We start from the raw sequence: 55,468 nt of genomic DNA, 5'->3' as shown, positions 1-55,468 counted from the left end.
AAGACGGCTACTTCAAGAAGTTTGTGGGAAAGCCCAGGACCAGCTCAGCAGAGAAAAAGGAAGAACGAAAGCGTTCAAGGACGCCACCCCGGCGCACCGACCGACCTGCGGTCATCAATACCATTTTTGGAGGGCCAAGCGGGGGTCAATCCGGACATAAAAGAAAGGATTAGCCCGTGCAGCCAGGCGCGAGGTGTGCATCATCAGAGAGCAGGGGCCGACCTGCCCAATCACCTTCGACGGTGCAGACTTGGAGGAGGTCCACCTGCCCCACAATGATGCCCTTGTGATTGCTCCCTTGATTGATCATGTGGTGGTCAGGAGAGTGCTGGTAGACGGGGGCGCATCCGCTAACATCCTGTCCTTACCGACCTACCTCGCTTTGGGCTGGACGAGGTCGCAATTGAAGAGAAGCCCGACTCCGCTGGTTGGGTTCTCTGGAGAATCGGTCATCCCAGAGGGTCACTCAAATGGGGCAGGACCAAACTCGGGTCACTCAAATGGCCGAGTTCGTGGTAGTTGACGGTAGATCGGCCTATAACGCCATCTTTGGGAGACCCATCATCCACTCATTTCGGGCCATTCCCTCAACACTTCATCAAATTTTGAAGTATTCCACCCCAAATGGCGTGGGCACGGTCCAAGGAGAACAGACCGCTTCGAGGGAGTGCTATGCCGCCGCACTCAAAGGCTCATCGGTCTGCGCCCTCAAAACTCTCAGGGATGGGACGCTCGAGTTCGAGGCCGACCTGCCGAGGAAGGAGTTTGCCGCACCCACTGAGGAGCTCGAGCTTGTTCCTCTGCTTAGTCCCGAGAAGCAGGTAAGCATAGGAACCAAGCTGGGGGCCACCGACAGAGAGGAGCTAATCCACTTCCTCAGATCCAACTCGGACGTCTTTGCGTGGTCCCATGAGGACATGCCTGGCATTGACCCGCGAATTATGACGCATCGCCTCAGCATAGATCCATCATTCCGACCTGTGAAACAAAAGAGAAGACCTATAAACAAGGAGAGGAGTGATGTAATTGTTGAGGAAGTTAACAAACTTTTGAAAGCTGAATACATAAGAGAAATTTCGTATCCCGAGTGGCTCTCCAATGTTGTATTAGTTAAAAAATCTAACGGCAAGTGGAGAATATGCGTAGATTTTACGAACTTAAATAAGGTATGTCCGAAAGATTGCTTCCCACTGCCGAGGATTGATCAGCTCGTGGACGCCACAGCCGGGCACGAACTGCTCACCTTCATGGACGCCTACTCTGGGTACAACCAAATCAAGATGCATGTCCCAGATGAAGGTCATACCGCTTTCATAACAGACCAAGGTCTGTACTGCTACAAGGTCATGCCCTTCGGGTTAAAGAACGCAGGAGCGACCTACCAGAGAATGGTGAACAAAATGTTCGCCACGCAGATCGGCCAGAATATGGAAGTGTATGTGGACGACATGCTTGTCAAGAGCAAGCAGTCTAAGTCGCATCTCTCCGACCTGGCCGAAGCCTTCGAGGTTCTGAGGGCATATCAAATGAAGCTCAACCCTGCTAAGTGTGCCTTTGGAGTCTCCTCGGGGAAATTCCTTGGCTTCATGGTAAACAACCGGGGAATCGAGGCCAACCCCGAAAAGATTAAAGCCGTGATCGAGATGGAGGCACCTAAAACGCTGAAACAGCTTCAGTGCCTCAATGGCAGGATTGCGGCCCTGAACCGGTTTGTTTCAAGGTCGACAGATAAGTGCCTCCCTTTCTTCAAGGTCTTACGAAAGAAAGGGCCGTTTGAATGGACAGCGGAGTGCGAGCAAGCGTTTCAGCAATTGAAGAGCTACCTCTGTTCGGCACCCTTGCTTGCCAAGTCCATGCCGGGGGACAAGCTCCAATTGTACCTAGCAGTCTGACAGTGCCGTCAGCTCGGCCCTAATCAGGCAAGAGGAAGCGCGGCAAAACCCGGTCTACTACACAAGCAAGGCTATGACCGAAGCCGAGACTAGATACCCTCAGATGGAGAAGTTGGCTCTCGCTTTGGTCACCTCAGCCCGACGACTTAGACCATACTTCCAAGCCCATACGGTGGTGGTGTTCACTAACTTCCCCCTTAAAAGTATCTTCCGCAAGCCGGAAGCTTCCGGACACCTAATGAAGTGAGCAATAGAGCTAAGTGAGTACGACATCCAGTTCGAACCCAGAACTGCGTTGAAAGGACAAGCAGCGGCAGATTTCATAGCCGAGCTCACACCACCTTCCGAGCTGAGCGAGTCCGACCTGCCTTGGACAGTCTATGTCGACGGATCCTCCAATGAGAAGGGGTGCGGAGCCGGGGTCCTCTTGCTCGGACCAGAGGGTGAGCGATTTGAGTATGTCTTGCGGTTCAGCTTTCGGACTTCTAACAACGAGGCTGAGTATGAAGCATTTATTGCCGGCCTGCGAATCGCTCGAGCATTGGGGGCCTCTTGTGTTAAGGTCTTCAGTGACTCCCAGCTGGTTGTGAGCCAGATCAAGGACGAATACCAAGCCAAAGACACCCGAATGGAGAAGTATTTGGGCAAGGTCAGATCATACCTCGCCCAGTTTCGAACTTACGAGGTAAGCAGGATTCCGCGAGCAGAAAATTCTAATGCTGACGTCTTGGCCAAGTTAGCATCGGCGTACGAGACCGACCTCGCCAGGTCGGTCCCCGTCGAGATCCTAGATAATCCCTCCATCTTAGAGCCAGAACTGATGGAGATCGGCGCTCCAGAATCCTCATGGATGGACCCGATCGCGGACTTCATTAGGGGCAACTCACCACAGGACCCCAAGGAGCGCAGAAAGTTGGCAAGGCGGGCAGCTCGGTTCGTGGTCCGGGATGGGGCATTGTACCGACGTGGCTTTTCCCTGCCTCTATTGAGATGCCTAACCCTTGAAGAGGGCCTGTACGTCCTCAGAGAGATCCACGAAGGAGTGTGCGGCAATCACTCAGGCGCCCGGTCGCTGTCAGCCAAAGTGATCCGACAAGGATACTATTGGCCGACCCTCAGCCAGGACGCCAAGAAGTTCGTTAGAACTTGCGACAATTGCCAACGCTACGGAACCATAATCCACCAACCTCCCGAGCTGCTCACCCCCATCTCGGCCCCATGGCCTTTCGCGCAGTGGGGGGTAGATATCATTGGTCCTCTCCCTTTGGGCAAGAGCCAGACCAAGTTCGTTGTGGTTGCTGTGGATTACTTCACCAAGTGGGCCGAGGCCGAGGCGCTCTCCCGCATAACGGAATCCAGGGTCACGTCCTTCGTATGGACGAATATTATATGTCGCTTTGGTATACCGCAGGCCATAGTGACACACAATGGGAAGCAGTTTGACAATGCCAAGTTCAAAGACTTTTGCAGCAAACTTGGCATAAGTCATCTCAGCTCGTCCCCCGCACATCCGCAAGCAAATGGGCAGGTGGAGGCAGTCAACAAGATCATCAAGCGAGGCATCAAACTTAGACTAGACTCCAAGAAAGGCAGGTGGGCCGAGGAGCTACCAGAGGTTCTGTGGTCGTACCGGACCACCCAACGAGAGTCGACGGGCGAGACCCCGTTCTCCCTGGCCTTCGGCTCCGAAGCTGTAGTCCCGGTTGAGATCGGCATGCCATTTGACAGAGTAGAGCATTACGAGCCTACGACGAATAAGGATAAGCTGCTCCTCAACCTCGATTTGTTGGAAGAAAGAAGAGCAATGGCCCAGCTACGCCTGGCGGAATATCAGAGCAGAATGGCCAGACATTACAATGCCCGCGTTCGACCTCGGGCCTTTCAGGTCGGACATCTGGTCTTAAGGAGGGTCCAAACGCATGTGGGTGCCCTTGATCCGGCCTGGGAGGGCCCGTTTGAGATCAAGGGCATAGTCCGACCTGGGACGTACATATTGGCCGATCTGAAAGGAGACGTCCTCGCGCACCCGTGGAACGCGGAGCACCTGAAGCGTTATTATCCTTGAAATACAAAAGGATTTTCAATGCATCTGTAAAGACTGTTCCAACAGAATTATGATCGGAATAAATGTGATGATTTAATTTCCTGCTTCCGAGTTCGACAAAAAATTAAATGGGGGTCACGGACTCCCACGCGATCGCATTCCAGCAGTTGGTTCAAATTCAATCCTTCGAAGCCTAAGGGTACGAGGTGCGATGCCAAAACCACTGACGAACTTAAAATTCAAACCTTCAAGGCAAAGGGGGCGATGTGGAAAGTTCAAAATGATCAAGCCTCCGAACTTGGGGGTACGAGGAACGATATGAGGAATAGCTACGGGCTTAGGATTTTAGCTTTTTTACCTTTTTAAGTTAAGGGTGAAATGTTAAAAATCCAGAGTTGGTGCAATGTATTGAACATCAAGAGATTCAAACTCAAACTTTCCAATTATGTTAATTAAAGGCGCGACCTCAAAAGTAAGAGGTGCGAGGTGACATTAGCTGCAGTTCAAAGGAAGGGCGAAGAAAAGAGGTTGCTAACAACAAAGTAGAAGCAAATGGGAGTCTCTTTATTGAATGAAGAGCAGAGGCAAGGCTTATAGACCTTGCAGCTCTGCCCTGACACTTACAAACAAAAAAGAAAAGGGAGGGAGAACAGCGAAAGGCCTCGTGAAGGGTGGTCGCCTAAGAGCCTGCTGGGGGAGCGCCCTCCTGAGTGGAGCCGACCTGGTCCTGTTCGAGATCGGAGTAGTCAGAGTCCAGATCCCTGACATACTGATCCACCAACGCTTGGGGGCCAGGGGTGCCGCCAGGCCCAGACGCCCACTTCTCGGCATACCTCCTTTTCAGACCGCTGAGATCGATCTGAAGGTCGGGCATGTCGGAAGCAATGCCCTTCATGAGGAACTTGAAGCCCGCGTCAGAAAAGTCTTTGGCAAATCCATCGAAGTCAGGATGTTGCCTAAACGATTCCTCCAGCAGGACTCCATTGCTGAGGCGCTCCTTCGCCGTCTCCAGCTCGACAGTCGCATGCTCCAACTCCTTATCCTTCGCTTCAAGCGCCTGGAGCATGTCGTCCTTCTCCTTCAAGAGCTGGAAGTTCTCCCTCTCCAAGCCCCTGGTGATAGCGTGGGCAGCTCGGAGTTGGGCCTTGCGCCTGTCCTCCTCCTTCTTCAGCAGCTCGGCCTGAGACTCCACCTCGGCCTTCAAAGTCTCCACCTCAGAGTGAGCCTTCAGCAGCTCATCCTTCATGGTGGAGGAAGCAGCCTCCAAGGCAGCGGAGAACTCCTCTTTCTCCCTCGCTGCCAGAACTTCCCTCCCATCCAGCTCGGCCTTTACAGCCAGAGCCGATTGAATGGAAGCAACGAACGCCTGAGAAATGGTACAAGGAAAAAGTTAGATCGAACTACCTGTTGGGCGAAATCAAGCAAAAATGGGGCATTAGTCTTACCTCGGCGGCGTAGTCGATGGTCCTCTGCAGAACGGACCCAGGGGCGCTCACAAATTTGGACGCCCTCCTTAAGCAGCGGTCCAAACTTGCAGCGGAGATGCGGGACACCTGGTCCCTCACCCCAGAACTTGACGGCTCAATTCTGAACCGCGCCGTCACGTCGGACGTCCCGCCCATCCTGGCCGTAGGATCGTCCACCCGATCTGCGAAACTTGCAGGCAAGACCCTGCAAGCTCCGACCTCCGAGGGGGAGATCGCCTTCTTTTTCTTCCTTCTTCGCTTCAGAGGGGCTTCCTCCCTCGCCTCCTTGCCCAAAGGCGGGGCGTCCGCCGCCTCAGTCTGGGCGTCCACCGCCTCGGTCTGATCCCTGGAGTGCTTCTCCCTCGAGGGACCCCCAGAAGACTCCAGCTCGATCACCGGGGCTGGATCTTCCGAGGCAGGCCCTGCCACGGCAGGGGTGGCAGGTTTCGAGCTCTGGGCGGCCTCAAGAGCATGGGCTCGGCCCTTAGACTTGCGCTTCACGCCGCTTGCAAATCCGCAAACCATGGCTGCGAGATAAAAACAAGGGTCAACACAAGGTTAGAGGAAAAAGGGGGAAGGCAAACTCGGCATACCAAGTTCAGAGTTCGGCCTTGAGGATTCAATGGGACGAACTGCAGGGTTGTAATCTAGTAGCCCGGACTCAAGCAGCAGTTCGTCAGTCACCAAGGTTCCGACCTTCCTACCCCTCGGAAAGCGCTCCTTGTAGTATTTCAGCGTATCGAAGGAGGCCTGCGTAAGCTCGGGGACTGGTCGGATTGAAACTGCACGAAGACAGAATCCGAGTTAGACCTGAATGACAGAAGAAAATTACGAAAAGTAAGAACTACTCCGTACATAGGTTCCCAAACCTAGTGGGGACGTCAAAGAAGGAACGACCTGACTCGTCCTTTGCGAGCCATTCCCCGGAAGCGAAGAACCACTTCCTCACCCATCCCTTGATGGAAGTCGGCCCCTTAACTATACCGCCTGCGCCTTTCCTTGCGCACATATAGAACCGACCAGGCTTCTTAACTATCCTTTTCGCCTCGAAGCACGCGAGGAGCTGGTCTACGTCCAACAGCTCGGCCTCCTCACTATCCCGAGCTCGTAGCCAAAAGAGGATGGCCAAAGCGAAAATGACACCCCACCCATTGGGGGCCACCTGAGCCGGAGCCAACCCAGTCCGGAAGAGAAATTCTTGGACAAAAGGGTGAAGGGGAAGTCTGAGGCCGTACTCAAACATTTTGAAGTAGAGAGTGACTCATCCTTCTGGAGGATTGTCAGCTCTCTCCCCCTCCTCCGGAAGCCTGAGGAGGATGTTCTCAGGGATAGCGAACCCCCTACGAAGGGATCCGAGGTAGTGCTCAGGTATCCTAGAAGGGTATTCCAAACCCTGACCTGAAGTGGAGGCGTCACTATCCTCCCCGTCATCGGAGATTCTAAAGTTTTCTATCTCCTCGAGCTCGGACTCTAACCTACGAGCTAAATCGGATCCTAGGTTGCTGCTAATAGAGGACGACATGGCAATTACGTTCGAAAGAGAGAGGGAAGAGACCGACCTACCAAGGGTTCGAGCTGCCTTCAGATCGAACTCCAAGAATTCAAGGAACATAAGGTATGATCTGAAGGATTGGGGGCATTTATAGCCCGCCGGAAGAATTTCCCCACCGTACACGTGTAATCAACGAGCGGCAAGGATCCTCTCTGGGATCCGAAGCGTCGGAATATTTGAATATTCCGACGATAAATCTTCCGCGACGGTTGTATTTTCCCACGAATAGGAAGTCGCCACGTGTCCAAAGCAAGTCGAATGAACTTCTCTGCCAGGTCGAGATCGAACCAGACCGAGAGGGGGCCAATGTTTGGGGAGGGGAATACCCTGGACACGTGGAGGACCCCCATTGACGCTCCAAGATGGCTCATGAGTCATGCCCAGCTCGGATAGCCGAGATGGCCGCCACCAACGCCGACAAATGCTAAGTATGAGGGCCGAGGTGAGCCTGGCCCAGGTCTGACCTACCGGGGAGCTCGGTAGGGACCGAGATGAGCAACTGTCTGCGGCGTGATTATCGGGCGTAACCGTCGATCCCGAGATTACCGGGTGTAACCGACGGCCCCGAGATTACCGAATGTAACAGTCGCTAGATTAGCGGGACCGCCACCCATAAGTAGAGGACCTCACTCCCCGATCAGGTACGATGATTTCTGGCTCCGAACTAAACTTGGAATCCGACCTATACTGACTTGATCGTCGGAGTGCTCACCTTTTTGTGCAGGTTTGCCCAAGTGTTCAAGTCGGTCCGGAGGCCGAGTTCGAGCTACAATCAGGAACACACTGTTGTGCACATCTCTGCATAAACATATTGAATTATATTTTTACTCCTATTACGATCTCGAACTAAAAAGAGTACAAGCCTAGCTAATTTTAATTAAATTAGATTGCGGGTGAATTATTAATAAAATTTTAGTTATTATTATTTTATTTTATTTTATACAACAAATGCAAGGATTGAATATTTGATCTCAAGGATGGTAATAGGAGCATTAAGACTTTAATTTCACGACTTATTCAAAGTTAAATATGAAGGTTAAAATACATAAATAAATAAATATAAATATAAAAGCAAAATAAAAATCCAAACACAAAGCCCACAAGACTATGAACAATATTAAAATAAGACATAATTGGCAACTAGATTTTCTTTACACTTTCATAACCAATCTTAGAAATGCAAAATTGTCAACAGCCAGACACCCTTGTAATTAAAGAATATGAACAATATTAAAATAAAATAAATAAATAATTACTAAAGACAACAAAAACAAACAATAGATCATCAGCAGAGTCCTCAAAATTAAATGAGCTGAAGAAAATAGAATTGAAACCCATTGAAAATGCAAGCAAAGCAGCCAAAGGCAAATGACTTTCCAGAAGCCCAAGTTCTAAGGTTAGGCAACAACTGGAGGTTCCTGCATGTTTGAAAAACAATGGCCAATTACTACAGTTTCTCAAACTGGAGAGAATTTCACACAAACTGGTGTAGAGAGTGAATTACATGATTAAATGGATCTAATTTTAGTTCATTATATGGTAGGGGCTTTTAAATTTGCTTGTTCTGAAAAATATCTGAACCCCTAGAGGTCGTAAAGAGTTCAAAAACTTTTATCCATTGAGGGACGGTGTTTTCACTTGGGACTGTCAGAAATGAGGTTTCAGAGAGCTCTCTCCTTTTGGAAGCTTTTTGGGAATGAATTTGGCTAAATCTATTAGCTATGCCTCAGCCTGATAAATATTTTGGTTTTGGTTTTCCATTTTTTTAAACATAAGCTTATAAACACTACCTGTTTCTTCGTTTTGTTACCTGCTTGTTAAAATCGTTCCAAAATATCTAAGCCAAATTCTAAAGACTAAAGAAAAATTATTAGTCTTTTAAGGTCCATTTCCCATTTTTTGGTCTCTTGTTTCCTCCTTTTTAATAAAGAAAAACATAATTGCATTTTGTAACTATTTCTTGTTCTTTACTTTTTATTTTGTTGAAAAATAGAAGGAAACTTGATTTCAACATAAAATCTCAAATAGAAACGTTACCAAATAACTTGTTTCTGTTTTTTAAATTTACCTTAGAATTCAAATGTATTTTTAAGAATGGTAGAAAACAGGTAAAAAAAATTGTGAGGAAACTAACATAATTTTTGAAAACAGAAAAATAAAAACTAAATTGTTATCCAACAGAAGGAAACATGAATGAAATGGCAAAACAAAACACATATTTGAGTAACAAGTTTTTAAAGTTGTTGTCACTAACATTGTTCTTCCAGACGTGCTGTTTTATAAGGCTAATCAAGTGAATCGATTTTCAGAACAATCCCGACTCTTAAGATGCATAATAGAAGGGTTTGATAAACGCACCTTTGAAGTTAAGTTTGACATAGCCAAATGGAATTTCTCTCTGGTTTTAGAACCTGCAGCCTGCCCCGCTTTTGCAACCTTTCCGAAAGCACCATTTAGCCAAGCAGCACCCGCAGTCACATACCTGTTCAACACCAAATTTGAACACCAAATTGAAGTGAAACAAATTAATTCACTTTCATCTACATCAATCAACAGTTCTCCTCTCTTGAAACTCTTGGGGATCGTTTGAAATCCGTTTTAAAATATAAATAGTTTTCTGCTTCTTTCTTTCTTCTGGGAAATGAAAGTTTCTTAAGAAGCTAACAGAATAGAGCAGAGCAAATAAAAATGCCAACTAATGTTTCCTCAAGAGTGATGATTCATACTTGCTTGTTTTGACCGCAGATCCTGTATCATTTAGTTTCCTCTCAGCTGCGAAGATTGCAGCCATTGTTTTATCTGAAACATGAAGCCTTTGATCTACAGACTTGACTTTCTCGTTAACCACTGAAATCCCAACTGTCAATTTCTCTGTGAGCCCAACCCTTCTGTCAAAGGATAATACCTTCTCAGATGCACTAGCTGTTAACCGATGTTTTTCGTCAAATGCTTTCGCCTTGTTCATGGCATCTTGTCCAATTGCTGAACCTTTAGCAAGCACACTTGCAACTACTTCTTGTGCTCTATTAACATACATTCTTCCACCGCTAGGCTGGCTCGCAGAATCCTGTAAACATAGAAGATTAAGGTGAGAAAAAAGAAAAGTGCCTCGCCATCCGCTTGTAGGGTTAAATAAAACAAGGAAACCAAGATCCACAAGAAAACTAAGTCAGGTTATGGACCCTAAGTGTGAAACTGTTACACCAGTTCACCTATAGCTTGTGTAGTGAGGTTCACGATGCATGCATTAAATGGACATTTTATTTTTATCCATCCATCAACATCAATTTAAGAAACTCTAAAGCTGGAAACGAGAAATATGTTAAGAGAAAACATGTCCTAATGTTTTTCGTTTGATGACATGACACTCACCAGCTTTTGATTTCCATTAATAGTCGCCAACATGAAACAAAATGTTACTCAAACAATTGACATTAATTGAGCGGTAATAACACATTTACCTCATTACTGGGCAAATTATTTTCTGTAGTAAGGCAGGCAGCATTGTCCACAACCCGTACTTCCTGAAAACATTGTAAATTTAAAATATTGAACATAAAATAAACAGCTATAGGGGGCCGAAAACACATTCAGACACATGTTAGAAGAATACCTGAATTTCTCGTTTTGGTACATGGTTTTCAGCAGGAGATATGCTCACAATCTGGTCTACAATTGTAGCTCCCTAAATAGCAAAAATTAAAAAATTAAAAAATTACTTTTAATTCTTCAGTTCAAAGCCTACTCAATAGGAATAGAATTTCTCGTAACCGAACCAGAGAGTACCCGTATAGTACTGGAGTATGCTTACAATTTGTTTATAGTAGCTTAGGGCATCAGCAAGTTATAAAAAAAATATTAAAAAAAATTTTTTTAAAAAAAAGTACAATTCTATTCTTGCGTGAAGAAAAGATCATGCAATGAAAAGGCATTAACTTCCTTCTTTTTCCAGAAATATGTCCATTTACGTATTCCTTCTCCCTATTGCTTTTATTGGTTATAAAAAGTAAAGACAAGACTACATGAGGTAGATGCTTATAGACTTCTGCTTGCCCTCAAAGTTTTTTTTTTTTCCATCCTTGCTTTTCTTGAGTTGATTTTCACTCCAGAATTATAGACTTATAAAAAATCATTGCAGATGAAAAATAACGATAACCTGAAGGCATCCATCATAGTTCTTAAAAACATTATAAAAACAAAAAATAAAAAACTATTTTGAAACAAACTCCAAAACATGCTCTTGGTAAATGAGCGAAAGCAACAATCCTCTTTCAACGTTAGTTAGATAACTTTTTTTTTTTTAAATTATAAATAGTAGGGTGGTGATCAACAGAAACAGGAAGCTCTTAGTTTATCCTCGTTCAAAAAGTATATATATAATACTTACAGATTTTATAGTTTCTTTACTCATCCATCACTTTTCAATTAAATCAAAACTCATGGCGAGAAATGAAGGAATGAAAGAAAAGTAATTAGGAAATAGAAGTAGAAGTAACTAGACACTAAAATTGAACAACTAATACATCTGAGGTCAGAAGATGAAGAACTGCACTCAACTACCTAAAGCTTCCAAATTCAGACCCTCATGAACCAAATTACGACCGAAAGACATTGATATTCGTTAAAAAACGGATGAAAAGTTCCAGAAGCACATCACGAGAACTGACTCCGGGGATAAGAAAGAGAAACCAGGTGAGGAATTACCGATAACAATAAGGCGATTTCAAGAGCTTTTGGATCTCTAAATGTCACGAACGCAGTCTTTGATTGCCCATGTTCACTGCACCGACAATAGTAAATTAAAATATCAATCAAATAATTGCTTATACCACACACCATGCTCTTTATAAAGTAAAGTTGCAATCCATCAGACCCTTCTATATCTTTTTTCTTTCCTTTTTGGTGAGAGGGGTTCCTTAATTACCCCTCGGCTACAACAATTACAACACTCGCATTCGTGAACATTTGTTGAGAAGAACACAAGACAATAATCGAACAGAAAAACATAAAAAACAAATAGGGGAAAGGCACAAAAACTCTCATGCTTCATCCTGATTTCCTACTACTTTTTAAACCTAAAAATATCCAAATCAGCCACATAGCAAAGGAAATTAATCATGAACATCATATCTTCTTCTTTTTTTCACTTTTTAGCAGTTCTGTTCACACAGACACACAACAAACAGTAGCGCAGCATAGAAATGCACCTACCACTGGATCTCTATGTGCTCAATTTCGCCAGAGAAGGAGAAGAACTCGTGAATCTCTCTCTCAGTAGCTAGATCCGAAACATGGTTTACTTGAACCGTCCGCGTCCGAGACTGAGCACATAACAAATCAAGATTAAAACCAAGCGAAAATTGAAGCTGATTACGAAAATCGGATAGCAAAAACTATTAAAACAGTAGCGCAAATTCAGTGATTGGGTACCTGCATAGCTGATAATCGGAGAATTCGGAGGAAATCTTGGTTTCAGGCAGAGAGAGAGAGAGAGAAGAAGAAGAAGAAGTTGTACAGGTTGGAGCTCGGAGGCAATTTAAAAGCAGAGACTCACCAGACAAAGCGTGGGAGAGATAAAAAGCAGCAGAATTATTATGCATTGCCAAGAAACTTCACTTTCCAAATTTACCCTCTGTTTTTATTTAATCATTGAATTATGAGCTGATTCGAATTATTTGAAAACCAGATATTCAATCGAAAAATGTACAATCGCAAAAAACAAAAAACAAAAAAGAAACCGGATATGAGCTATCAATTTCATAAAAAATAAAAGAAAAATTGTTGATAGTTGACAGATTTAGAGATATTGTAAGTGATTTAATCGACTCATAGAGATCAAATTTCTTAGATCCTAAAAAGATAAGTTTAGAATCCACTTAGGTCGGAGCGCAGAGGATGATCTTTCTAGTCCTCAACCTACAAAACAAGGTTAGCACTCTAACGAGCTAGTTAACTCTTATCCAATCTAACTCAATGAATGCAAACGGAATCACGTACTTTGTATTAAGCGCAGACATCTCTATTTATAGATATTGGATCTGACAAGAGTCCGTCCGACCGTCCGTAAAATACGGCGTGTTGTCGGATTTAAAGACATTCCCTTAAATGCACTTTCAAGTTGGCTCGGACCATTTAAATAGACTTATGGTAGAGAATGGTCAGCTCAGCTCATACCTCTACTTCCAACCTTAAAAGGACTTAAACAAATTATTATAATCTAAAACAAGTTTTAGTCCAAGTACCTTCGCAATGCTGACATGTGGCATAGTATGCCTCCAACAAAATTAAAATGACAAACATTTATTTAACATGATATTATTTAATATCCATGCATAGTTATTTTTTGTAATTCATAATAGATTATCGAAATTAATCTAAGTATAATTCAACAAATTAAGACACTTATCTCCGATAAAGAGATCATGAGTTCGAATCATCACCTCTCATATATTGAAAGTAATAATAGATGATTGAAGAGACAACGTGAGTATGGTTGTTAAAGCATATATCTCGACCAACAATTTATATATAAACCTCTATCTCTCTCAGATAAACTTGATCTCTCAATTAATAAAAACTTTAATATTTTAGTATTTTAGTATTATTATTTAAATATTGAGATCATAATTTGAACCTACAACTTTCAAAAGGGAATATTGATGCTTTAAGTTCCCAACTTGAACATAGATTCAAACATATGTAATCAACCTTATAGGTTGAAGGTTCAAATCACCACTGAAGTATTTTTTTCCCGCACTACATTGTCCCTTAACCCAATGAGGACACAAATGAGAAATACATTCTCATCTTCTCTATTTTCTACCTAGTCGTCGATTCATTCATAGTTCTCTCCCTCTCAAGATTTTCCTTCCCCTCATCTCCTATTCTCACACTCTCATCTCTCACTAGAAAAAAAAACTCTAACTTTTTAAGAAATATAATTCATGTCTTTCTAAATCTCATTCTTTATAAGAATTTCACATTTAATAAGAAGATATATATATATATATATTAATAAATTCTATCCTAAAAGTTAATTTTAGTACAACAAGAAATTCTATGCTAAAAGTTAATTGTTTGTTGTACTAAAATTAACTTTTAGGATAGAATTTCTTCCAAAAATGCATATTTTAGAACTAGTTATAAATTAAAACGGTAAGGGTAGGGTAGTATGGTGAATAAATGATATAGAGAAGGGCAGGAGGGGAATATGGGCAAAGTCTTGGATTCCTTTATTGGTCAATGCTATAACTTTGTCCGCCGATTAAGACCTTGTTTGGACTGCGCTGTTTGAGTTCTATTCCTTTATTTGAATTTTACCCCTTCCCACGCTTCTCCAATCAAAAGCTTCCAAATAAGACACAAAGACAATTATTTTATTGGCGAAATAAATAACTACTTTAGAAATTCAAAGCCACGTGGACTATCTTCAGGGATATTTTGTGAACAGTTTTCAAAAGCCACAAAGAAAAGTGATGAGACTAAATAACGAGCTGACATATGAGTAGTTCCGTTGCTATCACGACTTCACGAGGGAGAATCCTCGTAAGAGAGAGTTGGATTTCATTTGAAGATGGAAGCTAAACCAACTTGAGACTTTTAAGAATCTCCCGAATTTCAACTAACGAGGGTAGAATACCGACATCGAGGACTTGAACACGTACCGGTGAAAGACCCTCTTCAAGCAGTCTCACAGTTACCACATTTAATTTGATGTAATTAAATGGAGGAGGGTCCAAGGCAAAAGAGGACAAATCTGAGAAGGAATTTGAGAATTGGTCAACTGGTCGGACAATTTGTTAGCATGCTGGAAACTACTACTCAACGTAGAAGTTTAAATTTATGAATTGCATAAATTTAATTTATTATTCAATCGTTCCAAAGCAACCAACGGTTAGTTGTTGCTAGACCTCTATCCTTTAGTTTCATTGTTGCGAGAAACTCTTCCATATTTCAATAAATGTCAGGTTAGGATGCATGGGAAGATGTACCAAAAGAACAAAATTATTCTAGATCTAAATCGAATAAGTGATGGTCTTAATCTCAGAGGCATAGAATATAGAGTGAATAATATGGTAATATTGAGGAGTAAGGATCGAACTTACAACCTCTTAATTGGAGATATATGTCAATTATCACTTAATTATGTCGGTCCGGACCAGTGGAACGAGGGAAAGCGGCTAGGCTAGGTTCAGGGGTACAATTGGAAGAAATTCTGTTTGGAGGCACAATTTAATCATCATCCCTCCTCCTCCATCCCTTTATTCTATGAACATTCAATCGCTTGCTTTTCTTTTCACGCACAACTGAAATTTCTGCTCCATTTCTGATCTTTCGATCGATTTCTCTCAAGGTTCTCCACTCTCGCTCGATTTTTTTTGCTTCTTTGTTTCTGATTCAATCATCTTCCCTCCCTCTGTCACTGTTAATTGCTTTTCTTGTTCATGTATGAATGAATTTGTTTCGTTTGATAAATTTGTATGATTCGTTTCGTTATTGCTTTGATCCATGGAAGTTTTTACTACCGACTTGTTTTTTATGTTTTTCATTTCTTATTGATCGATGTTTTGCTTTTGCTTATTGCCTCTCTCTGTTTTTCATTTCATACTTACTGGAGTTCGATTATGCCTCTGTTTATGCTCGATCTCTTATGAATGTTTTCTGTGTAGCCTTCATACTTTTCAAGAACTAAACTCGATCGTTTCTGAATCTTATCTATCGAACTTGAGCTCCATCGATTGGCTAATTTTTCTTTTTCCGGAAACAGTTTTCGTCATTTGCTTTCTCGATAGAGCATGATTCCGATATATCATGATCCATTGTGAGTGTTGAATTTAATTATTTAAGTGAATGGCTATTTTCGATGATTTGTTTCGTTCTTGTTTGGATCCATGGCTGCTCTTCTCGCATTGTACTTTTCAAATTCGAAGCCCTAGCTTCTCTCTCTGTTTTTCGTTTCTTACAAGCTAAGCTCGACTTTATGAATGTTTTCCGCTCAGCCTTCATACTTTTCGAGAACTACAAACTCCATCGTCTTTCTTATCTGTGGAACTTGAGCTCCATCGATCGCTAATTTCTTTTCTTCTGCAGGAAACAGTTTGAGTTTGATTGTTCGGTATTCATTTGCTTTCTCGATAGTGCATGATTCCGATATATCCTGATTGATTTATCTGTTTTTAGATTTACAATCGTGAAGATTTCGCAAAAAGTTTAGATATCTTTTGGCCATAATTTGCTGCTGTACTTATTTGCAGTTGTTTTACTTGCAATTGCGTAACTCTTGAAAAAAAAAAACTCAAAAAAATCAGAAAACAAATTAGTTAGAAATTAGAATCACGACTTCCCTCTCCACCTCTTTTCCGCGCTTTCAAATCCCCTCGACCTCAAAATTCCTCTCCCTCCCTGATTTTCCATTTCTTTTTTTTATCCATCTCTAACTATTTCATGATTTTCAGATGAAATGGATCCGAACGAAATTAAAATGAGGCTAAACAACTGCGCGGGGATTCTGAGCAAAACTGTAGAAGAGGTTGATACTCTTAAACAGCAACTCCAGGAGCTTATTACGGTAATGGCACTCTTATTTCTTTTACAAAATTTCCATTCTCATCCAATAATTCAACTAAAATTATGTGCAAATAGTTGAATATGGACCGAGGTGGCACCAGCCAAGGCGGAGTGACTGGCAACTCATCTCCTGCAAGATCTACTAGTCCGGTAATGACATAAAATTCTCTAACAAGTTTATTAACAATTCTAAAAATAAACTTCACGTGAGAATATTTTTGCTAAATTTCTACACACTAATTATTGGAAGTTTAGCTGTTAATTAAGTTTCTTAATTTTTGTATTCAGTTTTAATACTAATATGCTAAAACGCCTTCTAATCATTCTACTCTGTACTCAACTGTTTTTTGAAAAAAAAAATTATATTGGAATCAGTAGCAAAATTCTTTTATATATTTCAATATAGTTTGGTCCTTAAGTTTGTAAAAATATTCTAGATGGTCCTTAAATTACTTTGATCGTTAGTTGACTAACATTAAAATGACGTGGCAGTTAATTTGCTTACTGTACTTTGTTAATTTGACAAAATATATTAATTTAATAACATTTATAGTGTGATTGGACATTCGATCTTCTTCCCTCTTCTCCTCCGGCAAGCCTCACCACTACCATTTATATACTTCTGCCGATCGTCCCGTTGCCTTAAGCAACATACCTCGCCGTCGCCGGGGCTTCTCATTCTGTATAAGCTCTCAAATCATTTGTCGCAATTTCGTCCAATTTCATCCCAGGCGTAGACGTAAGTCTCTCTCTTATTTTTGCGCCACTTCATTGATCTTTGGTTTTGAAAGTGAGGCCTACGTTCGAGGATGAAATTGAACGAAATTACAGCAAATGATTTGAGTGTTATCCAGAACGAGAAGCCTTGACGATGATGAGGTATGTTGCCTAAGGCAACGGGACGACCAGCGGAAATATAGAAATGACGATGGTGAGGTTCGTCGGAGGAGAAGAGGGAAGGAGATGGAATGTCCAGTCACACTATAAATATTATTAAACTAATATATTTTGTCAAATTAACAAAGTACAGTAAGCAAATCAACTGTCACATCATTTTGATGTTAGTCAACTAACGATCAAAGTAATTTAAGGATCATTTAGAATCATTTTACAAATTCCATGGACCAAATGTGTTTATTTTCAAGGACCAAATAGATACATATTCTAAATTTTATGGACCAAAAAATAAAACTTGAGGGATTAAATAGACACCTACACCCAAAACCAAAAGTGTATTTTTTTCAAAAATAAAATTGAAGATATTGACCTTGTCGAAATGTGTTGGCTCATAGAAGAAGTGCAAGAGAAGACAAATCAGACGATGTTACTTGCGATTGTGCATATGAAACAAGAATCCCATGTTTTAGCGTGTAGGGCTGTCAAAATACAAAACTACGAAGGCTAAGGATCCTTTCCCCTTTTGGCTATAAGTGAGTTGGAATTGAGATATTAATTTTAAAAAAATGATAATAATAAAAACAAGTAATAGAGATCTAAGAATTATAAAGTGAATGTCAAAAGCTCAACTAGTTAAAAGACATCAATCTTCAACCAAAAAATTGTAAGTTCAAATTTCTACCTTTACCTATTGTACGCAAGAAAAGAAAATAATAAAGTGAATCTTTCAAATAGCCATCATAGGATGTGATGCATAAGGTTCGATCTAAACGCAGGATATCTTCATACGGTAAACATGGATTCATACTAAAATCTAATATTTGAAGTTATATGCTTCAAAATACTGGATCGCGTATAAAAAATATTACTTATATGTAATAACAATGTATAAATTGAAAAGTAAAATAAACTTCAAAATTGTCGGCAATAATTACACCAAAAAGATGATAAATATGTACGTGTAATTTTTTTTGCAAAAGTATGTAGGTATAAATTGAAAAGAATTCCATAAAAAACAAAAAATTGAAAAGAATTTTTTTAAATTGACAAATTTATATAAAGAAAATTTTCAATTTTTCCATAGAAAATAACATAGAATCACCATGATTTTTTTTCTTTTTCTTTTTTAAATTAAATAAAATTTTCAAATTTAGGGACCTCGGACCTACTTAAGCTTAATCACGAATTATATAAAAATAACAAAAGAATTACAAATTATATATAAATAATGAGGGAATTATAAACGGAAGACTCAAATTTATATCTAATAAAGTATATATTTTAACTTTCAGGCTGATTACGGGTAAAATTTTCAGTCTCCTCTCTCTTTCATCTCTAATGCACTGTGAAACTTAAAAACTTCCCACCCTACAATTTCTCCCAACTCTAAAAAATGACAAAATATGATACTTCAATCATACAAAATTGACGTAATCAAGGTGGACGTAACCAAAACTCAATTGAAGGTCGGAAGTTTGAATCCTCCGTCACATGAAGCTAATGATATCAACTAATAAAAGCCATGCATTGTTTCAAAGAATTGCCTAAGAAAAGATCTATTTGGATTTCCCAACATCTCGTCGTTCTAACTATCAATATGAAGCTAGCATACTATTACATAACTTCACAATAGGCATGGAATGAGCCATATTGAGAGCTATGAAACAGCAGCAAATTGGGACTGCAGTCCACGAGAGATGACCGAAATCGAACAATATATACAGGCATGTGTAGAGATTTGGAGCAAGAAACAGTGAAATGATTGGGTAAATTAGGTCAATAATGTGTACTAAGCATCGGCTTAGATTAAGCTCACATAATTATTATTATTATGGAACAGGGAAATAAAATGACACTATATGTACATACCACATCCATAAGAGCATAGCGATATTCCTTGAATCATACACCTTTAATACTTGTTCATCTGATTGCATCCAGTAAATTTGCCCCATCAAGCTTTGCACCTTCCAAACGCTACAAAATTAAGTAGACATCGAGTTGAAGTTAGAATATGAAAGAAGATTATTTTAATTCGTCGTACTAATGGCAGAAATAATAGGCGGATGTAGTTTCTGATGGAAGTAGAAATAATGAGCGAGAACAAGTCCATATGATCTTTGAATTTGACTTGGTTTACTTACCGTTTCTCGAAGGTTCACATGTCGCAAATAGGCTCGTTGTAGGTTTGCACTCTTCAAATTGGCATTTGTAAGTTTTGCACCCTAGACCACAAAGTCCCCGGGAAGGGTCAGGATGTAAATCAAACTTCTTGCAAAACAAACAATTTTTCTATGTAGCTAGTTAACGTTGAAGAATTTTGCTTTATGTATTAAGGTCAACAAACATGGAAACCATGAATATATATCATACAATATATCATACAAAGAACAAAGGTTAAATCATGGAAAGTTACAATAGTGCACCCACACGTCTTTGTCGACGTATGAAACCTTATGAAGTTCTGAAAATGAGTTATAGTTTGTATGTATCCATAAAATTAAAATTAAAAAAATAGAAGTTTACTACTCTTCTGGTAGAGACGTCTACTCTTACCCAGTAGCACCAACCAGTTGAGCTTAGGGAATTTTGTTTTTAAAACTGGGGAAACCGAGTGCAAAAAATAAGTTTTACCTTAAAATTAGCTCCTTCGAGATTAGCTCCCTCCAAGTTCGCATTAGTTAGATCAGCACCCTGAAAATTTTTGCAACAATAGCCCAGCATAAGAACCTTGAGGACCTCCATATATAACAGGATTAGATAGATTGATTTACATATGTAGAGAGATAGAGAGAGGGAGAGATTTAGAATCTAAAATCTATGAAATCGTCCATTTTTCTCGACTTCTCTCTGGCAGAAGTATCAAAATGTGTACAGCGCACTTGTCCCCCCAGTTCTCCTTCCCCTAGCTAATTAACACCCATTCTAAATGATGTTATCTTTCAAAACTATGGTATAAGATAATGAACTTTGGTCTAACATGGTTCTGCAGCTAAGCGTTAAATAAGTGATTTGAAACAAGCTGTAATCATCATTTTTTCAATAAGGAAACAGACTGCAACATAGAGATGATAATGCAAGCAATTCTGCAAGTCCTGTTTGATGTTTGGATTCAACGTACTATACAAAAAAACTTGATGGCAAATAAATATCCCCAATACTCAGAGCAAAACTCACGTCAACTTCTAATGCTAACGATGTACATTTGAGTGAAATACTTGAATGACAAATAGCTCATATGAAACTACTTTTAGAACTAGTAATTAGCATCTTTTTAAAGAGTTACAGGTTTCTTTTGTTGACCATCCATTGGAGAACTCCTGTATAATCTAAAATTTTCCTCTTCGATTATTAATTCAAGCTTGTTTCTTATCAAAAATAACAAGATCATGTTTCAACCTCTACAGTGCATTGTTTCATTTTGGGAGGAAAAGCCAAAGTCCTTGTGCTTAATGCAGCGAAAGCTACTTGTCAGAAGCAATTTGTTGCATAGAAGATATGAACTTACATAAAGGAGGAGGAGAATAAAGCCCCAAGTCAAGAGTTGCAAAAAAACTTCCAATGGCACAAAGATAAGAAAGATGGTAAATACAGTGCTTGTCGAGAATTGTGGCTTGAAGAAATTAGAGTTCTTTGAGGAAAAAATAGAGATGTAAAAGATTCTAGATTTATTTTTCTTTCCTTGATTCTTTCCTTTAATATTAATTGATCAAGAGTTAAGAGTCTTGCGGTAATTTCTTCGGCTTCTGTACTAGGAGGGTGCCCTATATTTTCTCGATGAAACGTTCTTAATCCAGAAAATTAAGATGACAATATTAAAATATATAAAACCTAAACAAATACTTATACTGAACCTGAAGGTGTGCAGAGCGTAAGTCTGCTCCACAGAAGCTGCAATCTACCAAACAGGCATCTGCAATTTGACATGAAAGACTTCTGAGGGTGAAGCAGAAATGCTAAAAGAAGAAAAGATTATGCTCCATAGTTTATTGTTGTTTTTTCTCCTTTTTCCTTTTCCTTTCTTTCCTTTTGGCCGCCAGCTACCGAATAAAATTTCATGTAGACTGACAACCAATTGCGTTTGGGAGTTATTCAGGGATGGAACCACATTGCAATGAATTTAATTGTGTTTCCTTTAAGGATTAAACGTAAGAAGATGCAATTTTTTTGGATAAGAAAAGAGAAAAACTTACTGGCAGCCGATTGGAAGATGGATACAGTATAGTTCTTTCTCAAATCAATAACTTTTGACAAAAAAGACGAATAAAGTAATTGAAGAGTATACAAAATTATTAAATTTATAAGGAAGGTATAACCTTCCCCTTTCCCTAAAAACTCTACATCTCAAATCTACAAATAAGTCGAACTTATTCTCTCTCATCCAATTTATCAAAACTTGGAAGAAAGCCTTCCTCTGATTCTTGATGGTATTCCCCAGCAAAGACTGTTTGCCAAATTAAGAGCCTTTCGGTAATTTCCTTGCCTTTTGTACTGGGAGAATGCCCTATATTCCCTCGAAAAATGTTCCTAATCCTAAAAGTGATTATGACAATATCCAATTTATCAAAAGTTCAAAACTTGTAAAAAGACTTCCGTCTCTTTAAAAACAAAACAAAAAAATTGAAACAAATTTTCATTAAGAAATATAAAAGTTAAAAAGCTTTAATAGGACAAAATAAAGCAACAACTCTTCCAATGAAAACCATACCCAAAACCTGATTACATGTTGCTCACCCTGCCATATTCAGATTAAAAAAATAATCAAAACTATGAAACTACTATTATTAAGTATTTTTTTAATATGAATCCATATTTTTATCTGCCATTATCATATCCTTTCAATCCATTTAACTTGTTTTTTACCATAGCCATTGCACATATATGTCAAGCAATTTTCCTCATTTGAGATAAACATATTACAAGGTCCTTTTTTTCCACTTGGCTAATGTTTTGTCTAGGGTCCACTAAAGGAATATTTATCTAGAGCTGAGTAGTAAAATTCAACAGCACGTTTATGCACTGTGCAACTTATCCCAAAGTGACAAACTAATATCTCGTGGAGACAAAACTAGGTTTTAGTAAAAATTGAATATCATGGAGCCTTCAGTGTGAAACAGAATTCAAGATTTCCAGTACAATCCAGCAAAGATTTGATAGAGAAAAACTTGTTAAAGAAAAATAAGTGTTGTATAGAAATTTATATTGATAAAAGAAAACGTGCCTTGTAAATTGGCACTCTGGAGATTTGCAGCTGCTAATAAGGCCCCTCGAAGGTTTGCTCCAGTAAATTCACATCTTCCTAGGCAAAATAAAATTATTAAGAATGAAGTTCTCAGAAAAATCGATAACTGTAATAATTATGAAATCAAGTATTGATTTTATTACTCTCGCAAAGTTGCATTATGAAAAATTGAGCCCTCAGCATCTGCGTCCTGTGTGTTCAAAACGCCAAATGGAACATGTATTAGAAGCATTCTTTACAGATAATGTATTGACTCTACTTTTACAAATTTAAAATGTTTTGATGAACCCTTAAAATATAACAAACTGTTGAAATAAACATTATGCAGAATGCAAAAACACCGACATTACTACAAATCTATTGGGAACATGCTAAATTTTGAATCATCCTGGAAACATATATTGAAAAGCTTCTTTTTAATGACTACCAGTTCATATCCTTGCACATTTACAAAAACAATGAAGGCTGATGGAAGTTACTTTCACTCTTTAAGGAAAAACAATAGTTAAAATTTATAATGCAAAAATCATCCGTAGTAAAATAGAACTGCAGTAGTACATACCCGAAATTTAGCACATTGAAGGTTTGCACGTGAGAAGAACACATTTTTAAGACACGCATAGCTGAAGTCTACATATGAAAGGTCCTGTATATTTGAAAATTTTAACAGCTTTATACATTAGATATATGACCTTGCATTGGCACCATTCAACAGTTTCTTAAAAAATAGACATTTGCATATATAGCAACACATACATAAGAAGTAAAAATTTCCTGGAAATAGCCAATAAATAAAATAATTACAAAAATAGACAGTAGTATATACAGATTGAGTATATAAGTTATTATCTATGGTACTTGCTTGCATAAGCACACCAATGAGGGTCAATCACAAAAGAAAGAAGATCTTTGTATGGTGTTATGGTGTTATCGTCCCATGCAAAACAAGCTAGCCAAAAAACACCTTTGATGTGAATTCTCTCGAGCTATGAGGGAAAGGGTTAAAAATAAAAGCACAAGAAGAGGCTGAGTGTCTAAGGAGGAGTTACATGAGAGAGTGCCAGAAGATTCAAGGGGCCAAAGACGGTTATTCGTAGGATTTGAGTTTAATCAAATAGCCTAAGTACAGGATAAAAGAGTGGAAAGTGCATCCACTTTCATATCAGATTAGGCTCTTAGAAAATGGAAATTATGAGAAGAAGACCCATACACATAATAAAATTTAAATCCTAAAACAGGTTAAAACATTGGGAGATGGCTTTGTTTAAGGATTCCTCAAAGTGTCACTGATAACAATAATGAGTCTTGCCCACATTGTAAAGAAATACTTGCTCAAAAACAAAAAGAGTATTCTTCAGCAAGCTGAAGGAGTCTTCCCTAGTAAAACAAAATAAACCAGTATTTTTCGCAAATTGTATATGGGTTAGCTTAATTTTATTCTTTCCACACTAAAGTCTTATGGGAGATGGGGAAGCAGGTTCAGGTCTACTTGCCTATAACCCCTAGTGGCAAAGATTTTACTCCCAACTTTACCAAATTTTACTCCTACAAATTATTATTGGTGCAATTTGTGCAAACAAGAGGCCTTTATTGTAAGATTTTGCCTTGTACTGGCCTTTTCCTTCGCAAATTCATGTATAATATCAAGATTGTTTCTTTATTTAGAAAATTATTTTCCCACAATTCTAAAAATTAGATAATTACCAGCTTAGAAAGATCAAGGCCAGAAAGGTGAACCCCACGCAGTCTAACTTTCTCAGACTGTATACACTTGATAATATCAACACGCTTCAGTTCTGACTCAAGTTCCTCATCTTCCTTCTTTTTACTTATCACATCATTGATTCCATCTATAAGTCCCTGAATCAAAATTTTAGCGCCCCCTCACCGTTAATAAATAAAATAGCTCCTTCAACAAGAAACTGACACGGAAAATAAATAAAAACTCGTGGAAGTAGGATATGATTAAAACATGTATTTTTGAACTACAAGAAGGAATGATGGCTCACGAGCAGCTGATAATACTCTGCCTCCCGCAGAAGCTCTGCAATCTCAGAGTCCGAAAGAGTTGGAACTATTCCATCCCTTAACCAATTGAGAATGTGTCGAAAATGTTTCCCATCCCTGTCCACAAAGACAGATCCCTGCATCAAATACAATATTAATGTTTGGAATATAGATGGAGTAGATTTCAAGATAAAAACTCACATACAACGAGAGTGAAATAGAGAATAAAGTTCCATGGTAGTAGAACCTCAACATATTTCCACAAACATCCAATTGTATTCCCGTTGAAATAAAACGAATTACTACTCGTTCAACAAAACAAAATCCAAAACTGTGAAAACGCCCACCTCCTCAGGATCCTGGCATAAGGTATGCCGGCCACTAAACATTGCAGCAAGCATCGAATCCGGCTCACGCTGAGTCAACGTATCTAATGTTGTTCTAAATTTCTTCCCGCCTGCAATTAAACAAGAAACTTTCACAAAACAGCATCGTACGTAACCCAAATTCCTCCTCGATTAACACTGGATGAACAAACGCAACAGAATTATAGACAGGAATGACGCTGTATCAAACCAATTACTAATTACAACAACATCCAAACAGAAGTAACACCAACAGTATGCCACAAATTTCTGGCGATGTTGAAATAGATAGTTGAATTCATTCAGTTCGAGGAAACGATTATAGGTTTTGTGAATGCAGTTGAATTACGGAGTTTAATGCGAACGATGGAGACGAAAAGTGAGAGGACGTACCAATGTTGAGGCGAACGAGAGAAGAAGGATCAGAGACGCCCTTCATTGCTGAGCTGAGAGAGAAGAAAGTCTGCAACTCTGCAGGTGAAAATTGAAATCGAGCTGCAATGCGAAACTAGAGAGAGAGAGGGGCTTCTGAGCTTTCTATTTTTTGCGATTTCTGAAGAACACGATACTTGACCAATCATGGCCCGCCACGTATGGGAATAATTTAATAATTGAGTCCCTTGGAAATTATTTAATTTCACACGGTATTATTATTATTATTATAGTATAACACATGGGCTCAAGCTCGCATCTCTTTGATCGTAGATAGAAATTTTATATGTCAAATTTATCATTTTATTGTAATAAATTTTATTGATTACTGTGAGCATAACTCAACCGTAATTGACATATATCTCTAATTTCTTAATTAGAGTTCGATCCTTCACTCCACATTTTGTATTAAAAAAATAAACCCATATAGAATGTATACTGATTAAAATAATATTTAACTCTTTCAAAAATACTTACACACATATGGGAAATCAATTTTGAAAATTATGGCTTTTTTAGTGGTAATCAAATATTAACCACATAGACTACGAGTCTATAATTCAAACTGGACATAAGTTTATACTATTTGATCCGTTGATATTAATAAAAATAGGTTAAAAAATATTTTTGGTCCCTATACATTCATTAAAGTAACAATTTAGTCTCTGAACTTTGGTTTGTAACGATTTAATCCATGTACTTTCAAACTGGTAACAATTTAGTTTTTGAACTTTAATAATTTAGTTCTTGTAATTTAAAATTGATTACGACTTAGTCTTTATCGTTTTTTGTTAAGTTTTTTATATATATAGATTGATAAACTAAAGGGTGACGAAATATGTTTATAAATACAAATATTAAATCGTTATAAGATATAATTTAACACTTAATTTTAATAAATTTTGTTACGATATGAATTAAATGATTACAAATTTTAAATTATATAGACTAAATTATTACCCGCTAAAGTTTAGAAATTAAATTATTATTTTAATAAAAATATATAAACTAAACCGTTACAAATTAAATTGGATTATATAGTTAGTTTAGTCGGACCAAATATATTCTTCCACCATAAAAATATTTATCCAATCTAAACATACGCTTCAGATCCTGACGGAATATAAATTATTATCTCTCGTCTTTATACAAACATTTATATGAAAATATATGGAATTATCTTTCCAATAATTTTGGAAGATTATTTGAAAGAAGGTAGGACAATACACATAAAAATATAAATCCTGCCTTCTCCCCATCTCTCGGTGGCACCATTTTCCAAAAGGATAAGGAACCATTTGGACAATTTTTTTTGTCTCTATTATTTTAGTTAAAATTTTGTTATTATTCTAATTTTATTTATATAATGAAATTCTATCGTTCATCCCATTAGTTTGCTAGCTAGTTTGATATTCCACCTAATCAACATGCTTACTCGTTATTAATCTACCGGGAGATATTACAATTTGCTACGTTGATTATTTATTTTTTAAGTTCAATAACGAGTGGAAAATAGCCCTAGCGTCATTCACTCCCGGTGAAATAGCAGCTACGCCCCTTGGTCCCGAGCCTTTGAACTAATCCGAGTATCTTGAGCTCTTTATGGCAGCTAGTCTAGATCGGATTTGAATATACTACATGTACTAATTAATTGGATCGTATTTAAATTAATTAACTAATCGAATACTTAGGGTAAATGTTAAATGACGCTATAATTAAATACATCTAATTGTTATAAAGAATGAAGCGTGATGACAAAATTAATATTGAATATTCTTTTACGAAACAAATGTATTACTTAAAAAGATAAGTCAAATATTTTAAAAAATAAAAGGATATATCAACTTTATCAACTTGCAATCTTAATAAAAACTATTATATTTGTGCATGCAAAATAATATGTTATTTAAAAATGGTATAAATTTTCAAATTTATTTCATTTTTATCATTTGTTATTCTAAATAATTGTTATGAGTTTTAGTCCGTAAACTTTTAAATTTATATCTGTTCAATCTGAATGTTAAAAAAAAATTCAAATACATATCTAATTTTTAATATTGTGATTTATATATAGTCCTTAAAGTAAATGTTGTAATAATTTATTCAATAAAGTTAAAGTGAAAGTTTGGAATAAAAATTCAAACAAACATGGAAAATTTAGATCAAAATTAAATTCAAAATTATTTTAAAAAATAAAATATGGTTAAACTTAAAATATACAATATCCATAAGAGGCGAAGTTGAGATTCTAGCAAGCCCAAAGGTCCTCCTTGGCATGCAAAAAGCGTTGCATGGGACTGCCACGTGGCCGAGTAACAGCACGACACGTACGACACGCACCGCACCTTTCACTGCGTAGCCATTACAACCGAAGGTCTCTCTTCTTCCTTCAGACGCTTCGCCATATCGTCGAAATCACCGCAACAATGGCGACGACGACGACCTCTCTGAAACACCTCTCCTCCATCGCCAATGACGTCGTCCAACGCTGCGCTCTGTAAGTCATCTTCTTCTTCTTGTGCTCTCTCTCAAATCAAAAGCACTTCCATGTTCTCCTTCTAGTTTTCGCGGTTCTTTCACGGGCCGGTTTGAGCATGATTTTGGTTGCTAACGATTACGAATTTATCGTAACAGGAGAGTCGGCTGTTCTGTGGAAGAATTGGTGGAGGAGTTTGAGATTTCGTGGAAACCTGAGACTGGAATTAGCTATTCGAGGAAGTTCGTGGAGTTCTGTAGCGCCAAGGCTCTCCCTAACATGTGCCAAAAATTCGAGGAGGATATCAGCACTGGATCGTTTAGCCGCTTCAGCTTCGATATGATGCTGGCTTGGGAGATGCCTTCCTCTGAAGACGAACAGTCTCGCGAGGTACGTACTATCCCTCTTCTGTCGGTCTTGTTCAGAAAGTCCTCTATTAGTCTCCTATTTACTGGTTCTTTCGATTTAGGTTGAAGAATATGTCTGAAATTTGATTTCGCTATTGGGAGAATATGTCGCTGATTCCAGTATCAGCGATTGTTCTCTTTTAATGTACTGCAAGAGTTGAATCTTATTCTGCTTTTCAATAATTTTGATTCTAAGTTTCTTTCGATTGGATACTTTCGTGCTGAAGCTCTGCACTATTCATCGGTGATATTGAGTTGTTCGTGCATAGCTTTTACATTTCATCGTTGATATATAACAGGAGAGTGTGGCGAAGGGGAAAGAAGAGAAGAAGAAAGTTGTAGCTGCCAGTGTGCCTCCGGAGCAAGATGAGATCCCTCTTTTCTATTCGGACCTTATGCCCTTGCTTGTAAGCATCGTGCGGCACAATGTCGCATCTATCTACTATCGTTTCGATCAATTAGCGGCGTTTCTGTTGCATATTATTCTCTCTCGCTCGTCTCTGGGCACCTAATTTTGGTATTATCTTCGCAGGTTAACGACGATCCAGATGTCGGAGAAGATGCATTTGTGTGGTTGGGGTCTTTAGTTCCATTAGTTTCGGATCTTGTTAATGCAAGATTCACATTCGAAACTCTAACAGCTCCAACTGGACACCGGCTTCATTTCCCAGCATATGATAAATTTCTGAAGGAAATTGACAAGTGATGGCTCCAACTAATTGTTCTAATTTATAATCGTAATTTTTCCATCTTTAGCGCAGTAGAGAGTACAAGAAACACACGAGTTTATCATTTACCTTTGTGAACCTACCAGCAATATCTTAGTCAATTGAACTTTTAAACCTCATTTTTTGCATCACTGTTATTTTGTGCGTTTGTTATATGTTCTCTGTTTTATCTCATTCCTAAAGTTGTGGTTAATGGAAATTGTGCGCAGTACTTCCTCTCCAAGCTTTAAAGGAGTAAAATGAGTTTGGTATCACTTTTGAAATGGTGAAACATTTTTAGCTAATTAAAAGCACTTATCAAGTTTTTCATAATGTTAAATTTAAAATTTGTAAGAACATTTAGAAGAACTTTAAAGTAGTTCTAGTAACTATTTTTTTAATTTAATTTAATTTAATTTTTATAACTGGGAGTTGAAGTTTTGCTTCCGGGGCACCTGCCCAAGTAATTCTAGTACTCTTTGTATGGAAATTGGGTGGGGAGGATAAAATTTTGTTATAGAGTTGTAGGAAATTAAAAAGTCTACTTGGTATCAACATAACTTCTGAATGATTTTCTCACTATTTGTTATTTGGCTTCCGTTCAATTTATCATCTTCAGATGCATGAAGCACCTCCAGAAACAGGCAACTCCAAAGGGTGTAGAACTACGAGACGATGAGTTCATATTGCACGTGGAGGGAACTGCTAGCTCCCAAAGGGTAGTGCGCCACATCGGATCAACAAGTTGGCCTGGTTAGATTTTAGAAAATTCCCATTATTCCATTTCCCATTTGATTGACCTGTCTTCATATCTTGGAGTTTTTACCATTGCTGTTTTCCATTGAGAACATTTCCAAGCACGAAGGTTGTTCCTTTTGTTTCAGGAAGGCTTACATTAACTAATTACAGCCTCTACTTTGAGGCTTCGGGTGTGATAAGATATGAAAATGCAGTTGAGATAGAACTCTCAAGGGACACTATGCACAATGTGAAGCCAGCTTCCACTGGACCTTGGGGTGCACCACTTTTTGACAAGGCAGTAGTCTATGAGTCCCCTGGGATGTGAGGATATATATATATATATTTTAATTTTTTTGCAATGATCGAGCAATTAGTGTTAAAGAAACCCTTCATTTATAACGAATCCAAATATTTCTCTTACCTTTCTAGATCAGAGGAAGTTGTGTTGGAGTTTCCAGAGGTAACAAGTTCCACAAGACGTGATCATTGGCTTGCACTGATAAAGGAGATCATACTCTTGCATCGTTTTTTGCGGAAATTTAATGTGAAAAGTCAAATGCACGTGTGGGAAATGCATTCTAGAACAATATTGGGGATTATAAGGCTTCATGCAGCCAGAGAACTGCTTAGAATATCTCCACCTATTCCTACAAAGTTCCTAATCTTTGCCTTGTGTGACGAGTTACCGAAGGGTGACTATGTACTAGAAGAACTTGCTGAAAATCTAAAGTTGCTGAATATTGAACAACCATGTAGTGCTACTTCAACCTTGAGATGTATGAACATGTCAGAGTTATCCAACTCCAGAGTAAAAGAAATAAAGAAAGTTTGTAGTGCAAGTGAACTTGATCAAGCACAGTCCTCCTTACAGAATGCCATTGATCAGGCCAGAGAAGAAGATAAGGAAGTTGCCGTTGCCAAGGCTACTGCTGTAGGTCTGAAAGAAGAAGGAATCGGCGAAAGTGCACTCATCTTCCTGGTAAGTATCTTAATGTAATAAAATATTGTAATAATTACATTCTCTAGTGACTTATGTTGAAATCAGGACTCGGTAAAATTATCAGGAGCTATTGAAGCCACTTAAGAGCAGGTTACCTTGGTTCAAAGAAGTTCTTGAATGGGAAAGGCCAATGGCTACCATTGTTGTGCTCGCTGGGTCTTTGATAATTACATTTAAGTAAGTTATGTTTGGCCATTCTACATGCACCAAATTACCCAATTGGACATTCAAATACTCGTATTCTTCTCTATTAAGGGTAAATTAGCAACTAAATGTACATTCACGAATGTAGGGAGTGGTTTGGCAAGGCCATGGCCGCCCTGCTGTTTTGGGTGGTTGTGGTGATGCTTCAAGCGAGAATGGAAAAGATTCAGGACAAGTGCGACGAGATTGTGGTCTGCACTGCCTCTGACCAGAGTACGATGGAGACCATTGTGGCTGCCCAACAAAGTTTGCAAACTGTGCACGAGATGGTGAAAACTGCAAACATTGCAGTGTTGAAGATTTGGTCCATTTTCATATCCAAAACCCGCAAGGTAGATTTGCATTTCTTAACTAAAGTTTTGTATGCTTTTTCTAGAAGTCATCTAATCATTCAATTCTAACGAGATTCAATCTAAATTTCTTTGGATAAAAGTATTGCTCAACATTGGCAGTGGAAAATATACAAATTTCAGATTATCCCTACAAGAAACTGTTTTATAACTAGGGACCACAAGGAACTACTGGTATGGTGTGGAAAGGACACTTATGGGCAGCTGTTTTAAAACTAGTTTTTTCTTGGCCCGAATGTTTCAATGATAGGATTACCATACCATTAGGATATAATTGGGGATAATAGAGTATTAAGGGTATATTGGGAATTGTGTTAGGAAGCTTGGTTATAAATAGAGCATAGGGAAAGGAAGTAGGCAATTGGTAGCATGGAAGTAGGTAATTGGTAGTATAGTTTAGGCTTGAGTAAGAATACTCGAGAGAAGGGAGGGTCCAATTACCTCGTTGGTAGTTATTGTGGTTCTTCTATTTCAATACATTTGTAGTTCGGGTTCTATCGCCTTGTTTCTAATCTTATTGAGAAATTTGAACATCTGGCGACTACTGACGGTTGAGAAACTTCTTGTTTCTATAAAAATCTTGGAAACAAAAAACTTTGTTCTCTTGTTCCCGTTTCCCACGAAATCGAGTTTCCTTTATTTTTTTTAAGAACAAGAAATAGTTACAAAAGCAACCATCAACAACAAACGGGAACATTATCAAATTGAAGTAGTTATTTGAAACAACCCTGCTCATGGCGAAGGAGTAACTACTTTATAGCTCTTAAAACAGAATTATTCTGACATATTTTCACAAAATTCGTAGAAAATTTACCATTTTTGAAGTCTCTCCTCTCTTCCCATTTAAATAACAATTTGCATTTCTGGTGTGTTGCAGCACGCAGACATGGCAATGGCGGTGTTGAGTGGCCTGGCAATAACACTGGCAGTAGTTCCAACCAAGTACATAGTAATGGGGGCAATTCTATATTGCTTTTTCACGACCTCAAAACTGCGGAAGAAGCAAGAGGACACCAACAGCGGAGGAGACAGACGGCTAAAAGAATGGTGGGACTCTATCCCTGTTATCCGCGTTCGTGTTGTGGACAAACTTCCCAATCCTGACAGCGCCAGCCCCTCGTATTAAGGGTAATTCTCAATTCCCCCCCTTTTCATGCTTTCAATGTTCAGTCTGATTCTGTGTGTGGGGTCAAATTAAAGTCCTTGAAAATTTGTGAATATGGACAATGGAAAAGGCCCACATGACCTATGGGATTAGATTTTAGAAGGGTTTTTGGTTGTGGGGCTGAGTTTTTGGACTTGAGTTTGATCTGAAAATTCTGGGGTTTTTTGGGTTCAATTTTGGACTCTTTTTTAGGTGTAACAAATAAAGTGGATGAGGTATTGATACACGTATATTGGAATAAAATATTGTCTGTGATGTGATTGAGATTCTTTAGAAGAAATTCTGCATGAATTTGCTGTCGATTCTCCTCTTCTTAGACCTATTTATCTGCAAATATTGCTTTGGGAAAAAATGGCCAAAATAAACGTGTGTGATGATGCACTCTAGTGGATTGAATTGTAAAGGTGGTCTAAAGATTTTAAAACACATAGGCATAAGTTAAGTTAGTTCAGACATTCACGAAATCACAAATGTATTAGTCTATGATTCTACAAATGTACAATGTTGACCAATATGGTCTATAATTTAATTAACCTGAGCAAAGATTAGAGGTTCTAATGTCTAGAAATTATTGATACAAATGAAATTTGAACTTGATGAAAACTTCAAGTGATTAAATTATGTACTAGAGCCCTATAATTATTGAATTTATTTATTTTTTAAATAATATCAACCGTGTAATGAATTTTACAGGAACGTCCTAGGCCATAATTAATGTAAAATATCCATTCATGGGGCCCTCTTATGAAACATAAATTGTTGAGCTAATTTTAAAAGGAGGCAACGAACTTAACCCGTCAATAGCTCGAGTATTACTCGACAGTTAAAATATTTTTAATTTGTTTAAAAGGTCACTTTGGATCCTCAATTCGAACGACCTTCGAATATTTCACTATAAATTTAGATTTCATTTGTATTTATAGTGTAATTTATGATATAATATTAAGAAGTAGGGACATTAACATATAAATTATAATAATTTAGCCTAAAAAAAATTTTAGTACCCATTTTTATCATATAATAATTTATAAATAGTTCCTTGTCAGTTTATCATTTTACATAAATAAGAAAATTTATTAAATCTGAAACTAAATTATTTTCAATTGACTAAATCCTTACAAATACTAAAATTCTATTGTTTAATTTTTACCTTTAAAAGTGCATAAACTACACCATTACAAACAAATTAGTAATACCAATACGAACTTAGTTCACCGGTAATTAGTACATATATATGATCTATGGTATATGATCTATGGTATTAAATATCGACAAGTCGATATGTCTATCGACGGTTTTTGTATCATTGGATTCGAGATAAAAAGATATTTTTATAATATTAAAAATTTGACAAAATATGGAAAACATCACAAAATTTCATTAGTATCATAGTATTAATTATTTAAAAAAATATAATATTAATATTAATAATTTCTAACCTATTTCTAAACATAATATTAATATTAATAATTTCTATTTCTAACCTATTTAGAAAGGGTAGTATGATCTTGAGTTAATTTAAATATATATTTTTTATTTTCATAAATTTTATATAAATATTTATTAATATTGACATTTTACCCAGATCGACCTTTAAAATCTCTATTTCTATTGACGTTTTTATGAAAGTGAGATATCAACGTCTCTAATGAGGTCGACATTTAAAAATTTGCTATGAACTAAAAAAATAATCACATAAATAAAAAATACATATGAAGAGTGTTTTTGTAAAATATTTAATATTCAGGTCGGTGAAATCAGATATTTTATCCAAAAGGGATTCGAAAACCCAGATATTTTCCTTTTCCTATTTAGCCTCACGAGTGGATCCAGATATCCCAATCTCGCAAGTGAAAACGTGAAACGCACGCGCTCACACACTCACGTGCGCTCTCGCTCCTCTCACGTGACGCCCTCTCTCTCTCTCTACCCTTTTCTTTCACTTCCATTTTCCTCTTCTCTCTCTCTCTCTTCTCTCTTTCTTTCTCAGTGAAGTATATGCGAAGCCGAAAGAAACTTCTTCTCTGCAACTCTTCGCCGGAACCCTAATCGCCGAAACCTGAACGGAGATCGCTCCACGTCCGGCCACCGGCGAGAAGATGGACGTCGATCAGTCTGATTCGCAGAAGCCTCAGACTTTGCAATCCCTAGCCAGTGGTTCTCTCGGTTCGTCTCTGTCGAGGCTCTCGGGCTCTTCCCGGGGCATTCCAGCCGACAAAGACTTCCACTTCTATTACAACTTCGACGAATTCAAAATCCCTATACGGAGCATCGAGCGGCAATCTCAGTCGATGCTCGAGACCATTGGCTCGTCCGCCGGAGTGTGGGGCAAGGAAATGGCTTTCCCCGAGGATACCGACGACGCGTATGATTGGTTGGTCAATGTCAATGATGAAATATTTGAGCGGTTTGATGTGTCGCTGGACGAGTTCCAGAGGATTCGGAAGGAGGAGGAGGAGGAGGAGAGTGGGAGGGCAGTGGCTTTGACGACGGCAGACCCGGATGATGGGTTTCAGTTGGTGTGTGGGAAGAAAAAGAAGATGCCGAGTCATGGAGATGATTTGCATGATTCGAGTTTGGAGTCGAGTGTGAAGGTTGCTACCAAGGATAGGAAAACTATGGGGGTGAAGCCGAAAGTTCCATTTCATATACCCACTATTCGTAGGCCGCAGGATGAGTTCAATATTTTGGTTAATAATTCAAACCAGCCTTTCGAGCACGTTTGGTTGCAAAGGAGTGAAGATGGTTCCAGGTTTATACATCCACTGGTTAGTTTAACCATTTTATGGCTTATCTTGGTCTTAAAGTGCTACTTTTCCCCTTTCTTTGTGTTTATTTTTCTGTTTGTTTACAGAGGAGTGAAGAGCACATTTGGCTTAAATTAACTTCTCTAGGTTTTTGGCATTACTTTGGCCAGTCAAGACCAAAATTTTAATGGCCAGGATAAGAAGTTTTTGGTTTATCTTTTATGGAGATGGTCTGTAGTTTAGCTAGGGAGGGATAGTGATTGAAATTCTGGTGTTCAATGGGATTGTCAAGTGCATAGCGTGTTTCCACTTTTATTCAGCAGTTATCGTTTGTGGAAGTTGGGAGTTGTTGCTTACATCAATTTGCTTGTGCAGGAGAAGTTATCTGTATTGGACTTTGTTGATAAGATTGATGAAGATTTTCAACCTGCTTATCCACCATCTTTGGAGTCTACTCCTTTCAAATTCATTGAGGAAGTCAATGACTTGAAAGATCTGGCATCTAAATTGCGGGGGGTGAATGAATTTGCGGTACAAAACTATTACTAATTTTATGTTTTGATGTCATAATGAGGAAGCATATAGATCAGAAGGGGACCAGTTTTTTTGTTATGTAATTTAAACCATGTCTAAAATTATTTTAGCCTTACAAATGCTTACTTCTCAAGCTTTCATGTTTGCGTTATTAATTTGAGATGGGGAAGAAATCAGTAAAAAGCATAAATATGATCCAAGATCTGTTGCAATAATACCAAGTAAATCAGAGGTTGGTGTTAACTTTCAATGGAACATATTGCACTTGTAGAGTCTCTCATGTTATGATTTATTGATAAATATCTAATTCCCTTTTAACATGCATTCTATATCCACACTTTCTTTGCAATTTTGAGTTCTATGGTCTATTATTTGATGCACGCTATTAATGTTTTAGGTTGATCTGGAACATAATCAGTATCGATCTTTTCAAGGACTTACCTGTCTGATGCAAATATCTACAAGAACTGAAGATTTTGTTGTAGATACATTGAAGCTCAGAATTCATGTGGGGCCCTATCTGAGAGAGGTTTTCAAGGATCCTTCCAAGAAAAAGGTTGACGTTTGGAGAAAAAGAGTTGTTTGTTGGCATTTTAGTTTGCATGGGGTTTTTATGATAATATTTATCCTCATTTAGGTGCTGCATGGAGCAGATCGAGACATTGTGTGGCTTCAACGGGATTTCGGGATTTATATTTGCAACTTATTTGACACTGGGCAGGTGGTCTTATATGCCATTATCTTGGATATTCAAGTTTTTGTTTTTTATGGTTACTCCTTGTCAGATTCTACTTTGTCTACATTAGCATGATGGTTTGCAGCTTATAATGTCATTCATAGGTTCTTGCACGAACTTATCCCCTTATATATACACAGTTTTGTCTACATTAGAAGTATTCTGACATCTAATCAAGGTTTTCCATTGATTATAGGAACTAGAATGTCTCTGAATTTCTGATTATCAAAAAAATCATCATCCTTAGCAATCATTCCTTTTTTTTTTTAATTTTTTATAATTGGGAGTTGAAGCTTTGCTATCCTATACCTAGGGGCACTCGTCTGCCCTGGGCAGGACATCCTTAGCAATCATTCTTTTAAATTATATATTTTTTTTCTTGGGTATATCAAATTCAATATTCCAAGTTTAATGGTTTTTTTTTTATAAATGTATTTCCTGCTTTTCTTGCCATCAAATAAGGCTCTACTTGTGGCTTATTGGCTAGTGGCTCTTGGGATTTGTTTCCTGGGAATAAGTGGTTTTGTGATAAATTATTTTTTCAAGGATTGTCTAGTTTTAGTCTTATTTCTCTTTATGTTAACTTGAAGAAAATGAATAGCTCTACCTGGAGATTTATACATTTTCTATCCTCAGGCTTCAAGAGTATTGAAACTAGAAAGAAATAGTCTGGAGTATCTCCTTCATCACTATTGTGGAGTTGCAGCTAATAAAGAGTAGGGGATTTCTCTCTCTGAATCTGGATGCTGTGTGTGTGGGTTGGTCTTTTTTGTAGCTTTAACAGTTAAATTCGTCACAGATACCAAAATGCAGACTGGAGATTAAGACCTCTTCCCGAGGAGATGCTGAGGTATAAATGTCTTTAGGTCCTGTCATAATTTTTTTTCCATATTACTTATACCTTATTTATTTTACTCCTTGGGGATGCAAATTATTCTTATTTTTTTCCCTTGTAGTCTTTGCGTACAGCATTTGACAATTTTCCCCATAAATATTAAATGTATTATTGTGAATTTTAGGAATGAGACGAGATAAATGTCATAAAATATTTAAGCTCATGGCAAACAGTTAGAACTATGTCAATAAGGAGAAAATAGGACACTGGTGTGTGATGATTCTTAAGTTAAGAGATCAGTGCAACTTTTCTAGTATGGAGGCTTCTGTTAGTGTATTTGGTGTAACTAGTATTCTTTTTTCGCTGTAAAAGTCCAACAAGTGGAGTGTCCAACATGTGCAAAACAAATTACCCAAATGAAAGTGTCCATGCTTTTTAAAGTGTGTGGTATTGCTTGTACATTATTTTGTTGTATCCTCAACAACTTTCCTCATCTTTAATTCCGTTTCTTTTAATGACAGATATGCTAGGGAAGATACACATTATTTGCTGTATATTTATGATTTGATGAAGATGAAACTGTCCTCGATGCCCCGTGAATCTGAAGAATCTGACTTTCCTTTGGTAGAGGTACAGTTTCGATTGGCATCTTATGCTATATTTCTTATGAACTCTTGATCTGAAAGTACTGGATTTTACGGAAAAGTAGTTAATCTTTGTTCAGCTTCATGTTCACTTTTTGTACTGCTTATCTTGATCTACCTTCACGTTTGCACCACAAATTGTAGATTCTCCTTAAAGTTACTGTCAACTGAGGTCTTAAACAACGTTCATGTTTTTAATGGTTTTATCAGGACAGGAAGTGAACTAGCCACTTAAAAGATAGGATAAACTTATGTACAGTTTTCTTTTTCCTTCTCCTTTTCCAATATGACATTTTTCAAAGGAAAGCTTGGAATCTGAGCGAATTCATTCAGCTAATAGATGTGACATAAGAGCTGATGGAATAGTGTATGTAACTTTCTCTGGATTAAGATTTTTTCTAGTAAACATTCCTTGAGCTTGTCAATGTTCAAAAGTTTGATGTTGCTTCAAGTGTGGAAATAAAAATTACAGGGTGCATCATCATCATAATCTTCGTCATCATTTATTTTTAAAATTTTAGTTTAAGGCTTATCCTGCCGCATGAGATTTTCCCTACAACACTATGAGATTTGTGTTTTACTCTCACCTATTAAATTTTTGGGGATCCGTTTTTTCTTATGTGTAGATATAGGTTTGCTGCCTTCTACATTTTGATTGAATTAGAGTTCCACTTCATGTTTTCTTTTTTGAAACACGGACATGGTCAAAGTCCAACCCCAGGGCTTACAAAAAAACAAAACCCCAATTGAAGTTCATTACAATCCTAGCCTTTTTACCACTTTTTCCCAATTTTTTCTGTTGCTGAAAAATCTTCTTCAATTTTCCTCCAACCAAATTCTCGTGGAAAAGATTCTCCTCATGGACCACAGGCTCAGCATCATTTTCCTCATCATCTAAAGAAGCATTACAGCTTCATGTTTCACTTGCCCCATGTCTACAAAGGAGTTGTTATACATTCCCCCTTATCGAGACATAAGTCCAGTGTGGCCATTGAAGAAACTTAGGAAATCAGTCTGGCAATTAGACGGAATTGACTCTGAAAGAAGAGGCGGAACTGATTTTCATCAATTTCCTTACAAAGTACACCAATTCATATATCGCAGCTAATTTGAGTTTCACTGGTGTGACCTAGTGGTCAATAAGGGCCAATGTAAATAGCAAAGGGCTTATAGGGAATGGATTCAAACCATGGTGGCCACCTACCTAGGATCTAATATCCTACGAGTTACCTTGGCAACCAAATGTAGTAGGGTTAGGCAGTTGTCCCGTGAGATTAGTCAAGGTGCGTGCAAGCGGTTCTGGACACTCACGGATATCAAAAACATAAAAAAATTAAAATAAAGGCCACTGGCCACATTACACCATGGGGTGACAAAGATGTGAAATTTGTTAGCAAATATATTGTTATAGAACTGATTTCAACGTGACCCTACTACATGTCTTTATTCCACGGCTGAAATTCTTTAAAAAGCGTTGGGACATTTTTTGAATGTGGCATTACAGAGATGTTCTAAGAATTTTCTCAAAATGGTATTGTTAATGTCACCATTAAAAATTATTAATAACTATTACTTAGGTCCCCGAACATTTGGTAGCTTGTTTATGAGGGGATTTAGACCGATAGTTGTGCCACTTATCTGTATAAAATTTGTGTTAGAGGGTTTAAAAATTGTGATGCCTTCTAGCATTTTGCATTCCAAACAACCTATAGATTAGTGTTTGATTCTTGGTAGGAAAAATGTTGACCCCATTCTTATAGCCCAAAGTGGTTGATGATTAGAGGAAACGAAATATATCCTGAATAAGTCTGGATGGTATTGCAAGACTTTTTTATACTTGGTTTTGCCTCTGGTTATCTTGTAACTAGTATGTTTCTTCCATCTTAGCCAGTTGGGATGCCTTTTTGTAATCCTTTAGCTTAGGATTTGCTCGTTTGGTGTAGTTCATAAATCCACTATTTTCTTCTTTTTTTGATAAGAGATCCACTATTTTTTTTCTCATCAAAACAAGTTTGGGGGTTGCTCCAACTTTGTCGAGACCTTTTATGTTTTTAATTGATTTAAATTAAGAGGGAGCTGCTAATTGCTTATTTTACTGGAAATTTAATTTTTTTTTGTGTACCATATTTCCATGTGGTTTGACATTTCCTGGGTGATGCGGTATGTAACCTTTCGTGCGGTCAATATAGAAGATAGAAGATTCTGTTGGCCGAAGGTTCTGTTTTGTCTGCTACATAGTATGGAGTTTACCTTTTTGATGAAGCTACTCGTTTCATGTAGGTCTACAAGCGGAGTTATGATGTATGCCTGCATCTTTATGAGAAGGAGCTGTTGACTGAAAGTTCATATCTTTATGTATATGGGTTAGTCTTCTTGTTTCTTTTATCTTTGGTAAAAAGGACATTACCATTTTGAGTTCTTTACTTTTCCTCCAGCTAGTGAAATTTCTTTCCTTTTCTTATCTCCTTGTGTTCAATGGTATTCGTTGATAATTTTTTTATTCAATTTATTTTAATACAGATTGCAGGGTTCTGGTTTCAACGCTCAACAACTTGCTGTTGCTGCAGTAAGGTTCCTTACCCTTCACATTTTATCCATACTATACTATGTCTGCATTATGATGGTTACGGGGTTGATGACCAATTTTCAAATATCTTTTTCTTTTAATACAAAAATGGGGGATGAGCAATCCACCCAATTTTCTGAGGAAATTATTAAAAAGGACCCCAATCAGCATAAAAAATGAAGGGATTACAATTACAAAATCTGACACAGCAATCCGTTCTTCACACTCAGTGTCTGACAACCTTCTTCTGGACTGGAGGTTTCAACTCTAGTTTGTGTCAGTCCAGCACTCCTTGGATAATTATTTTGTTTTTGGTAGGGCTATTGGTAGAATATGCCGTTATCAGAAAAGGGTTTTAGAGTTGTGGTCATACCTTTCCACTTAACCAAAACGAGTAGAGCCATCTCCCACTTGGCTTGAGTATCATTATCCTGCTAGTGCTAGTATATGCTCTGAGAAATGGAATAAATATGGCCAAAGCGAGCAATAGCTCAGCGGTAATTGGCATATACCTCCAACCATGAGGTTGTGAGTTCGATTCCCCACCCCTACATGTTCTACTAAAAAAAAAGAAATGAAATAAATGGGTTATTTAGGCCTCGTTAGATAATTATTTAAGATTTTGAAAATCAAAAGAGTTAGTTTCCAAAAACTTGTTTTTGTTTTTAAAATTTGGCTAAGAATTCAAATGTGTTATGAATAAAGGTGAAAAAATACTAAAAAATTGTGAGAATACTAGTGATATTTTGATAAAATTAATTGATAGGAGGCTATATCACATGTCATATTTAATTTATGTTGCTGGAAGTAAATACAAAGCCTTAATCTCTGTTCAGTAAAAACTTTATTTACTTTGTGACAGGGTCTCTTTGAGTGGCGAGATATTGTTGCTCGTTCAGAGGATGAAAGTACTGGTTACATACTGCCAAACAAAACGCTTCTGGAAATCGGTACTGGGAAACCTGTGCTGACATAGTTAGGAATTATCACTTTTTTCTTTCTTCTGAATTTTTACATCTTTTTCTTACTGTTAAAGCCAAGCAGATGCCTGTCAACGTAAGCAAATTACGTCGAATACTGAAATCAAAGCACCCATATCTTGAGCGCAATCTTGCTTCAATTGTTGACATCATTAGGCATTCTATGCTAAATGCTTGTGCCTTTGAAGAGGTTGTAGAGCGCTTGAAGGAAGCCCGTACAGAGGCGTTGGCGGTAAGGCTTGTGCATATAGTAACACCTATAAAACCACATAATTATGCTATTGTGACTTGAGAATATTTTCCTAAGGTTTGGGGCTGCCTTCCATGAATTCATGGTGGTTCGAGATATTAATTATATTTAGTGTCAGTGTTAGTTTAAATGAGATAAATGGAACGTATTTATTCATGGAGTCACCGGCTTCATATGTGGTTACATGGCAGACATTGGAAGAAAATGCATCAACTAATGAACAACGAGAGACTATTGTACCCGATACTTCGAATTTGAGGCACACAATTCCGATTATGAAGGATGGTGCTGTTGATAAATCTGCCAATGATCGAATCTGTTCACCCTCTTCTCAGTCTAAAGTTGCACCCTTGGAACATGGATACCGGCCATTTGAACCTGGAAAATGTATTAAGGTGGACCATTCCCTGCATCCTGCTATGAACGGGAGTAGACAGGTCTCTCAAGTGGGCCCAACAACTTCAGAGCCGAGCAGACACTTGAACGGCGATAAATATCCAGTAGCACAGGTTGTCAAATATCTCTAATTGACCATAGTTAAAGACTAATTAGAAGAACTTTCTCTTGTTTGTCTGTGTTTGTTTTCTTTGCTTTGAGATCTATGTTCTAAATGATTTCCCTTTAAGGTTACTGGAGTGAACATTTCGTTACAAAAGAAGAGTAATCGAGGTGGTCTGGGGGCGCTACTGGGAAACTCGGCCCCGAAGAGAAAATTAGATACCGATAAGAAGGTGAGTACTGCACAAGATAACAGTTTCTTGTACTGCTTCCTGTGATGCTGCTTCATTAATATTGCTCTTTTTATCTCCTATTAGGATAAGGAAGAGAACAAGTTGGATAAAATTAGGTCCTCCGTGGCTCTACCCTTCCATTCGTTCTCGGGAACAAGTGAGCAGTTGAAGCCTGTTACAGAACCGACCATGACTGCATTAAAAACTCAAAATTCTGAAGCACCTGCTGCCGAGTCAGCGAAAAGCTCGAAGGTAGAACCTCCTGCCATACCAGTTGCAAAGCCCTGCTCGGATGGGATTATTATGTTGGAAGACGATTCAGATGACGAAGAAGAATCCCATCCTGTAGCAGAAACCGCTGATGAGCAAAAGTTGAAAGGTTTTAGTGCTAGTTCACCTCTTGAAATTGACGACGACGACGACGAGCCAATGTCTCTGTCTGAATTGTCCTCTAGCTTTCAGAAATGTTTGAATTCAAATGAACAAGCTATGGACATTGGAGGAACTGGCAATTCAGGAAAACAAAGTGGCTTTTTGCAGCTCGAACCATTCAACTATGAAGCAGCAAGGAAACAAGTAGTATTCGGAGAAGACCTAGAGGAAGACGACTCGAGACCTGAGGATGACAAAGACCCAAAGCCATCAAAGAACGCTGGGGCAAAGTTAGGTTTAGGTCTAGATAGAGTTCAAAAGAACAGTGGCACCATGGAATTACCACAGGGCAAACGACGCCATGCCTTCCCCGCAACTGGAAATCGAAGTGCAACTTTCCGCTAAATCGATGTAAGTGATTTTTTTCCCTCTGTAAAATACAGACATCACTGGTATGGTATGATATTACTAGTCAAAAAGATTTCTCAAGTATTAAAAGGAAAGAAGTATTAAGGTAGTAGTGTTTGTTGAAAGAGTAAGTTTGCTTCTTGTTTTCAATTTGGTGTTGGGGGTACAAATCTAGAATGGTCTCCTAAATCACTTTTGCCTTCCCAAATTATAATTAAGAGTAATTGTGAGTATAACTCAATTGGTTAAGATATTTTCGATTAAAATGTCGGAAGATCGAACGGGACATAATAGAGAATTGGTGAAATTTGCTTTAGATTGTTTTGAGTTAGGGATGAATTATATTATATTTAGAGTGAAATATCCTCTTGTTGATATCTATAGCCTCAAATTTTCTTCTTTTCTCAATCTTGTTTTGAATTAGGGATGGATTATATTATATTCAGAGTTAAATATCCTCTTGTTTTGAGTTAGGTCCCTTCATAAAAGTTAAATATTTTGATCTTCATACTTTAACTTTGTTTTGTAATACTAGTTCCTATCTATTTTTTGTTATTGTACTTTTAAAATATTCATTTATCTTTCCTTTTTTTTTCGAAAACAAATTTTCAAAGGTTATTGGGCAAAATGTCCTTATAGAAGTGCATATTTGGTTAAAAATCCAAAAGCTCAAATAATTGCAGAAATATTAGCAAATAGTTGAGAAGTCCTCATCTAAACTGCAGAATTTTCAAAAGGAATGGGAGAGGGAAGGGGGTAATACAACTTGTTTTCTAATATTTGGTCATTTTGACAAATCTAAAATGTAGGGAAGGGCATTCTACACGATAAACTTTTTTGATTTATTGTCGTAATTTTATATTAAAGAGTTTTTATTGTGTATAGAATAAGACAAAATAGATATAATAATTTTTTTTAGAAGTGTAAGGATTAAAATGTGCTCTTTGAAAGTATTGAGACATAGAGGTAAAATTTAAATATTCTTAAAGTAGATGAATGGGAAAAAGAATTAGGTTTAAATACAATTTTGGTCTTTGTTTTTTTAACTTTTGTTTCGTGTATTTTTTACAAATTATTATTTTGGTCAATATTTATAAAATTTTACTACAAATTCTATATCCAATAGGAATTTTTTAATACAAATTTATAACAATATTTCAAGAAAGTGAGGGATCAAAATTTACAAAGGGTAAAAAGAATATTTAACTAATAAATTAAATACATACGAGTGTTCAACCAGAAAAATCGCGGAACCTCCGCCACGTCAGACGCTGTGTGAGTTGGCGGTCTCCTATTGGTCCGTCGATGTCAGCCGAAACTTTCATTAGCGTTAGGCATATGAACGAATTCGAACAATCTGAGCCATTCATTACAAAAGCCATCTACGGCTACAAGACAGCACGTCACCATCTCGAATGCGGCGTCGTTTTGATTTTCCTTAGCGAAGGAGAAAATCAATCTGGCACTTCTCCTTCTCCTTCTTCGTTTCCTTCGTTGGGATCCTTTAATTGGAGAGACTCTTTTTCCGTTCGACTTTCATCGAATTCCTTGGTTTAATTTCGCTCAAATTTCTGAAATTTCGTGTCTTCTACTTCGATTTGGAATCCGGAATTTGACGAACCCGAAATCAATCTCCATCGCTCTGTGTGGTGATTACTATGGCGGCCATGGAAGGAGGAGGAGGGACGCTTTCTGAGATATACCAGAGTGCGAAGAGGCTCCTGTTGAGGACCCGAGATGGGCTTGAGAAACTTGAGCGTCTTGAGTACTCTGCGCCCAGCGGCGACTCCCCCGACCTCTCTTCCTCCATCAAGAGGGATATTACTCAGATCCAGTCCCTCTGCGTTGAAATGGAACGCCTCTGGCGCTCCGTAGCCGCCAAGTCTCAACGTGATTTGTGGAAAAGGTTCTTGTTCCATTACCCACCTTTGCGTTTTCTGATTGGGGTCGAATTTTGAATTTTTTGTATTTACTTGTTTTTTTTTTTCATTTTTAATTGAAAATTTTGTTGTTCTTTACTGATTTGTCAATTCGTCAAATGCGGTGGATGTCATGTCCTTCCCTTCGTGTTATGTGCCTTTCGTTTCCCATTGTTTCTTACGCAGAAGGGAACAGAAAAGGAAAGATAAAGAAAAATGAAATGGGGTGCTCTCATAGATTCAGGGTTGAGTTTGGTTTGAGAAGTACTGCGTTTATTTTATAATTTTCTAGCGTGTTGCATTTTGGGGTTGGAATTTTATTGAAAATTTGGATGGTTTTACGATTTATTTTGAATTTGGTGACCCGTAGCCTTGATGTGGCACAATTGGGTATTATCCTGCAGAAAGGTGGAACAGGTTGCTGAGGAGGCCGACTCTATGAAGCAGAGTCTGGACAAATATTTTCTTAGAAACCAGAAGCGGATGATGGAAGCAAAAGAGCGAGCTGAATTGCTTGGAAGAGTTGTATGTACTTTTTATTAGCTACTTGTTGCTTTTGGTGACTGAAACCCTTTAACCTTTCATTTTGACTGGTATTTGGTTATGTTTTTGTAGAGTGGAGATTCTGCTCACATTTTAAGGATTTTTGATGATGAGGCTCAAGCCATGAGCTCAGTTCGAAGTTCGTCACGGATGTTAGAAGAGGCTAGTGCGACTGGAGAAGCAATCCTTTTAAAATACTCTGAACAGAGGGAACGCCTGAAGGTACATATATGCACAACTGAGACCATGTAGATAAATATGTTTATATTTACTATATTTACTGAGGCTAATGTTAATTGTTAGAACAATCTTTGAAATGTTATTGATGTATCCCCTATAATTCTGAACATTGTAAAGAGTCTATTCCATATTCGTAGTCTCCTGTTGCTTTAGGATAGCTGCAGGATGATCATTTTAAATGAATTGATTCAAAATTTGGAAGAAGTTGTATTCTACATACGAATTTTTATAATTTTGGCAGTTATAGTTTGTCCTTGAGTAAAAAAGCACTTCAATTGCCTTTAAACATGTGCATCATATTTGTGCTGACTGCTGATTTAAGACACTGAGGGATGTTTGACTCACAGAATTAATGAAGTTTATGTTTGTGTAATCTATGATTAGATTGAGCAAGATGAAGAGAACTGAGAGGGAGAGGCGGAGAGGAGGGGAAAAGGGGAGAGAGATGGAATAAGAAATGAGAGTGAGAAAACTAGAAGAAAAATGAGAGGAAAAATGATAAGGAATAGGGGGTGAATGGAAGAAAAAATAAAGGTGGAGACAGAGAGAAATGAGAGAGAGTGGAGGGGATAAGGGGAGAGAGCTGAAAGAAGAAATGAGAATGAGAAAACTAGAGGAAAAATGATAAAGAAGAGGGAGGGGAATGGAAGAAAAAAGAAAGGTGCAGGTAGACGAGAAATGAGAGGGTGGGAGAGAGAAGTTGAAAAGATAGAGTATTACAAAGGTTAAACAAAAAAGAAGAGTGGATATAGAGCCACGCGAATGAGGGAGGGAGAGAGTGTAAAAAAGAAAATACTGGATTCACGTGAATGCAGTATGGAGTTTTTTTTTTAATTTATAAATCAGTCGGTTGGTTTGCATTGGTATGGGACGAGCCGACCAACCGACTAATCGATTTTGCAAAGGACTACCAATGCTGACCTTTCATCATTCGAACTGACTAACCGATGTTGGTTCGTTCTAGTTGGTCGGATCGGTTTTTTATGTTCGTTTGTGCACCTCTAGTGCTATGATTATTTGATAACCTTTTCTGTAGAAAAGACTTATGATTATCCTTACTAAAATAAAGAACTTTCTTAGTATCATTTTTATTGTTCTTCAGACTGATTGAAACATGCAATTGTAATTTGTAAACCATGGTTAGGTTGAAATGAAATCTGCATCTACTTTACTTACAGCCTTGTTGGATTCGAGATGATCTCCCTCACTGTTCTCTCTCTCTCTTTCTATCTCTAATATTCATTCGTTTACTTTTGTGTATCAGAGAGCACAAAGGAAGGCACTGGATGTGCTCAACACAGTGGGGCTCTCCAATGCAGTACTCAAACTGATCGAGAGACGGCACCGAGTTGATAATTGGATTAAATATGCAGGCATGATTTTAACTGTCGTAGTTGTATTCGTATTTGTTCGATGGGTACGATGATTTCCACATACTGATTGTCGGACAATTCGATCTATGCTGGCTCCTTGAAGGATACATATTGAGGCTGCTTTAATTTGGCCTCCCAGTGTAACACTTCTGCAGGTTTCACTGCCATCTAGAAGACAAAATTCTATACACTAAATAGACTACTTAGGAAGCGCACGAGCACAGCTACTATGGAAGACGACCTTCATGTCGAGCTTGGCAATTGCGATTACTCGACGACAAGTTTTCAGGTAATCTGCAGATTATCTTCTGGGTTGCCATCGTTAAGTTCTGATTCTAAATGCATGGATCTACCAGAAGGAGCTGCTTTATGATGGTGCTGATTCCAGGCTCTTTTCAGTAAACACTTTATGAACTTCTGAAGTTTTTTGGTGCCTTAGTTCTCAATTAGTTTTCTTTTTAGTACTATAATTCAACTGGGGGAGATAGTTTTGGTATAAATGTCTTGATGAGTCGAGCTATGTTCAGATCAACGTCTTTTCAATTTTCAAAGGTAGGGTATTGGTATGGTTCTTAAAGTGCTTAAATATGTAAATTCTACTTGTGTGACCATTTTGCCCCAAGTTTGATTCAAAATTCCCCAAATTTAGGTAAGATCAATCTTCATTGTGTTGAATTATGAAAAAAGTTTCAGCAACTTACAGTTGGTTTTTATTTTCCCTCAAGCTCAATATGTACAATGAAATATTTTGAATGAATTAGATGGTGAATATTGACAAGGTTTTGATTAAATATATTAGAAAAATCATGATAGATATATTGACAACACTAAAAAAAATATTTTTAATCTCCCGATGTTAAATCAATGATTTGATCTGCGTAAACATAATTGAATAGGTCAATACATTACACTTTCATCTATTTTATAAAAAATTCTAAATAATTCTAAATACTAAACTTGTACTGGAAGATATTTTTAATAACATTTATATAAATATTGTATTTTATAAAAGTAATTACGAACATATCTCGAAATTGTGATATTTTATGGTATAAATTCCAAAATTTGACCTTTTAGATAAGGCAAACTATGATCTAATTTCGGCAATTAATGAAATTAAAATATTTTTTTTATCAATTTTTTAAAATGAAAATTTATTAATTGATTTTAAACTTTTCTAAAATTAAAATTTTAATTTGCCCGGAAGTCATGTGTTCAAGCAATTATGTTTATTTAATTTCAATTTTCTATTTATAAGAAATGACATTGTTTCATTACTAATGAATAATCTTTTTTAGTCAGTTTTGTTTTTCTGTTTAATTACTAATAATAATTTAGAGTTGATTTGATAATTATCATTTTTTTATAAAGTTTTTTTTTTTATAGTCTTTCAATGAGTAATTTAGTCCCCTGAGAATATGTCAGACTCATGGTTCTACCTTCTTGACTTTGACTTATATCTCTTATTGTTTTTTTTTAAAGGTTGACTTATACCTCTTATATTTTGTTATATAATCACTTGAAATAGAGTAGAGTGAGGTTAAATGAGAGATATGCATTGAAAGTGAGACATTATCATAAAATTTTTAAAATATAGAAACAAAATAGATATGATATTGAAAATTTATCTATTTATAAGATATGACATTGTTTATAACTCGTTTCAACTTTACTCTTTTTATATATATAATTTTAAGAATTTATTATTATTATTCAAATCAAGTTTTAATATCAATGTTTTGTTGAAAGGTTGAGTCTTCAATTTTGTGAAAATATTGATAAAATTAAATATAAAATATTTATTTGAAGAATATTTCTAAAATATTAGTTTTTTAAAATCAAGATATTTATAAAATATATTTCAAACTTTTAAATAGGTTACATGTACAAACATGTATGTATATATATAGATACAGTGGCGGATCCATAAATTTGCTAAATTAGTTAAGTTCTTTAAAGTTTTAATATTGGGTTTAATTAATAGATCTATGAACTTTAAAAAAATTATATATCAATAAGTTATTGAACTAATAAATTGTTGAATTTATAAACACAATAGTACAAGTTTCGAACCCGGAACCATGAAGGGGCTATTGGAGAATCGAACTTAGGACCGAGGGAGGGCTTGATGAGCAAAACTTTTGACCACTTAGCTATCAAGCTATTTTAAAATAATTTGAGCATTATTAACTAATATATTAATTTCATAATATCAAAAGATGAGAAGGGGACTCCAGCCCCCAGGCCGAACGTACATCCGCCCCTGTATAGATAGATATATATATATATATATATATATTATTATTATTATTCAAATCAAGTTTTAACATGAATGTTTCGTCTTGAGTCTTCAATTTTGTGATAATATTGATAAAATTAAATATAAAATATTTATTTTGAAGAATATTTTTAAAATATTATTGTTTAAAAATCAAGATATTTATAAAATATATTTCAAACTTTTAAATGTGTGCACACATGTATGCACATGTATGTATATATATAGATAGGTATATTATTATTCAAATCAATTTTTAACATCAATATTACATTGAGTCTTCAATTTTGTGAAAATATTAACAAAATTAAATATAAAATATTTATTTTGAAGAATATTTCTAAAATATTATTTTTTAAAAATCAAGATATTTATAAAATATATTTCAAACTTTTAAATAGGTTATATGTGTACATGTATGTATATATATGTAATATGTAATATGTATGTATGTGCATATATATACATACATATATATGTATGTGTATAAATATATATATACATGTACGTGTGTATCTATATTACATATATATGTATATATATATCTATATATATATATATACACATACATATATATAGTGTTATATATATATATATTAAATAATTATTTATTAGAGAAAACTTGCACAAGCCATCTACAATATTGAGATTCTCCTATTCACTAAACTCATCGGTTAAGAGTGAAAACTACTATTTCTACACAATATTGAGACTTGTTTTAAAAAAATCAAAACAACACTTGCATGCGATGAGTGTATGAACTTTAAATATGATATTTCAAATAACACTTGATAGTAAGAACTCAAAAAGTACATACAATTTTTTTAAAAAAACGTCTCATTGTAATCTAAGTCACCCTCACCTCTATTTCAAGCACCAACAATCCAAAATAAGATGGAGGAGGAGGATTAGTTGCTTTAAAGTGCCACATAGCCTGCTCCAGATTGGTTACTGTTACAATCTCATCACCAATGTAAATTTGAAACATATCTACAGGTCCTACAGTGAAAGTGATTCCTCCTATGAACACTTCCAACAATCCATCAGATCTTTCTACTACTCCCTACTGGAACATTAAAACGTATCGATTCACCTGCAATAATGATGAATACATCTCTCTCTGATGGTCCATCACAAAAGTAAGAATATTATTGAAGCTAGGTGGGAGCTCAATTCCAAACAAATAGAGTTCATAACTAGTTTCCATAACTAGCATCCATGTTGGTATGCTGGTTTGGATGTTGATCAAAGGTAGGAAGTTTGCTATCCTAGCATATTCATTCGTCACATTGTCTTCAATTATATTCATGAAATATCACAACTCATCGAGAAGACCAAGCTTCATCGGTCCTCGGAGGAACTTTAATTTTCCAGTGACAAGAGAAAAACTCCATACAGAATGAGTAGAATAGAGACTAGTTTTCCACCTTTGTTTCTGCTTCCCGGCGTTATGTAGATGCCTAATAAACCGAGTGCTAAATTAAATATGATAAAAATGTATATATACCTCGTATCCTATTTTCGATCCTAAGTTTTGTTTCTATATCTCTTTTTCAAAAAAAAAAACGAACAGATCCTAAAGCATCGACAGCTTCACATTTATATGTAGTGAATAAAATCTTACGATATTGAAACTCTATTATCTAATTCGATTTACATTTATAGAATTAAGTATCTATTTAATCAAATAAACCCTCCATTTATAGAATTAATTATCTATTTGATCGAATAAACCCTAAATATGCTCATCGACTTACATTTTTAGTGAGTTGTAGAGCAACACAAAAACGAGTGCGAGAATCATAGCAAGAGCGAGAATGAGAACGAGAACAAGAGTGCCAATGAGAATGAGAACAATAACGTGAGCAAGAGAATTTACAATATCATACATACATGACATCATAATGATATGAAAAGAACACTGGCATGTGATGAGTGTATGAAATTTAAATTTTGTATCCAAAGAGCACTTGATAGTAAGAACTAAAAACAACCTATACAATTTTTTTAAGAAACACCCCGTTGTAATCTAAGTCACCATCACCTCTATTCCAAAAATTAACAAACCAAAATAAAGTGGAAGAGGAGGATTAATTGTTGCTTCAAAGTGCCATATACCCTGCTCCAGATTGGTTACTGTTAGAATCTCATCGCTAATGTAAACTTGAAACATATCTACGGGTTTTCCGGTGATCTCTCTGATGAACATCTCCGACAATCCATCAGATATCGACAATCCATCAGATCTTTCTACTACTCCCCGTGGGACCTTAAAACGTATCGATTCACCTGTTCGCCTCTCTCTGATGGTCCATCACAAAAGTAAGAATATTATTGAAGCTGGGTGGGAGTTGAATTCCAAATTTTGGTTGGAAAAATTGAAAAACAAAATAGGGTTTGTAACTAGTTTTCATAACTAGCATCCATGTTGGTACGTTGGTTTGGATGTTGATCAAAGGTAGGAAGGTTGTTATCATAGCATATTCATTCGTCACATTGTCTTCAATTATGTTCATGAAATACCACAACTTCATACAGAATGAGTAAAATAGAGAGTCAGTTTTCCACATTTGTTTCTGTTTCCAAGCGGTTTTTCACATTTGTTTTTGTTTCCAAGCATTATGTAGATACCTAATAAACCGAGTGCTAAATTAAATATGATAAAAATGTATATGTTCTTCCTCGTATCCTGTTTTCGATCATACGTTTTGTTTCTATATCTTTTTTTCAAGGGAAAAAATGAACGGGCCCTAAATCATCGACAGCTTCACTGATATTGAAACTCTATTATTTAATTCGATTTGCATTTATAGAATTAAGTATCTATTTAATTGAATAAACCCTTAATTTATAGAATTAAGTTTCTATTTAATCGAATAAACCCTAAATATACTCATCTATTTACATTTTTAGCAAGAGTTGTAATGAGAGCAGCATGAAAACGAGTGCCAGAATCATAGCAAGAGCGAGAATGAGAACAAGAACGTGAGCGAGAGAATTTACAATATCATACATAGATGACATCGGGATGGTATGAAAAGAACACTTGCATGTGATGAGTGTATGAACTTTAAATTTTGTATCCAAACAAGACTTGATAGTAAGAACTAAAAACAGCACATACAACTTTTTAAGAAACGTCCCATTGTAATCTAAAACACCCTCTGAAGGAGAATGATTAGTTGTTGCTTCAAAGTACTATATACCCTACCCTAGATTGGTTACTGTTAGAATCACATCGATGTAAACTTGAAACATATCTATGGGTTGTTCGATGATTTATCCGATCAGCACCGGTAGGAAGATTATTATCCTAGCATATTCATTAATCACATTGTCCTCATGTAGGTTCATGAAATACCACAGCTCATCGGAAAGATCAAATTTCCTCGGTCCTAAGAGAAATTTCAATTTTCCAGTGGCAAGAGAAAACCTATGTATAGAATGAGTAAAACAGAGAGTCAGTTTTCCACATTTGTTTCTGTTTCCATGTGCTATGTAGATACCTAATAAATCGAGTGCTAAATTAAATATGATAAAAATATATGTGTCCTTCCCGTGTCCTGTTTTCGATCCTACATTTTGTTTCCATAATTTTTTTTTTCAAAAAACAAGAAACAAACGGGCCCGACCTAAATAATCGACAACTTCACATTTATACACAATGAATAAAATTTTACGATATTAAAACTCTATTATCTAATTCGATTTATACTTATAGAATTAAGTATTTATTTAATCGAATAACCCCTACATTTATAGAATTAAGTATCGAATAACCCCTAAATATGCTCATCTATTTACATGTACGGAATAAAAAATATATAATTTAAAATAAAATTACTTACAATTTCACCTCCAACAGAAGTGGATGAAAATTTGTGTGAGATGTTCATAAATTTATTTCTTGCTCTGTCTTTCAAAACGTAAGATCCCTAAATAAGAATAAATAATCTATAATTTCAAATAAAATTACTTACCATTTCACTTCCATGACATTTTTGTAATTAATAATATTGGTAGTGTTGAAATTTTGTACAAGGCTCACAGTAATTAATAATTAAAGGATTATGATAACAATTTATGGAATTAAATATTTATATTAAAAAAATAAATAACTATAATAAATGTAAATGCAATACACAAGGTAAAATCAGTATTAAAATAAAATCATAATCAAAAAATGTAAAATTAGAAAACTTTAGAAGTTTCTAAAACAGTCCTCCCAATACATTATCTCCAGAAAAATTGGCTGTGCAAAATAAGATTAGGCCCAATAAATTTAGCAACAAAACTATTTAGACATCTTCCAATTTTGCCATTCCTAACAATCAATGCCAAATTTTGGTTCAAAAAACTGAAAAACAAAATATATTTCATAACTAGTTTCCATAACTAGCATCCATGTATGTATGCTGGCTTGGACGTCGATCCAAGGTAGGAAGATTATTATCCTAGCTTATTCATTAATCACATTGTCCTCAAGGTAGGTTCATGAAATACCATGGCTCATCGGAAAGATCAAATTTCCTCGGTCCTAAGAGAAATTTCAATTTTCCAGTGACAAAGAGAAAAATGAGTAAAACAGAGAGTCAGTTTTCCACATTTGTTTCTGTTTCCAAGTGCTATGTAGATACGTAATAAATTGAGTGCTAAATTAAATATGATAAAAATATATTTGTCATTTATTGGGTCCTGTTTTCGATCCTACATTTTGTTTCCATAGTTTTTTTTTTCAAGAAACAAGAAACAAACGGGCCCGACCTAAATAATCGACAACTTCACATTTATACACAATGAATAAAATTTTACGATATTGAAACTCTATTATCTAATTCGATTATACTTATATAATTAAGTATTTATTAATCGAATAACCCCTACATTTATACAATTAAGTATCGAATAACCCCTAAATATGCTAATCGATTTACATGTACAGAATAAAAAATCTATAATTTAAAATAAAATTATTTACAATTTCACCTCCAAGACAGAAGTAGATGAAAAATTGTGTGAGATGTTCATAAGCTCATACATAGGATCCCTAAATATGCTCATCGACTTACATTTAGAGAATAAAAAATCTATAATTTCAAATAAAATTACTTACAATTTCAGACAGAAGTGATGAAATTTTGGGTGAGATGTTCATAAATTTATTTATTGCTCTTGCTTTCAAATGTAGGATCCAATGCCATTGCGATGAGGTGATCAATGTTGGGAAGGAGAAACCTCCTCCAAACATAATCATAACTTGCTGCCATATTCATTCTTCTCCAAACAAACAGAAGCACTAAATTTTATAGATAGCACAATCTCGAGCTGAGGTTGCATAATTCAGATTGAGATTACATTTTTATATCGTTTCGATATGGGATTATGCTATCCCAGCCCGATATAGTATGTAATTCTTTTATTTTTCATTTTTAGTTTATTTTGGGCATAGTATGATATCTTTTTCCAATGAGCTAAATATTAGTGAAATTTTTATCTTCAAAGTTGTATAAAATGAAAATAAAAATCTTGAGATTTCAAAAGTACATTGAATAAAAGTTGAAATTATAATGCCAAAATGAATGAGTTAAATGTAGACGAACCAAAGTGAACCGAAGTTAGGAATAGAATGACGAAAATAATATTTAAACATTTTTTATACAACAATACTTAGTCACCATCCAACAACCAATGGAAGAGAGAAATGTAAAAATATATATTTTTTATGTTACTTAAAAAAAAGCAAGGCAGGTGTCTAATTTTTAGTGATAATTTTAACGTGGTCCCTAAATATTTCATAT

General features: G+C 36.8%; 6 protein-coding genes and 1 long non-coding RNA gene across 12 annotated transcripts; 4 read left to right on the top strand and 3 right to left on the bottom strand.

The window, feature by feature from the left end:
- Positions 1-4,479: 4,479 nt before the first annotated feature.
- Positions 4,480-7,949, bottom strand: LOC148213287 (uncharacterized). Of its 2 annotated transcripts, none has more exons than XM_088121913.1 (4): positions 6,966-7,949; positions 5,996-6,184; positions 5,382-5,929; positions 4,480-5,302 (listed from the first exon to the last, which is right to left on the bottom strand). In XM_088121913.1, exons 1-4 carry the CDS (start codon positions 7,012-7,014, stop codon positions 4,616-4,618), a joined length of 1,473 nt encoding a protein of 490 aa, XP_087978039.1. In that variant the 5' UTR covers positions 7,015-7,949; the 3' UTR covers positions 4,480-4,615. The 2 variants fall into 2 exon arrangements, with proteins under 2 accessions (XP_087978039.1, XP_087978044.1); XM_088121918.1 differs by having other exon boundaries at positions 7,667-7,949.
- Positions 7,950-8,060: 111 nt separating this feature from the next.
- Positions 8,061-12,546, bottom strand: LOC111021797 (RNA binding (RRM/RBD/RNP motifs) family protein). The gene is made up of 8 exons (XM_022298863.2): positions 12,385-12,546; positions 12,166-12,275; positions 11,659-11,734; positions 10,568-10,639; positions 10,416-10,478; positions 9,681-10,021; positions 9,313-9,436; positions 8,061-8,372 (listed from the first exon to the last, which is right to left on the bottom strand). The coding sequence occupies exons 1-8, from the start codon at positions 12,388-12,390 to the stop codon at positions 8,352-8,354; spliced, it is 813 nt and encodes a 270-aa protein (XP_022154555.1). The 5' UTR covers positions 12,391-12,546; the 3' UTR covers positions 8,061-8,351.
- A 2,614-nt stretch (positions 12,547-15,160) lies between these two features.
- Positions 15,161-21,152, top strand: LOC111021784 (uncharacterized). Of its 2 annotated transcripts, XR_002602877.2 has the most exons (4): positions 15,161-15,307; positions 16,410-16,522; positions 16,597-16,671; positions 20,826-21,152. It is a non-coding gene; the product is annotated as an uncharacterized LOC111021784 (long non-coding RNA). The 2 variants fall into 2 exon arrangements; XR_002602876.2 differs by lacking the exon at positions 20,826-21,152 and having other exon boundaries at positions 16,597-16,808.
- FIP2 (potassium channel tetramerization domain-containing protein / pentapeptide repeat-containing protein) lies at positions 19,156-25,584 on the bottom strand. Of its 3 annotated transcripts, none has more exons than XM_088123113.1 (11): positions 25,426-25,584; positions 25,015-25,124; positions 24,670-24,804; positions 24,365-24,520; positions 23,223-23,306; positions 22,804-22,850; positions 22,640-22,713; positions 21,273-21,331; positions 20,053-20,112; positions 19,563-19,689; positions 19,156-19,395 (listed from the first exon to the last, which is right to left on the bottom strand). In XM_088123113.1, exons 1-11 carry the CDS (start codon positions 25,469-25,471, stop codon positions 19,373-19,375), a joined length of 921 nt encoding a protein of 306 aa, XP_087979239.1. In that variant the 5' UTR covers positions 25,472-25,584; the 3' UTR covers positions 19,156-19,372. The 3 variants fall into 3 exon arrangements, with proteins under 3 accessions (XP_087979239.1, XP_022154529.1, XP_022154530.1); XM_022298837.2 differs by having other exon boundaries at positions 19,563-19,686; XM_022298838.2 differs by having other exon boundaries at positions 19,563-19,643.
- A 2,261-nt stretch (positions 25,585-27,845) lies between these two features.
- LOC111021735 (ArgH (DUF639)) lies at positions 27,846-32,783 on the top strand. Its single transcript, XM_022298771.2, has 10 exons — positions 27,846-27,961; positions 28,099-28,330; positions 28,647-28,754; positions 28,880-29,049; positions 29,674-29,807; positions 29,939-30,116; positions 30,225-30,774; positions 30,860-30,972; positions 31,088-31,331; positions 32,227-32,783. Exons 1-10 carry the CDS (start codon positions 27,891-27,893, stop codon positions 32,473-32,475), a joined length of 2,049 nt encoding a protein of 682 aa, XP_022154463.1. The 5' UTR covers positions 27,846-27,890; the 3' UTR covers positions 32,476-32,783.
- A 1,684-nt stretch (positions 32,784-34,467) lies between these two features.
- LOC111021794 (Polynucleotidyl transferase, ribonuclease H fold protein with HRDC domain-containing protein) lies at positions 34,468-45,761 on the top strand. Of its 2 annotated transcripts, XM_022298859.2 has the most exons (15): positions 34,468-35,282; positions 35,637-35,792; positions 36,193-36,351; positions 36,433-36,516; positions 37,168-37,247; positions 37,331-37,381; positions 37,888-37,996; positions 40,291-40,373; positions 40,531-40,576; positions 41,439-41,526; positions 41,613-41,788; positions 41,998-42,315; positions 42,433-42,537; positions 42,622-43,320; positions 45,641-45,761. In XM_022298859.2, exons 1-14 carry the CDS (start codon positions 34,614-34,616, stop codon positions 43,312-43,314), a joined length of 2,817 nt encoding a protein of 938 aa, XP_022154551.1. In that variant the 5' UTR covers positions 34,468-34,613; the 3' UTR covers positions 43,315-43,320; positions 45,641-45,761. The 2 variants fall into 2 exon arrangements, with proteins under 2 accessions (XP_022154551.1, XP_022154550.1); XM_022298858.2 differs by lacking the exon at positions 45,641-45,761 and having other exon boundaries at positions 42,622-43,442.
- Positions 44,749-48,045, top strand: LOC111021795 (membrin-11-like). Its single transcript, XM_022298861.2, has 4 exons — positions 44,749-45,223; positions 45,641-45,761; positions 45,852-46,001; positions 47,284-48,045. The coding sequence occupies exons 1-4, from the start codon at positions 44,976-44,978 to the stop codon at positions 47,443-47,445; spliced, it is 681 nt and encodes a 226-aa protein (XP_022154553.1). The 5' UTR covers positions 44,749-44,975; the 3' UTR covers positions 47,446-48,045.
- The last annotated feature ends 7,423 nt before the right edge of the window (positions 48,046-55,468 follow it).

This window comes from Momordica charantia (genome assembly GCF_013281855.1).
Source record: "Momordica charantia cultivar OHB3-1 chromosome 1 unlocalized genomic scaffold, Mcharantia_2.0 BLBB01000001.1, whole genome shotgun sequence".
Taxonomy (NCBI): Eukaryota; Viridiplantae; Streptophyta; class Magnoliopsida; order Cucurbitales; family Cucurbitaceae; genus Momordica; species Momordica charantia.
The sequence above is the reverse complement of the archived record's forward strand: the minus strand, read 5'-3'. Positions and strand labels throughout refer to the sequence as shown.

Excerpts from the sequence above, each read along its gene's own strand:
- LOC111021794 (XM_022298859.2), top strand. The coding sequence starts at position 34,614 with ATGGACGTCGATCAGTCTGATTCGCAGAAGCCTCAGACTTTGCAATCC. Across the intron at positions 35,283-35,636 it reads CCAGGTTTATACATCCACTG|GAGAAGTTATCTGTATTGGA; the intron begins GTTAGTTTAACC and ends TTGCTTGTGCAG. Across the intron at positions 35,793-36,192 it reads GGGGGGTGAATGAATTTGCG|GTTGATCTGGAACATAATCA; the intron begins GTACAAAACTAT and ends TTAATGTTTTAG.
- LOC111021795 (XM_022298861.2), top strand. The coding sequence starts at position 44,976 with ATGGCGGCCATGGAAGGAGGAGGAGGGACGCTTTCTGAGATATACCAG. Across the intron at positions 45,762-45,851 it reads CTGAATTGCTTGGAAGAGTT|AGTGGAGATTCTGCTCACAT; the intron begins GTATGTACTTTT and ends ATGTTTTTGTAG. Across the intron at positions 46,002-47,283 it reads AACAGAGGGAACGCCTGAAG|AGAGCACAAAGGAAGGCACT; the intron begins GTACATATATGC and ends TTTGTGTATCAG.
- LOC111021735 (XM_022298771.2), top strand. The coding sequence starts at position 27,891 with ATGGCGACGACGACGACCTCTCTGAAACACCTCTCCTCCATCGCCAAT. Across the intron at positions 28,331-28,646 it reads AAGACGAACAGTCTCGCGAG|GAGAGTGTGGCGAAGGGGAA; the intron begins GTACGTACTATC and ends GATATATAACAG. Across the intron at positions 30,973-31,087 it reads TCTTTGATAATTACATTTAA|GGAGTGGTTTGGCAAGGCCA; the intron begins GTAAGTTATGTT and ends TCACGAATGTAG.
- LOC111021797 (XM_022298863.2), bottom strand. Across the intron at positions 10,479-10,567 it reads TACCAAAACGAGAAATTCAG|GAAGTACGGGTTGTGGACAA; the intron begins GTATTCTTCTAA and ends CAATGTTTTCAG. Across the intron at positions 8,373-9,312 it reads TGTCAAACTTAACTTCAAAG|GAACCTCCAGTTGTTGCCTA; the intron begins GTGCGTTTATCA and ends TCAAACATGCAG.
- LOC148213287 (XM_088121913.1), bottom strand. The coding sequence starts at position 7,014 with ATGTTCCTTGAATTCTTGGAGTTCGATCTGAAGGCAGCTCGAACCCTT. Across the intron at positions 6,185-6,965 it reads GAAGGCAGCTCGAACCCTTG|TTTCAATCCGACCAGTCCCC; the intron begins GTAGGTCGGTCT and ends GTCTTCGTGCAG. Across the intron at positions 5,930-5,995 it reads AAGGCCGAACTCTGAACTTG|CCATGGTTTGCGGATTTGCA; the intron begins GTATGCCGAGTT and ends TTTATCTCGCAG.
- FIP2 (XM_088123113.1), bottom strand. The coding sequence starts at position 25,471 with ATGAAGGGCGTCTCTGATCCTTCTTCTCTCGTTCGCCTCAACATTG. Across the intron at positions 22,851-23,222 it reads TTCAATGTGCTAAATTTCGG|GACGCAGATGCTGAGGGCTC; the intron begins GTATGTACTACT and ends TTGAACACACAG. Across the intron at positions 21,332-22,639 it reads CCAGAGTGCCAATTTACAAG|ATGCCTGTTTGGTAGATTGC; the intron begins GCACGTTTTCTT and ends GTCAAATTGCAG.